Source organism: Eucalyptus grandis, chromosome 6, assembly GCF_016545825.1.
Source record: "Eucalyptus grandis isolate ANBG69807.140 chromosome 6, ASM1654582v1, whole genome shotgun sequence".
NCBI lineage: Eukaryota > Viridiplantae > Streptophyta > Magnoliopsida > Myrtales > Myrtaceae > Eucalyptus > Eucalyptus grandis.
In genome coordinates this window covers 7,789,542-7,850,489 of record NC_052617.1, presented here as the reverse complement: position 1 = coordinate 7,850,489, position 60,948 = coordinate 7,789,542, and the positions used below count along the sequence as shown (strand labels likewise).

Sequence of the window (60,948 nt, the reverse complement as noted above, 5' to 3'; positions counted from 1 at the left end):
TTAAATTGCACTTCCTTACCTTTGTCCCCCCTTTAATTGAACCTTTCACTCTTGTGCATTTATTATCTCTTGGGCTAAAAAGGCTGAAGAATTAGTACATACCCAAATCAAATTGATAAGTATAATCGATTCTATTTTTGCAAACCTTCTTTAAGAGCTTGAGAACATAAATGACATATTCTTAGTTTTAATCGAAATGATAATAGCTCACTTAGGACTAATTTTCACACATTTTCATATGAACGAACATGACCTATCATTCCACTCCACATCGAATCTAATTCAAATCAGTCGGTCATAGATGTTATCCATATGCATGCAACACTTCTTATATCAGCACTAAACCAACTTAGAAAATCAGGCGGTGCGTGTACTATTCAAATGCTTGCCCCCATGCACTACACGGCAACGATAAACAAGCTTAAAATCTCTAAGCTTGCCCTCATGCACTGCACGGCAACGATAAACATGCTTAAAATCTCTAAGCTGGACAGAAGACGTGGTAAAATATTGATGGGGGTCCCATTATAGAATTGCTCTAAATAATTAACATATGTAAAAACCTGAACGCCTTTTCTTGGGAAAAGGAAAAAAAAAAAGAAGAAAAACGGGGGAAGACGACGAAAACGACGGCAGAAAAGTGAAGGAAAATGGGAAAACCGCTAGTGGAGAGGAGCGGCGCAGCAGGGGACCGCCCAGTCAAACCATCAAGGGCTCCGGGTCAAAGCGGAGGGACAGACCGGTCAATTCACACGCCCTCCCCCGGTGGGGTAGTGTCAATGTCCGTAATTAACCCGCGAAACACGGGCTTTAGTGATAAGGATACCGAAACAATAGTTTCGATAAAGCGACGAGAGAAAAACAAGACCAAAAAAATAAAATGGGCCCCACCCTCTCTCTCTCTCTCTCTATTTCTGATTCTTTCTCTCTCTGTCCTTTGTTTCCTTCCTTCACTCTATCTCCATCAACAGTGATTCTTTCTCTCTCTATAGAGCGTCTCTCGCAGTGACGCTGAGGAGCAGGAGCGCTTCCAGATCTGCAGGCCACGAAGCTCGTGAATTCCGCAGCTCCGAGGACGATCTGGGTAAGGCATTCCCCTCTGTTTCCGCTCCTCTGTTATGAATGCAGCTTTCTCCCTCCTCCTCCTCTCTCTCTCTCGCTCTCGCTGTTGCTCGCAGCCGCGTCTGGTTTTCGTGTTTCGTGCTGATCTTCAGCGGCTGGCGAGATCTAAGTGGGTCCATGTCGTTGGCTCTTCTCTGTCGAGTGAAATGTGGGGGGAGCGGTTTCGGATTGCTTGCTCGTTGGCTGCTGGCCGGAGCGTGAGGGTTTAGTTACTACTGGAGTGGGAATTGGTGTCGACGGAGGAGAGAGACTGATCGTGATGTTTTCAGTTTAACCGTCGCGTGGGTTGCGAGGTAAATGTGGGTGGGTGAGTGAAGTGAGGCTGAGATCGTCTGTGATTTGCTGCTAAAATTTGGAGGAGGAGGAGAAGGAGATGGGTCTCGGTAAAATGTGGTCAGAAAATAAGAGACAAGAGCTATAATCTGATTTCTCATGCTTCTTATGGGTCTGCCCGGAAAAAAAAAAAAAAAAAAAAAGAAACGAAAGGAAAAAGGAGAAAGTAAGAGTCTTGCTGGAGTCTAGGTTGTTACGGGTCTTATGTTGTATCTCTCGCGGAGACTGCCTATGTTGTTCTGATGAATAATTTTCCCTGCAAAATGGATATCTGTGTTTCTTTCTTTTACATTGATTTTACAGAATGTAAGAACATTTTTTGAGTCGATATTTATTAACTATCTATGTGGCGCAGCTAGATTGTGGGAGTGACGTGAATGGCGGTGGCGAGTGGTCGGGACCCTCTTCTCGGGAAATCACTTGCGGTTCATTGTTGCAGAAACTGCAGGTGCTATACCTTTCACGGATGCGCCTTTTTGGCTTTGATTCCTTGTTGCCCATTGTGTTCCTACTTTCTAGTGAGAAGAAAGCTCAGACTCACGTGATGAATTGCTTTAGGGAATATGGGATGAAGTTGGTGAAAGCGATGAGGAGCGGGATAAGTTGCTCCTTCAGATAGAGCAGGAATGTTTAGATGTGTACAAGAGAAATGTTGACCAGGCTGACAAGTCAAGGGCTCAACTTCTTCAGGCTCTTTCAGATGCCAAACTCGAGCTCACCAGTCTTCTATCAGCTCTCGGAGAGAAAAGTGTGGTTGGAATTGTGAGTAGCATGGCTAGTATCTTTCTAAGCTTGTTAAGAAAAAAACAGTAACACTGAAGCTCTAAGATGCTGTTATTTCTGGTTGCTTCACACGTTTATTTTGTGACATTACCTGCAGTTTTAAAGTTCTTTACATTGTTTGTTTGGTATTGCAGCCTGATAAAGCTTCAGGAACAATCAAGGAACAACTTGCATCGATTGCACCGGCACTTGAGCAGCTTTGGAAACAGAAAGAGGAAAGACTTAAGGAATTCTCCAATGTGCAGTCTCAGATTCAGAGGATATGTGGTGAAATTGCTGGAAACTTGAGCCTCACAGAGCAACCTCCTGAAGTTGATGAAGCTGATCTATCACTGAAGAAGCTAAATGAGTATCAAGCCCAACTCCAAGAACTTCAAAAGGAGAAGGTAAGAGCTTGGTTCCAGTGAGGTAGTTTATAGATATTCTTTAATATAGATATCGCTTAACTGTAGTTCCTCTTTCCCCTTGTCACATCAAGTTGATGGTTTTATCTGTTAAATGATGCAGAGTGATAGGTTGCACAAAGTACTTGAATTTGTGAGCACTGTGCATGATCTATGTTCGGTCCTGGGGATGGATTTCTTCAGTTCAATTACAGAAGTTCACCCTAGCTTAAATGAATCCGCCAGTGCACAATCGAAAAGCATTAGCAATGAGACACTATCCAGGCTGGCTAAGACAGTATTAGCTCTTAAAGAAGATAAGAAGCAGAGGCTGCATAAGGTAACTATACCTTCTTTTCAATGTGTTTTTTTTTATTTTTTTTAACTTCTCTTCTTGTTTGATTGTTGGACTATTGAGCATTATCATCTGACAGTGTGTAGCCAATCGATTAGGAAAATTGAATCGGTGATGAAATGTAAAAAAGAAACTTTGCATTAATATTATGTTGTGGTGGAAAAACGCACGGCATATTTTTTTCTTCTCAAGGGAGGTTATTACTTTTGGGGTGAACTTCATTTATTGTCAGTTTACACATAGATTTCTGATACCTCTTGACACTTGTAAAAAAGCTGCAAGAGGAATTAAACATTTGTTGGTAGAAAGTAAATGTCTATGGTTTTCCTCAAGTGTTAATGTTTAGTCATTGTAAATAAAAAGTCTATAGCATCTCTAACTCAAGTATTATTTCTTGATAGATTCTATGCATCTAGGATGTGCCTACATCAATCTTCTATAGAATGAATGCATGCGTGTTGGATAATTCTTAATGGTTATGTAGTGTGCCTTGTTATTCCTTCCGTTGTTTTTGATGAGATTCCATGTGTGCTGTCTTGTCCAATAAATTGAATTCAAAGTCTTAAATATGCCTATGCTCTGTGCAGCTTCAAGAATTAGCCACCCAGCTAATAGATCTATGGAATCTCATGGATACTTCTGAAGAAGAGCGTCGACTGTTTGACCATGTGACCTGCAACATCTCAGCTTCTGTTGATGAAGTAACTGCCTCTGGTGCTCTTGCTATGGATCTGATTGAGCAGGTATATGAAATTTCAAATTCTTGCCAAGTACATATAATCTTTACTTTAGAGTAATTGATGGGTCTTAGCTCACTCACGCTAAAATTACCCATTCCTGTGACTAAGGCCGAGGTGGAAGTCGAAAGGCTTGATCAGCTTAAAGCTAGCAGGATGCAGGAAATTACATTTAAGAAACAAGCTGAGCTTGAAGAAATATTTGCTCGTGCACACGTAGAAATAGATCCTGAGGCCGCTAGAGAAAAAATTATGGCGCTCATAGAATCTGGGAATGTCGAGCCTGCTGAATTAATAACGGACTTGGACAATCAGATTGTAAAAGCACGGGAAGAAGCTCTCAGCAGGAAAGAAATATTGGACAAGGTTGAAAAATGGATGTCAGCCTGTGAAGAGGAGAGTTGGCTCGAAGACTATAGCCGGGTACTCTCTCTACCTATCCAGAGCATGTGCATGCTTGAGTTTTCCATAGATAAAATACCCTTCTAAAATCTCCAGTAGTTGCTAGGATGAGATCAATAGCCATACTCATTGCATGGATAGTCATTTATTTGCATTGCTGTTAACAAAAGCTAATTAACTGAATCATGTAGACTGTGATTGCATCTGATTGCCTGGCTTTCTAATGTTTCTCTTAGCTATTCAAAACTTGATAATGTCTGTGGAATGCGCCCCTGTTTAGGAATTTATGTTTCTTTGAGAGTGAATCTCATTGTATTTAATCAGTTTCTTGGGTGGATTTTATTTGCCCTTCTGTCTTAAGTTATAACAAAGAGGAGCACTTGAGATTGGGAATATTGGCTGAGAGTGGCTTTCCAGATATTTGCACCATGATCTCATTACTTGATTCTCCATTCACGAAAATTGCCTTCGTGAACAGGATGATAACAGGTACAATGCTAGCAGAGGTGCACACTTAAATCTCAAGCGCGCTGAAAAAGCCCGGATCCTTGTCAACAAAATTCCTGGTACTATTTATTTAAAGCAGCATGATGACTTCTTTGGATGACAATCACATGGATATTATGATTTTCTCTAATGTGCATGTCTACATGTTAAAGTGTGCGTGTTAGATTTAGTCTGGTCAAGACTTTCTTGCTGATTCCTAGATACTCTGCTCTTTCTCTTTTACCCAAATCAAAGAAAATCTAGGATGTCTGGGTTGGTGGGTTGTGCTCATCTGGGGGCAATTGACCCCACTGAAGTTCATGCATTCTTTAACTAAATTCAGTTATTCTCTAAGCAGAAAGATATCACCTCAAATTTTTTGAAGAGATGACCCATTTAACCCTGATTCCTTTAACAAAGAACTCCATTCTTTCTGATTTACTCATACAAGAGAATACTACCAATGCAAATATGTTTTTTTATGTTTGATATATGATTACTTTACCTGTAATATTTTACATGCTTATTACATTGTTCTTGTTGTATGGCACAATTACATGCAAATCATGTAGTCAAAACTTTATAAAATTTTCAACTCATTGAGAATACAACGCATAATTATTCCACTGAACTGATTGGCTAAATTTCCTGGCTCTGCCCCAATAAGGATGAGGTTTGCTCCTTTTGTTCCTTGATCATTGTGAATTGAGTAGCTATGCAGTTGATTATGACAAATTTCACTGAGGGTTTCTAGATTTTGGCCTCATAATGGAGTTAATATACTGATTCCTCTGGACTTGAATCTGACATTGTACACGATTGAAGTATGTGATGTGCCATCATGGGGGATTTAAGGGTGATGCCTGTCAGCTCCCATGAACAATAAAAACTTAACACTTAAACCAGATATTGAGATTATTGTCCATGTGCAGCTTTGGTTGATTCCTTGGTTGCAAAAACTAGAGCATGGGAGGAAGATCATGGCATGTCATTCACATATGATGGGGTTCCTCTCCTTGCCATGCTTGATGAATATACCATGCTGAGGCATGAAAGAGAGGAGGAGAAGCGGCGCTTGAGAGTAAGTTACACCTTAAATACACCTTAAATAAGATGGCTTGATCATGCATATACTTTTAGCTGATTAACCATTACACATGGCTTTAGTATTCAATAAAAAAACAAGCTCTGTATTTGCTCATCTGTTCTTGTTTGCTAGGTTTGATTCCATTCTGAATCTTTTTGACTCTATAATCTGCACTTTGATAGGACCAGAAGAAGTACCATGAGCAGCAGAGCACAGAACAAGAGGCGATTTTTGGTTCAAAACCAAGCCCTGCAAGACCAGTCGGGACAAAGAAGGTTGTAGGCCCTCGTGCAAATGGAGGTGCCAACGGAACTCCTAGCAGACGACTATCTCTGAATCCGCAAAATGGTAGCAGGTCGAATTCTAAGGATGCAAAAAGGGATGCCAGGCTATCTGCCCCTGCTAACTATGTTGCCATGACGAAGGAAGATTCTGCTTCGCATGTTTCTGGCACTGAACCGGTTCCACCATCTCCCTAGTCATAGATATTCGTAGACTTGTTCACCATATTTATTATCGTTGTGCCAATCTCTTTAGCTAGGATGTGATATGTGTAATATTATTAGCGAGTGACTTCGAGAGGACTCTGTTATAGAGCTGCGAATGGTATAATGGCATCTTAAATTTTTTCATTTGTGGTCACATTTTGCAGGATACAATATTCTAGTCATAACAATTCATTAGTCCTTGTTCAGTTGGCACTGCTGACAAATTAGTCTATGCATGTAAACATCAATACGTGATTGTGGGTACTAGTAGCATTTTACTTATGCCTGAGCTTGTGTTTTGTCCCTGACTCACTTTGGAGCGTGTGTTTTAACGATTATTGATGCTTTGTCTTCTTATTTTTCTGATGCACAGAATATCCAGGAAAGTAATAAATATGTCCACAATGGAAGTTAGCATTATCTTTTCAGCTCAAATTCAGCATTTTATCGGTTCTTTCTGTTGAACACGTGCTTTGTTTCATCCGTCCAAAATTTTCAATGGTTCGGTGTGTGAATGATAAAAGACTGCCAATTTTAGTGTGACAGATTCATTCTCCGGAATCGCTGTTCTCGGAGTGATTTGAGATTCTGAAATGGTGATAATAGCTGTCACATCGGAATGGGCCAAAATTGCTGCTACGCTACTGGACAATAGACAACTCAGGCCTCATCTCCATCTTGTGCTCGTGAAGTGATCTCAAGGCACGATTCTTCGTCTTCAATGTCAATGAAATGGCCCGTCCACGGAATTAACTTTGTGTGCTCAGCTGACCTTTGAGTTTGTCGCCAGAAATTGCGATGCAGATCTTCTCTGACTCGGAGGTGGATGAGCCCAAGTGTCTTTTGTCCTCTTCCCCAACAATTCCTTGTATCTTTCGATGAGTTAATGCGTACAATTCCGATAGCCGACAAACTCTATAAAAGATCAAAGAATCGATATTTACTAATGAAATCGAAGATGAAACCAAGCCAAGATGGAAATTTTTAGCGTGCCGTAATTCGCTCGCAAAACACGTTTTCACACCGATGAGAACTAGGCCGATATTTCTCAATCCCTCCTTGATGAACCCGTCTTAAGTGCATGATAAATGCAACCAAATAAATGATGCGTTATCACATACCATTTCACGCATTGCTCTCTATTTTGTGATCAAGAGATGGGAAATGGGCAATCTTGCTTTGGGCAACCATCATGCCCTGAGAGATTACAGGCAAGTGATTATGATGAGGAAGAAAAAGGCGGGGGTTTAGCAACTTCAGTCATTAATTTGATGAAGGAAAAGTGCTTATTGAGCAGGAAAAGGAGCGGCGGGACCTTCCATCCACTCAAGAAGCAAAATGAGCAAGAAAAAGAAATCATTACAGATGATCACAATGCCAATGAACAGTACCCTACCCTTGAACAATGGCTCTTGTCATCGCCGGTCTGGGAGAAAAGCTCGGCGAATAGTGAAACACACTTGTTCAAGCATTTCTCCAACAGGGTCCACCCGGCGTTGCTAGACCATATTGTATCGTCTCCAAATCAGCGTTCAAGTTTCTCGAAGGACAAATTACTCGAGGAAGTCAATGGTCAATTAGTGGATGATTTGGGCGATGTGATCCCTCGTTCTTCCTTAAGCCGGAGCCAAAGCGAGAGGACGAAGAAGAGGGTCAGCTTCAGATTGCCAGAGAAGGACGAAATCATCATCTATGCTTCACCAGAAGTGGAGGGACATGATGCCAGGGCTCGAAGCAGCAATATCACTCGGTGACAGAATTTGAACTTTCGGCCTATGCAATGACCACCTCAAGAGAACCCCACTCTTGATGTGCCGGCTCTGCAATGAGCACTTTCTATAGGCTTGTGTCATGACACAATGAGAACGAGACAACAGCCGCTGTGCGTTTTCTTGTGTTTGTTACCAAAGCATTACATAGGCTACAACATACAAAGATCGGACACAATCAATGCGACCATGATATGCTGGCCAAGACTATGTTGGGAACAACTAAAGGCCCGACCATTTTACACATAAGAAGCCAAAATAAGATCAGTGTTCCACTATTCACTGGGCATAGAATTAGAGGGAACACAGAGACACTAACACGCACATATAATTTGTGAAGATAACTACAGTATGGATCAAAGATTACACAAAAACACGCAGAAGGAAAGAAAGCTGCTTTCTCGTCTCTTGACTCCACTATGCAACATGTTAGTACTTGACACAAAGGAGAGGGATAGAAAAGTCAGAAAAGACGAACTAAGAAATCCCAATTTCCCCCAATTTTCAGAAGCCTTGTTTGTTTCTCTAAGCAAAGGATAGCGAAGCCACAATGTGAAAGAACTGCAGCTTCTCCAGTAGTTCCTTGGCGTGGCTCGTGGCTCGGCGCTCGACTTGGTGGAACAGCTTCTCGCTGAGGTGCTCGCCAATGTGAGCATCGACTAGGACCCCAGCCACGCTCCGGCAGCTGGTGGCTAAAGCCCGGCCCACCTCGGACGCGTCATCTGGCTCGCTCACCACTAGAGGGCTCCCCCCTTTGAACACCTCGAGCTTGTCTATTGTGAATGAGCCGTCGGCCACGACTACTTCCTTGAAGTCCTGGATGCTCGGCGCGTATACTGGAATGTTGAAGCTGTCGCGCTTCTCGCTGCTGATCAGGCCCTGCCAATTATATCCATGCTAGTTAGTTCCATGTAACGATCACCAAACTTCGATACGTAAACGGAGCTTAACATGCACACGAACACTAATCATGGGCTTATACCATGCAAATTTTATCAACAAGATTTTCCTCTTTTTTACCACGGGGGACAGGAAAAGGATTATACTCGATGCTTCCTTGCACTCAATTTAGCGAAGGAAAAGGACTCCTACGATTCGTCCTTCGCATCGTAGCATCTTCTGACCAACAATAATCGCCTTTGATCCAAACGAAACTTTCTTGTCTAGTTCCAGCACATCGATCACATCGTCGTTTGGCTAAAGTTCTATCCTTCTCCTTTTTCGTAAAAATGTCTCCATTAGGGGTCAACGGGGTCGTGTGGCCCGCCAAACTGGCCTTTCCCATATGATGTTGCAGGCCTTCTGATCAGCAGAGACCCCAAACGGATAAAAAGATCAGATGGCCCACAATTCACAGGGCTAAATCATGGCCGCTGAAATTTCATCATACGGTCTCATAATGCAATAGCAACACCTAATCAATAGCCATGGCCTTATTGCAGTCAAGATACTCAATGCACATTGCACCCCACATTAGCAACTTGGTCCAAAAAGAGCGAGCAACTGTTCACACGCAAGCCCGAAAAGGAAAGCACGGAGTTTGGATATGAACGCGCGATGTTTTCGATTAATTACCTCTTGGACGAGATCGCCCCAAGCGTCTTGGAAGTGGGTCCCGAAGAGGAGGCCGGCCCCACCCTGGTCGGTGGGGTCCACGGAAGTCCGGCCCAGGCAGACGAGGAACATCGATCCGGTCCGCTTCATTTCTTGCGATCTTGATCTCAGGAAGCTCGCCAAATCGGCCTGGAACTGCTTCTTGTATGCATTCGCCGTGATCTCACCCGCACCGTGGATGAACACTCTTCCTTTGTTGCATGCCGGCGATCTCTTGTCCGTCACTGCCTCCGGCACCTGTGTATTGAAACAGTCATTTCTTCACAATCTTCATAGAAATGAAAAATGAAAAATATCTTGTTTTGGCGTTTGCAAAACAAGCCGAATGCATTTCACCCGGAACATCATCCAAAACTTGGCCAACACATTGCACGATTCTAGAGAATAATTTGAAACTTTATCGATCAAACTTATGACTGCATGTCAGTTCACGATCATTTTGCTGACAATACCAACGCAGGAAAAGCATAATTAGCAAAATGCCTTTCCACTGTTGAGCTCCAGAGTTCGAGCCTGAAAGTCCAAAAGTGCTTTCCACTGTCAGCCTTGGTCGGTAGCATTTTGGTGCAATCCATGAGGGAAATCCTTTTCGAAAGCTGATGATTTCCAAGCTCTCATCATGACCCTTTGAGTCCCTTTGTTGTTCGAACAACCGTCTCTCGTGATAAACTGATGACTTTGACGGTCATCCAATTTTTCAAATTTTTTACATGAGGTGTAGTTTCGACCGGAAAAGTCGCGAATTTTAATGTACTTTGGCCAAAGAAAGGAGTTTGTGTTATGCACGTATAGTCTACTCGCCATTTAGAAAAACGAGATCATCGACTACGTCATCAGGTACACAGACCTAAAGTCAATCGTTTGCATTCGTGTCTCTGAGTTCGTATTATTCTATGTCACAACAAAATGTTTTGATTCTCAATGATAGTGTTGAAAAAGTCAATTTATCGTTAATTTTATAATTTGTCCTTTTTCACTTTATTGTAAAAGAAAACTTACATTAGTCCCTACGGAGAGCACGCCATCAATGACCATGCTTACAATGGCCATTCCTATTATAGTTTCTTTGCTAATTAAGATGTTTCCCGAAGTCTTGTGCTTAAAACTAAAAATTCGTTGGATCCTTTATTGTCCTAGCTTGTGCTTCATGTTAGTCTATTTATGTTCGATAATACACCATAATAGATAGCAGTTAATGCACATATTCACCTAGAATAAAACTCATTAAGAATATTATATTTACAAGATCTTCACCTGAGAGAGCCAATGCAAGGAAAATGCTGAATGGAACATGTCGACTGATCTCGCTGGGAATAGCCTGCGGTGGAACGACCCGGGCACTCCGGCAGCGAAATAGGAGCGGTGGTGGTCGGCGGCGAGGCACTCCTCCATGCTGCCAGCGCCTTGGGCTGCCAGGGGTGGCAGGAGTTGGAAGAGAGTGTTGAAGTCGTTGCTTGGGAGGTCGGAGAAGAAGGCTGAGAACTCAGGCGGCTCGATCCCGAGGGCTTCGAATCGCTTGGTGATGTGCTTGATGATGACGTCGACGATGTAGATGGTGTTGTTGCCGCTAGAGCAACCCAAGTCGACCACTGCGAAGGGGACTTCTGGGGAGGTCATGAGTTGGACCCTGTCTAGGGTTTCTTCAAGGAGGTGGAGCATGGAGCGAGCATGTATGGCCTGCATGATAGATAACACCTTTGTTCAGAGTTCTTTCTTTTTTCTGAACTTTCAGGAAATCAAAACCATTGGTTCCTTTTGGAGGTTACATGAAGACTTTTAAGCATTAACATGAATTTGATGAATAGATATAGGGCATATGGATTAGAGGAAATTACGAGAAACAAAATGAAGCCTGACGAACACTATATAAAAGGAAAATCGGACTAGCTCTCGGACCAAATGAAATTCGGTCGCCAAAAGCTCTGACTTTGTCAAGGAGAGAAGAGAGCTAGATCAATCTTGTTTTCTCAAACCGTTGAGACAGATCCAGTATACGCACGATGGAGTCACAGGGCATCTTAGATGAACGGGACAGAAGGAGAGGGAGATAACCAAGATGAGCAAAGTAAATCAAACCTGAGCTTGGGAGTTATTAGCGTAGCTGTTCTCTCCTTTCCCACCTTTCATGGAGAGCAACTTCTCGAGCTTGATGTTCGAAATGACGATGTTGTCTCCCTTGAAGTCCATGGCTAGAGCGTGATGAAGAAGGTGATTCTTCGTAAATATGTCGTTAGTTGAAGTGAGAAGAGGAGACCCAAGAGTTGGAAGAAAAGGCTTGTGAGGTGGACTATATATAATAGAGAATGAAGAAGGTGAAATTCTATTGTAAGGTTAACAGCGCAGTAAATCTTACCCAGTAATTGGGAAGGAGCATAGATCGGGGGATTTGGACCACTACAACATAAAAACAGTCGTTAGTGTAAGCATAAGTCCTTATCCTATTGGTGCACCATATTAGCTTTATTAAGACATCTACATAGCAAATAGGCTCGTCCGGGTATTATACCATATTTGGGTTTTTTCGTTTGCCTTTTCTTTTACGTATTTGTATTTTCTTGTAAACATATGTCATTGCCCTTATCCTTTTGGTACACATTATTTGCTTTCTTAATACACGCACACATCGAATAGGCTTGTTCGGATATTATATCATATTTACGTTTTTTCGTTTGCCTCTTCTTTTATGCATTGTATTTTCTAGTAAACATATGTTATCGCTTAAATGTGCATGAGTGGATATTAGGGTTTATTTTTGCAATTGTGATAGTAGTCAACTCTCACAAGAGAAGTACTAAGCACCTAAAGATGAGATGACTATATTCTCCTTTTTACCTATGAGGTAACAAGTGGCGAGAAAAAAAGTGGCTTTCGATTATGGATTTATCGCTTTTTTTTTTAAGGGCTTTTTATTTTGCAAGTAGCTTTTGTTGCCGTGTGGGCATACACAAAATCACACAGACATGGCGATCACATGCAGCGACAAGGCTGGCCCAAGATTGACGCCTGATATTTATGTTGAGACACTGTAGCAATGATGTCTGTCCCCACAGAGAGAGAGAGAGAGAGAGAGAGAGAGAGAGAGAGAGAGAGAGAGATAGACTTAGGGTTATTAAGAAAGACACTTGGATTTTTGGACAATCTTCTTTTTAAATTCAAGCTCAAGTTTAATGCACCAATAGAAAAAGAAAGGTAATGCAAATTAAACTAAAGAAGCTTTTCATCTTTATTTGATGTTTTCTAGAAGACGGCAAGACTTTGAGGACGTGCTTAAGAAGCTCCAAAGGTCCGAAAAGGGTGGTTTAGGGGTAGCTGAAAATATTAAGAGAAACTCAATAACATTAAAAATTCGAGTGTCTACTATAATTTGTTTTATAATCTGCAGCTACATCACTGAATTATTCAATTTTATATATCGATTTTAGTATCCCTAACTATTATTATTATTCAACATATTAGGATATCAAAATCAAAAACTTTGTACATATTAGCCTTTTGATGTCTTGAAAAGATGCCAAAAGTAGACAGTGCCCTAATGACCAAGCCATTCCAACAAGACGAATCGTTCAGTCTAGATCAAACAAGATGCCGGCTATATGTTTTCATTTCTTTTTTGTCCGAAAAGGGTGGTTTAGGGGTAGCTGAAAATATTAAGAGAAACTCAATAACATTAAAAATTCGAGTGTCTACTATAATTTGTTTTATAATCTGCAGCTACATCACTGAATTATTCAATTTTATATATCGATTTTAGTATCCCTAACTATTATTATTATTATTCAACATATTAGGATATCAAAATCAAAAACTTTGTACATATTAGCCTTTTGATGTCTTGAAAAGATGCCAAAAGTAGACAGTGCCCTAATGACCAAGCCATTCCAACAAGACGAATCGTTCAGTCTAGATCAAACAAGATGCCGGCTATATGTTTTCATTTCTTTTTTGTCTTTTCGGCAGGGCAAAGCACTCAGTAAGCAAAAAAGTATGCCGGGTTTTTGTTGTATCTTCGTACAGGGACAATCACTACAATATGTAGGGGACTATGTCCTTTGTTTTGTCTGGTTATGATTATTTCATCTGAATGAAATTTTTTTGCTGGGCGATTATCGTTTAGGTCTCAAAGTTGTCCCAAAAGGAAATCTCGAGTTTCAGAGGAACCAGAAGCATATAACAGCAGGGTTTGGCTTCATTGTGGACATTATGTCATGCATGTATGCAAGGTGTCTTCTGAAGCGGAGACGAGCCAAGCAGCAACCTGACAAATGAAGACCAGCATCGAATGATTAGTCGCCCATCATGTTGCGGGTCTTTCCTGAGTGCAATGGAACAATATTAGATAGGCCGCAGCCACGCACGCACAAAAGCCGTCGGCATAGTGTTGTCACTGCTGGAGGTCCATGTGTGGTCTGAGGAGGCACGACAACGGCAGGGGACAACGGCGGACAGCTGAGGATTAAGAGATGAACGTGTAGGAGAGGAATTAAGTTACTCTTGAACTTGCTTTGTCGTATTGAAATGGACATGTGTTGGGATTTAAAGAATGGGAAAGATGACTGGTGAAATCAACGATGGTAGACGAGCCTCGTCCCTTATTTCTTAGCATATGCGATCGACCTAACTTAATGGACCAAGTGGAAGAAGTATCTCATCGAGTGCATCGTATGATGCAAGTTCCTTTACCTAACAGAGAAACTGCTGGATTATCGGACGTCGAGTTTTAGAGATAGATGCAATAAAAAGCCATACTTGAGTGAACCCAATTTGATAATGGTGTAAAGACAAAATATAAGCATACCGCTTTTCTTTAAGAGACAAATGAGGTCAAAAGAAGAATAATTGTAGTGTCAATGTTAAAGTAAACCTCGGTGCAACGGAACAGAAAGAAGAAAATTGAGGTGATGGACTTTTAAGACATACAAGAATGCATCTTCTCCTTCCACTTCTGACCTCTATTTTACTCATGTCGAAAGTCGCTCACGAAGTAATTAAATGAAAACTATATAGAACTTTATGTCACTAATAATGAAGTTCCGTGGTTGGACCTGAACATAAATTACGTCTAAGAAATGATTAAAAAGTTTCCATTTAGAACCGTTTTGAACCAAACAGTGAGCAAGCTTTTCTTTGCATCATCATACTCCTTTTTTTTAAAGGGGAAACGGTGGTCCTTACGCGAGGACATAATGAGATCATGGGAATGGAAAGAGATGATATTCCAAGACAAAGAGAGATGCTTTAAATATTGCTTGATTCAAGTCATCATCCCAGAAATCAAGTTCAGTTTGTAAACCTAATCCCCCTTTTTAAGTAGTAATTGGAATCCTAGTCTTTGTTGGATTGATGTTTGTGTTGAAAGCCACCTATCTTTCGAATAAGCTCAGCCCGTGTGACACACTTTTGTCCAATCACATGACAACCATTACTATGTCCAATAAAATGAGTTTCTTTTAAGATTCATCATTAGTAATCTAACTTTCCAATCTAAATTCCTTTCCCGGCATCAAACTTATTGAGTGCATGTTGTGGAAATTTTTCATTTACGCATGCATTGTTAATCAATTGGCATAAATATATTGTTTTTAGATTGCTCAAGTAACTGAGTTAATAGAAACTTTACGGTACCTCAGTTGACATCTTCTTTTTCTTCCTTTTTATTATGCAACATATTTAAGCATTTTGGCTTGATTAATCCTCAAGAACGCACCGAGTATGGTTCTACCCATTGTGTGGATGTGGCCTTTGGGTCAAATGAGATTGTCTCCACTCTCTTACATAGTTTAATGTGATAGCGAAAATGCACAAAAAAGAAGAAGAAGAAGCAGGAGGATCGTTTTTTGTAATTTCACACATATAATCATGTTATCCTACCTCTAGAGTGAAAAGGAAGTGATTGCATCACATGCTAGGGGGAGGGCCGTGGAGTAAAGGACCAAATTGAGAGACCGGAGAGAGCACGTTGATAAAAATTAGAAATCATCTTTAATTAACTCGAAAGACCCGGAATTGTGCTCTTTGATTTTCTTTCGATTGAAGAGCCCCTTTTTTCCATGGAAGTCCACGACGCCGTGATAGTCGCCGGTTCACGTGAACCTAGGCCGGGCTGTTTTCGCCCTTTTAACGACCAACCACCCCCCTACAAAGACTATCATAGCACGCTTTGCTTTTTTATTTTTTATGTTGCCTGTGACTGCTAGCCCTAGCCATGCAGGGGGTTAAAAAGAAAGTTACGCATCGAGTCAAGCCAGAACGTATAGTCTCTTTCGGTTATCGTGGTGTTTCGTGCCGTGTTTTTCTCTCGAAATGATTACGGCCCTTGACGTTGCGTGGCAATGTTTGATATCGACGGATGGGGGTCTTCTTTTGAATTTGCGAGGGTCGGAACGGAAGAATGGTGGGGAGGAAAGAGGAAGAGAGAGAATCTGGTGGAATGGTCAAAGAAGATGCTAATCATGCGCTTGTCCTTTAGAATTTTGTCGACTGATGAGAAAAGATGAAATGTCTGGATTTGGGGAGGGTCCAATTGCCCCCGAAAGAAGAAGAAAAAGGCACTGAATTGTTGTTCCATTGGAGGAACGGCGTGGTGGTTTGGTTTTAGGCCTTGTCTTGGTCTAAAGTGTCAAAGAGCAGTCGTGCCGACAATTGAAATTTAAGGTTTAAATGTTTGATGTTGTATTGACCGAAGATGAATCTCTTTCGGTCTAGAAATGGATAACAACTCCGAGGAACTATACTGCCGGATGGCAACATCAAAGGCTTGTGAAATCCTAACAAACAAAACTACTTGGAGACTTACTTACCAATAAACGACTAAATTGAGATTTAATAATTTATATTTACAGCTCATTTGTTGCATATATACCGACTCTCACAGGAGAGTTTATGGTGTAGAAGCTTAATATGTAATTACCCATCAATCTATTTGTATCAACCTATATAAAGATAAAGAGTATGTAACATCGAGCAATTACTTCAACCTATACAAGATTAGCTTCTGAATCTATGGGAACCGAAGAGACAAGCTTTTAAGTGAAGCCCAACATTGCAGGCTTATGAAGGGTACAGGGATCGTCCGGTGTGCCCTTGCTAGCTAAATTGACTACAACAGATCCATAATTTCTTAACTATGTCTATAACTATAGGTACATCGTATTGATTGTCCAAGACAGTATCTTTTTCCTAGCGTACATTGTGCTGCTTTTCCACTTACCATTCATTATTGTTTGATTCCAGATTCGTGGGCAAGGTCGAGTAAATAGTTCGCTCCTGCAAGTGAATACAAGGACAGCTTTAATGTATAGGTTCTAGCTATAGAAACTACGAGACAAAAAAAGAAGTTTTTGATAGCTAGGATTGTAGCCTGAATAGCCACTTCGCATATATCGTAGCCTAAATAGCCACTTGGCATATATCGTCATTCGTACGATCGTTCTAGTTTCAAGAGAAGCGTGGGACTTGTGCAAGAACACGTTGAAGCCCCGAAGACAGGCACAAAAAAGAGGATTGAATTCATGCGTCTGTTGAATTGCCATGGAAAACATCGTTACCCACGATGCTGTGCTTGAATACGAGGCAATGTGTGACGTTGAATCCAAACGTTTCCATGTTGAATAGCTCCGAAGAGCACTCTAATTCGCGACGTTCTTGGTAATCCAGCGAAACAATGATAATTTGTTCACTTAGGCACCGATTTTTGCCGGGTCCATAATGTTTAGTATCGCTGATGATGTTGATTTTTTTTTTGTTTTCCGAAGACATTTTTACATATGCTCTAAGTTTGCCATCTAGGGTTGTAATTATTTATAAAGACCCGGCACGCTTAAAGGAGACTCTATGCGTGGAAGCAATATAATCCATATATAGTTACAATAGTCTCCTTTAAGTGTTTTCTCTAAGTGTGCCACTAGAGATTGCATATTGATAAAATGACCCCTCGCTTATTGCCACAAAAAAAAAGAAAAGAAAAAAAGAAAGAAAGAAGATTGTGATGCTTCTTCCGTAAAATTAGCCATCACCTAGACAACATCTCAAACAAAATTAATAATTTACTTAATTGCGAAGTTGAGTATTCATTTTACTTTCCTTTCTCCTATTACATTGTCGACTTAAATTTGATTGGTATAATATTTTTTTTTTTTGGCTTTAATGATACGTCTCTGCTATATCTTTTTCAAATCTATGAGTCTATAGTATATTCAACGGTAATACATATAGCCATCTCTATTTCATTTGAGAATAAATAAAAGAAGTGTTTTCTTAGAGTGTCACATAGGATTTTTGTATAGTTTGTACAAATTGTATGTACTGTGACCTTCGAGGAGTTATTTAATTTAATTTAATAGCATTATTAGAAGACCGTGGACTTAATGGCGTAATTCATTTTTTTAATTTCAATTATGATGATAATTCTTTAATCAATTTCCATTAATATTTCCTACATTTAAGCAATTATATAAATTTCAATAGATCTCTCTTTGTGGTATGATTTAATTTAACTTCACATTGATCAGTATTTTTCTCCATTGATATTCAATTTTTCTATTTCAACTCTTATTTTCAAACCTCTTCGAGGTTCAACAAAGGCTATTGATAAGAAAATTCATATTGAGACACGCATTCCATATAATTTTGTAGCTATTTTAATATAAATGTTCCATCTAGGACTAGGGTTTGTTTAAGAGAATAAATAATTCAAGTTACTAAACTATAATCTATATAATTTGTCAAATTTTTGCCCTAGTGATCTCTTTAATTATTTATCATGCATATTAATTTTGTGCAATGCACGGGTCTCTACATGGCTAGCTTGAAGTTCTTGCATAAACGAGTTCAACCGTGACGATTGGTGATCTCCCGAGGTCCACAAGCCACTATCGGTTGTGATTGATTAGTATTTCAAGCAACGAGAGAGAGAGAGAGAGAGAGAGAGGTAGAGGTTTTGATTCGTTCCCATGCCATAAGCAACTTAAAGATACAGCATCTGAGGAATTCCAGACGAAAAATGTATCATGATACAAGGACAAGAGATGAGGAAATATAAGTACCTAGTGACTTATTGCACAGGAAAATTTGGGCTTTTTCTACTATACAAGGCTATACCAATCTTTACATATATTTTCCCAACTGTACATGGCCATATTTTCACGCTTCAAGAAATAGCTGCTACAACTAAATCAAAACAGACGTCTTGTAGCTCACGTTGCTGCAGATCAGGATGCCCGAATCAGCGTACCGAATTCTTGCATTCCCAAGTGCAAATCCATGAGGAAGTGGCAGTGGGAATCCACTCATAAGGTGTAGGTTCACGTAGGGAACAACCACGGTTTTGATGACTGTCGACATAACCGTCTGCACAGAACATAGTAGCAGGTGATTTCAATGAGTTCTCCACTGGACCAACAGAAGAAATCAATACATATAATGGGAAACATCAGTATTTCTTGTGGCACTTCTAGATCCCACCATGATTTATTCACCGTGGCATTAAAATGAGCAAATGCAAGAAGAAAGTCGCAATTTCTATGCAGGACGCCATGTCGGTCCTAAGGTGAGACTGGACAAGCCCACACAGCGACATGAAGTACTGGCACCCGATAGCATTAAGCAATTCAAACCACATAAATGGCCGCACAAGCACCATGACTTTCACCCTGACGCTACTTAAGCTTTAGACTTCTGTACTTGTTGATAGGTGCACGGTAGTATCCCTCTGTCAGTTCAGTTTGTAACATAGTAGCTAAAGTTAATATACCTGAACCAGAAGCATGTGAGATTGCCAATATTGCTCCACTTCAAAAGGCAGAGAGGTGCTCCACTCTAATGCTCCCAGCCAAATTATTCCGCAGTATATGTGCCGAACCCGAAGCATTAATTACCTGTTTCAACAAGGAGGTTTCAATCATCATAGTTACAAAATGTTTATCACTTCCAAGGAAACACTTGAGCCAAAAGGAGGGGTGGAAAAAGAGCAACAGAAGAGGTCAATTTCCTCCAAAATCAATCATAAGCTCATCAATATCTGAGTTTTATAATAGCTGATCAGAGTCTAATTTAGGTCAATGTGATGACAGCTGTTAGCTCTTATGAGCTCTACCTTCAGACCCTATACAAACTTAATCTCTAGTGAATTTCATATATAAGCATAACCACCACAACAAATTGATGCAAGAATGCTATAGATCTCAAGAGTTGTACAACACACCAGTGAAATGCAGGCAACTGGTATGACTTCACCGGTATCCAGAACATTAATGATAACATCTGTGTAAATGGTAGCACCAATCCCCTGTTTAGTAATTTTTACGAGAGGTGGAGCAGTTACAGATATGATAAGGTCCATGTCGTCATTTGGATACAGCTTGTATAATTGAGGCACGATGTACTTCCATCCAGCAGTGTTCAGTAGAGCTTGATCTGGTATCTTGTCCACAAGCCAGTGCATATAATCCGCCTGACCAAAAGAAAAGAAAAGTAACACATTACCAGTAAACCAAGAAAACCGATCAGCTTTTCATAAAAGCCTGAACATACAAATAATCATATAAAAGCTTTTAATCAGTTTCACTACTTGAAATACAGCAAACAAATTGGGAACTTACATTGAAGTAAACAAGCGATGCTGAATAAAGTACATTTTCATGTAAGGAAATCTTTATCATTTCATTTGCACCACTGCAGGTAACTGAAGTGGTTTGAGGTCTGTGAGGATATTTGGATGCAAAGATCTGGTCTTCTGCTGTGAATAGCCCATTGACCTCGAAGTCAATGGAAGAACTACTCAACACTGGATCACTCACGAAAGTAACATTCAGAGAAGCAACATCACCAACTGGAATTTTGTTTGGAAGATCTTGCAGTAAGGCATCTAGCTTCAGTATTTCTTCTGTAATCTTCTGGGGAATGGCTTCCTCAACTGCTGACACTATTTTCCCTTGGAAAGCACCCACTACCCTGAGATTAGAGAAGCAAATCATAGTAAGTAGCAGGTTTCATGCAGTAACCAGAAAAAGGGCAGGTCCATGGCCCTTTTGAGAGGCATCAAAGCATTGCCAAAGCAAAGCTTTTATAGGTAATTTACAGAAGCAAACTTGTAATCAAATCGATTACAGAGTTGGCAAAGGCAAATAACTGTTTAATCATCTGAAAAATTACTGCAAAACAGGATTGACTTGGAGAAACCCAACCTTTTCAATACTTTTGACAGATTTCAGTTCATTGAATACTGCACTTAAGTTTTTATGACCGGGAGAGAAATCAATGAAAGAGACATGCTAACACTTTTCCATTAATAACTCAAAAAGATCAGCTAGTGACCCCAGTAGCAGCGGATAGATTATTAGATATTGAAAATTCAGAAAGAAAAAAACTTATTCAACATGATTGCATACCCTTGATATAGCCAAGATGACCCACCGTCAATTTTGATCGAGATGGCTTCCACATAGCATCCACATTCTTGGACAGATAGCTTTAGAGTACCACCTAGATCCTTCAAGTCCAAGGTAAGCCCCACTTCCATATCTTTAACCTGTCAATTGCAGCACTTCTTAACACTATTCTTTCACAGCATATTTGTGATTAAAAAAGGCCTAAGAATCAGAGAAACAAAATAACACAAACTTTTAAAAGTCATGCTGCAATTGACTGAGTATACTAATGAGAATGAAGCATCACGTTCATAAGAAGTAGCAATATCATCCCATTTCACAAGATTGACAAATCTTTCAAACTTCCATGAGATAAAAGATACAGAAATATGAAGAGATATTTTCGACAAGCTTTCTTAAAGATTAGGAAAAGAGAAGCAGGAGAAATTTAAGGAGAACTGAAGAAACGCAGTAAGCATTAGTTAGTCCTAACCGCATAGAATTATCAAAGTTCGAGATGAACTTAGCACTTCCTATCACATAAAAACTTAGTTCACCCATCATCCAAGCAGCTTTCACTGACAATCGCAGATATTCACAATGCTAGGTATAATACAATCTTCGAGATGAACTTAGCACTTCCTATCATATAAAAACTTAGCTCACCCATCATCCAAGCAGCTATCACTGACAATCGCAGATATTCACAATGCTAGGTATAATACAATCTTTTCATCATATTTGAATACCAAGGAACTTTTCCCTTTTTATTTTGAATATAAAGTTCAAGGTTAAGACCTTCTTTTCAGTAAGCAAATACACGAGTTGCACCATTGAAGTTGTCACTACTGTATAATCCAGCGACTCATCGAATCATACAGAACAAGACTAATAATTTGACCAGCTACTTCTCAAAGAAGACTTACTAGAACCAATATATTTCAAGCTCATACTTCACTAATTCAACAAGAAAATCGCGAGAATGAGAGATCTTTAAGTTTACGGTACCTGCACAAAAGCACTACCTTCATCAGATATCGGTATAGGGACCAGCCACGTACTATAAGAATACTGCCAATTCATGCTCAAATTCGCAGTAGCGCCGGAAGCTATTAGCACAATACCCCCTTCACCAGTCTTGACGTATGAAGAATCTATCTCAACCCCATCGATACTGATGTTTGAAAGAACAACATGAACCCTGCCCACAAGTGGGATTTTCACATATCTCTCAATTTGTGGCAGCTGAAGCGGGATGATTGAGTGGACCGCTCTGTGAACGAGCAAGTCTTTAGCAAAATCAAGACCCTCGTCGGACACGAGTATAGAAATGAAGCCTTCTTCATCAGCACGGACCTGGGTACTCGCGGGACACAAAAGAAGTGGAAGAACAACGAACGAGAAGAAGAACAAGAGGGATGAGACCTCGAGCTGCGATGAACAACGCATGTTTCTTACAAATTCAAGCTCCAAGAGATGCCACGGATCGAAAAAAGAGGAGATTTTAGCACGTGGGTAATCGATGACGTGCTCATCTAGGACATGGGCAAAGAAGTTTCAAAGCAACTGGTGGCCCGTCTGTCAAAAACAGCGAGAAGGAAGAGAGCGTGCAAGAAAGGAACAGGCGATCTGTCGATGCAGAGGAGCGGAATTCACATCCGTGGGAGTTGCCAGAGAGCGGTTGAAGTCTTTTGGAATCTTGTTCATTATTGCGAACGACAATCCGCACGCGTCTCTCCAGATGTTGTGAGGAACGACAGCGAACGCGAGATGAGGCTGCGTGTACAGGGCGTGAGGTTGGCGATCGCGGAGAGCGATAAGAGGAGACGGAAGCGTGAGATTCGCATCCAGAGGGATGGAATCTTCCCCTGCTTTTCCTTCTTTTGTTTTCCAAGATTTATGGTGGGCTTGGTGGATAAGGAATTCTCAAATGCGAGGACTTACCTAAATCTAATGGAATTTGGCATATTTTAATGATTCCATTCCTAGAAAAGGGTCCATTTCTCAATTACTCACTGGGAAAAAAAAAATTCACCAAAAAAAAGGGGAAAGAAAGGTAAATTGTTAGACCAGAAAAGAAAAAGGGAAATTGAAAATTATTCTTATTTTTTAGAAACCTTTTTGTGTAACCAAATTGGCCCACTCGTTTATTTTGTTTTCCGTTGTATTCTTCTATTTGGAATTAACAAGTGGTTCATTGCGGGCCACAGTGCATGAACTGTCAAATGATCATGAACTTTTCTTTTCCATGTCGGCATTGTCTAGGCGACTACATGGCCGGACAATATTATTGGTGTTGATGTAAAAACAGAGGATGTGCAGCCTCATGTCGATAAGTTTTTACTATAAAGAATCATAATTCGGCGCTTAAAGAATAATGAAGGTAATCTTCATGATTTTTTTTTATTTGTATGATTCTGAACTATTTTTCCAGCATCTCTCAACTACTCATTTTATATATATCGTTCCCATGCATAAATGTGAAAATTATTACTTTTATTTTATTTTAATTTCATATGTTTCATTTTTATAATATATATATGGCAATAATCTTTTAAGAAACTATTAAATCCAATTCCACATAGATATAACTTCTTTGTATTACATTATGCATCAATGATTTATTCCCATTCAATGTTTGCAATAAAGTGAATTTGTTTAATCTTTTTTCTAGCAAGATTTTTGCTTAATCCTTCAAAGATCATTTTAGTGCATTGCATTGAGTGTGCACAATTGCTAGGCCTGGTTTGTTTGAAATTATTCGAGAGTTAAAATCATTTTTTACATTCTTTCCACATTTTAAATTAGTATTCCAGAATTTAAAAAAATTATAAGACTCATGACGTGTGAATCTATAAGTTCATACCTAGTATTTTCCCCAAAATTGAATCAATGATGAAGCATGGCTTTGGTATATAATACTCATGATCTTACCCCCTCCCTTATTTCATCTAATCCTGAAAGAATGAAAAGCAACAAAAAAGAAAAAAAAAAAAGATTTAAACGCTGGAATTCCCCTCTCTGTCTCTCTGTACCTAGGTCACCCTTCCTCCAATTTCTCCACAGAAAGAAATCCATCATCTTCTCCATCATCTTCTCCATCACCATCAGCAAGGGCAGCGATCGCCATCGCTGCAGTCGGTCGGTCACCTTCCATTAGGATCGCCTGTGGATCATCGCGTCTTCAAGTCGGCCCCATCAATTTGCCCCTCTCACCCCTTCTCCGTGGCCGGCGAGATCGAGAGACGTCGAAAGGTGTTCCCCTTATCTCAATCGCTTCTTTCTTTGGTTCGTTCCTTTCCCTTCTTCGATTCGATTCTTGTACCGGAAGGCACTCCGTCGGCGCCGCGGCTCGATTGCACCTCTCCTCGTCGGCGATCCGGGTGAATTCTTTTTTAGATACTAGGTCGTTCGATGAGGTAGGGAGTGCTTGTTGGTGCGATGGTGCAATGCGGGAGGAGTTGGTAGTCCGGTTCTTGGGCGGGGGCATGGATCGATCGATTTATGCTAGAGGTCCGTGGCGCGTCGCTGGGGGAAAAGAACTGAACGTGCAAGCTGAGGTTCTTGTCGTAGTGTGAATCTTGGGGCGATACTTCGGAAATCATGTATGTCGTGTGGGATTTTCCAGGGTATGTTAGCCTTGTTGAAGATTGGAGGCCGTTTGAATGTGGCTGCATTGTGATGGATCAGCGGATGATCCAAGACCTCGTGATGGTTCTCGTTGATGCGTGTGACGTCTCGCTGTGTTCATTCTATAAGATTTGAGATTGTTCTTGAGATTGCTGGTGGATTCTTTTGCTTGAATACAAGAATATATAATAAGTTCGATGTGATTTGGGGATACGTTACCTTATGCTCTGTTGCTTGCCCACTTGATCATTTTCCTCTAGTCTGATTCAAGGTGGCCAATCACTGTTTGTTGGGTCTACTTTTTAATGGCATAGGAGTTTGTCTTTTGGATGTTCTATATTGCATTTTCACTCTTGTGCCCATTGAAAAGTAGGGATAACAAATGCCAAGCTTTGTGAGCTATGCTGCATAGCGCTCTCATTTGTTGGCTTTTGAGTGAAGTGGTGTGTGTTTTTGGGTCTGGCTGAAAGATTATCCGGGTCTTCCCCAGTATTCAGCCTTTAGCTTGAAAGAGCATCTAAGTAGGTTCTCTGGGGATATGTTTTGCTGATGCTCTGTACTCTTTTTCTAGTTTTAGTGACAACTGATGGTTTGAAAACTGGATTTTAAGAAAAAAGCTGTGGATTGAAAATCTTTACCAGTAACTTTCCTTAAGCACTGCTATTGATTTGCCTACAGTCTTTACTTTACTGTCATGTCCGCATCTTTCATGTGCGTTCTTTCATTTTCATTATTCATTTATACTGGTGGGCACTTCATAGAAGTTGTACTCCTTTGTATGGTGTCATAGAAGTTATTATTTATCTCTATACTCAACTGCAACTTATCATTCCTTTTTTTCCTTTAGGAGGATGGCCTCTTCTGGAGATTCGTGGATTAAAGAATATAATGATGCAGTAAAACTGGCTGAGGAGATCAGTAGCATGATTGCTGAACGCGGTACAATGCCCACTTCAGGACCTGAAAGCATGCGTCATGCATCTGCTGTACGGAGAAAAATTACTATATTGAACACTAGACTTGACAGCTTACAGAACATTTTGACGAAGCCCTTCAGCAGGCCCATGTAAGTCCATTTCATGCCATTGCTTTGATATCTCCAAGGAAATTATGAATTTTGGACCTCTATCGAAGTATCTTCCGGTGATTGTATGGTGTATATTGATGATTATATTCTTCCATGAATTGTTGAATTTGCTGATCGCAAAGTTGTTTGTTGATGCTATTGCTCTGATGATCTTTCTGTATGTTGATCTTTCTTCTTGGCATGATGACTAGCAACAAATAGACTAAGATCTTTCTGGAATTGTTACTGGCTAAAATGAGCTTCAGCATTTAATCATTTTTTCCATAGTTTCTAGTGTAGAGCTACTAGGAGCCAATTTTCAGCATAAATTTGTACAAGTATATGTATGGAACTTTACTTTGATTGATCCATGTGCAGTCTTAATTTATCATAAGATCTCTCTTGTGTCAGGCTAAATCTTTACAATGATCTGAGCTTCTTTACTGTTAATATGTTCCTTTTAAGCATGCTAACTTTTTTTAGATAAGTTTCTAATCGACTTGGATGGGAGTTTTTGGACCCTGCAAATGGCGATTGAATTTTTGTCACAATGTGTGAAAGGGGAGTACATTCTCACTTGTCTTCTTTGTGTGGTTTGATAAAGAAGCCGAGAGCTTCTAGCTGTTTGAATTATTTAAATGTATGTAAAATCGTGAATTGTTGTTCTGGTCCCTAAATCTGCTGTAGGAAACAAAATGCTGGTGTTAGTAGGCGTAGTCTCTGCTACTTTTGTGAGTTCAACTATTTTCTGATTTTCTGGCAATGCTTCCTCTTTTCTTACACAGAACGGAGAAAGAGATTAATCGTCGCAAGGACTTGCTTTCGAATCTGAGAACAAGAGTGAACCAGATGGATTCCACGTTGAAAATGTCACACTCTGCTACCAGGGATAGCTTGCTTGGACCAGAGATAAAGCCTGCGGATGCCATGAGCAGGACTGCAGGATTGGACAATCAAGGAATCGTGGTTCTTCAGCGACAAGTAATGAGAGGCAAGTTTCTAATCTAGGACTCTTTCACTTGCCACCCTACCCTTGGAATTTAGCACATGGGAAGTCCTGGACATAAGAGTTTTTCTCCTCTTGCTGATCTATCATCTATGCACCAGTGAGAAAATTAAGCCTTTGTCTTTGTGTGCCTTTGACAGAACAAGATGAAGGTCTTGAGAAACTGGAGGAGACAGTAGTAAGCACAAAACATATCGCATTGGCAGTGAACGAGGAACTTGACTTGCATACCAGACTAATTGTATGTGATGTGTATTGTCTACAGTATATTGCATTTTTTTATCCGTCATTATCTCATCTATAGATTGTTGTGACTAAATTTTCCAGTTGGAAGTTTATTCAGTTGCCTCTTATGATCTACAGGATAACTTGGACCAACATGTGGATGTTACGGACTCTCGTCTTCGGGTATTTTTCTTGCAAATGCATATCAGCTTTTATGAGCTGGAATCTGAGTGAAGTTAGTTGGTTAGTACTCGGGATAAGTGGCCTTTCTTCTAGCTATGGTATGCTATCCCCAAGAGTTTCAATGAAGGGGATTGAATCTCAATAAACTTAGAATTTTTCATAGTTGTGTGGAAGTTGGAGCTTTCATGAAAGAATGTCTCAAATGGGTTCTGAAACACGGAAGAAGGATGAGACCAGAGGTTCTATACTTTCTATGTTGTTCTGACCTTGAAGAGCATGTGCTAATGTATTTCCCTAGGTTTCATATCCAAATTGTTTTGAGGTAGATGTTTGAGGATACTTAAGGTTCTTTTCTATATGCTTTAAAGGATATAGTTCATGGTTCAAAAATGTAATGGATAACTTTGAGGATACATAGGGTTCTTTTCTTCATACTTAGGCCACATCTGTTAAGACTTTCGAGAAAAGATTTTGGGAAAATGCAAAGGAAAGGGATTTTTCTAAATGCAAATAGTGTATGATAAAGTGTAATCTAAAAGTTCACTAGGAAACAACTTTGTTCTAGATGCTGTTTGGAAAAAACTACTGCTGTAAAGGACTTTTCCTCTTTTTAAAAAAATAAATAACTAAAAAACTTCAAACCTTCGTTGGTGAGCCAGATCTTGGCATCAGTCAGCCTGGCCGAGGTCACACAACCTCAGGTGGCGTCACCGGGTTCCTACAACCTAGGCAACCCCACACAGTGTTGCTTGGGTCATGTGAACCCAGGCAATGCCACCTTAGGTCCTGTGACCCAAATGATGTCACTTGAGCTTGCCGGTTGCCAGATCTAGCCTCGCCAGCTTGATGAGGGCATTTTCGGGATTTTGAAATTTTAGTGAGGGCAAAGTTAGAAGGAAAAATATATTAGCATTCTGGAAATGCTCAACACCCACAGACCTACCTTGGGTTAAAGACCTTTGGAGAGCTTTGGAAATGCAATTCCATCTTCCCGAAGCTCTCCAAAAGAATTGTCAAATGGTACTTATATTTGCTCAAGGCCTTCAAAGCCCGAAAGGGCTTTGGCAAAGTGTTGCCAATGCAGCCCTAGTCCAATGGATGTTATAATACTCATACATAAGATTGCACCAGTGCATTTTTTGCAAGTTGAGATGTTTTATTGTCTGACGGAACTGTACTCTTTTCTTCTCTCTCAATGAGCGTGCGTCTCTTTTATGAATGTCTCTGTTTATGTGTTGCACATTTCATTTGCTAAATTTTTTAAGGATATTCATTTTGTTGATTGTTTTGTTGTGAGAACAGCGAGTGCAGAAGAACCTGGCAATTTTGAACAAGCGCACCAAGGGAGGCTGCACCTGCATGTGCATGATTTTGTCTGTTATCGGAATTGTGATTCTGGTCGTGGCTGTATATTTGTTGATCAAGTTCCTGTAAATCAAACAACTGAGAAGCGTCTAATTTTGCCTCGGTGTGGTTTGTATTTGGCCATGGTGAACATTCCTTTGTATTTTTTTGGGTGTGTTCCACTGTTTGCTTTGTGTTTGTCCTGAAAATTGAAGCAACTGTGTGAAGTAATGGGCGGTTCTAAGTGAGGACTGATTGTGAATCCAATCTGCTCTGTTCAGTAAATGAGTAAAGTTCAGAGTTCTGAACGTTTTTCACTTCGGTTGACTGGTTTTGGTCCATGGACAACCATAGAGAACCCCATGTATAGCATTGAAATTGCTTGACAGTCCGTGTCGTATACTCAGAAGGTTGAGCTTTTCCTCACAATGCCGTGTTTATTGGGCAACAAACTTTGTGGAATTGCTGCCAAGAGGCTAGGTAGCATCTTTATTCTTAGGGCGTGGCGAGAAACTCTCCTATGAGAGTAGCTCTTCTTTCCCAGATAAAGAAAGTAGTCAATATGTTCTCTTCAAATAATTTTTTGAAGGGGAAGATTTTGGTGTACGGGCACTGGCACGATGCATGAATGCATGGTTTTGTCATACTTGATAGAGTTAACCTCTGATGCCTTTTAGCATGCGAAAACGGGGGAATTGAAGGAGGTGAAACCGGATGTCGTGGCCCTTGCAGGAAAGCCTCCTTTCGTCTCTTTCGATCAACTGCTCCTGAGTTTTGATTGAAATAGTGGCTGGTAGTACATGGTTGATGATACTGCAGAAAATCGGATGAACTCGAAACCTTTCCTTTTGCACAGAAAGGGTAGCTTTTCGAGCGCTATTACTATATGAAATCGAGTAAATAATCTGGCAGATACAGATAATATAAGGTAAGATAGGTTGGATGCAGCTACCAAAATCTAGGAATAAGGATTCTCAATGCAGTTGATGGGAGATGGTCGATAGATACTTCTTTCTTGGGCTCTTCATTCGGAGGCCCAAGCGATAGATTCTTTCCATTCGGGTCCGGCCCATGAGGAGCTGATCCATTCCCGCTTCGGGCCCACGCCACAAATAGTAGACCGTTCATTGCCAGCGCGAGTCTCCCCCAACCCCTTGTTCCCTCCCGGATCGGAATTCAACTGTCGATTCGTCTCGCACTCGCAGCATAAACCCTAGAATCGAAGATCCTCTTCCTTGATTTCGAGAGATCGAAGGCGCATCTCGATCGATTCGCGTTTACTTTCTTCGCTTTGACGTGTTGTCCGCGGTTCCTTCCTGGTTCTGACGGAGGAAGCTTCGGTGGAGGCCTCGAGTGATGTGGTTCTGTCGCTCGCTTGAGTAGTAGAAGAAGAAGAAGAAGAAGAGAGATGAGCACGTTCGTGCCGAAGGAGTCCATCGAGGTCCTCGCGCAGACCATCGGCGTTCCCAATTTGGCCTCCGATGTCGCCGTCGCCGTCGCGTCCGACGTCGAGTACCACCTCCGAGAGATTATGCAGGTACGGTCGCCGAATCCGTTGCCTTGTTCTTCGACTCCATTACCGCACTGCGATGATTTGTTTATGGTGTTTGATAGCTGTGAGAAATGATGATCGCTATGCTGGTGTGCGCTAGTAGAAACAGAAACTTTGCATCGAAGACGGGATGTGATTACCTAGGTTATGAGGGGCTTTTGTTGTGGGGTTGTAGTGGGAAGCTATTTTTTCCATCCGTGAATCAATGTTGCAGAAGCGTTGTCGTTGGAATAACAGTTCACGGTCTTGATGTGGTGTTAATTGGGGGTTTTCCTGTTTGGGAGTTGCAGGAGGCGATCAAATGCATGCGCCACTCGAGGAGAACGGCACTGACTGTTGACGACGTGGACAGCGCTCTTAAATTGAGAAATGTGGAGGTGATTATCATATGCTGCTGCTATTACTTAAAGGAAAATAGTGTTGTCTGTTTGGATAAGAAGATAGCGGGATAGGTTATTTCCATTTGCGGTTAATCTTGCCATGGAACAAGGTATTATTGCAATTATATGTGAATACAACCATCATTAAGAATTTCATCTTAATAAGGACCTGATAAGACCTCTTGTGTGAAGCCTTTCTTTATAACTTTCCCCTTCATATATGTGCCAAGTGACAGCGGTCACATTTCATACAGGCATTCTCTCTGCAATGTAGTTCTTCATTCTTGTGTGCCATTTCCTTGTTTTAGCCAATATACGGATTCGCCTCCAGTGATGCACTGCGATTCAAAAGAGCTGCTGGACATAATGACCTGTTTTATGTAGATGAGAAGGACGTGGAATTCAAAGATGTAAGAAATATTTGATTTTGCTATAGATTCTTCCATCTTAAGTCCTTCACATAGGTTCTCTAATGAGCTCTAGCTTGAAGATCGTTGATGCACCTTTGCCGAGAGCTCCACTTGATACATCAGTTTCTGCTCATTGGTTAGCGATTGAAGGGGTTCAGCCTGCAATTCCAGAAAGCCCTGCTTTTGAAGGTATCCTGTGAAATTTGGCATCAGCTGGAACTATACCTTCTTAATTAACTTAATATTAAAACAAAAATAAGTCTTTGCTTTCTGATTTTCAAAGGGATATTTGTTCCTCTCTGGATCCTTATTATGTAAAATATGTTGGATGAATAACAAAGGATTTTCTGTTACTTATTGTGGTTTTACCTTTTCATTTATAGGACTCACAGCGGCATCAGATGGCAAAAAGTATGAAAACAGGGAAGATGGAATTTCCATTGACATCAAATTACCCATTAGGAGTGTACTATCTAGGGAGCTTCAGGTGAAGTATTGTGATTCTTTGATGCAGCTATTCTTTCCCTAGTTTCCCTGACCCTAACAAGAAGATCATTTGCTAAGACATTTCTTTCTTTATGCTGTGCAGCTATACTTTGAGAAAATTAGAAAACTTACTATTAGCAATTCGGATTCTGTCCTCTTTGACCAAGCACTTGTAAGCTTGGCCACTGACTCGGGTCTTCATCCTCTGACTCCTTATTTTACGCAGTTTATTGCTGATGAGGTACTACTTATTCTTCTTGTATTATATGTCGTCTTTTCACTACTATTTTCTCAAAATGTTTTGACATTCACTGCCTACTCTTAGTTTAGTTCCTTTGTCTGATTATCTAGGTTACACGAAATTTGAGCAAGATCTCTTTGCTTTTTGCCCTAGTACGCATTGTGGGAAGCCTTCTTCAAAATCCGCACGTTCATATTGAACCCTATGTAAGTCACAACATCAGCTGTTTTTCAAATCTAATTCTGATAGGACTTACATTCATGTTATATGATGATGTTAAATGGACAAAAGAAATGAGTATCCGATGAACGATGCCGACATCTAAGTTATTTTTCTCTTATCAGTTTTGAGTGTGGAAAAACCTGTGTATTCCTGTAAAGTGGACAGCTGTACCTTATAGTTATGAGATTGCGGAATTAAATAACAGCATGAATATGATATGCTGTTTGAGTTATCCCTACTTTTGTTTTCTCTATATCTTTGCCTTCTACCCCTGGACTATCTAGAGGGCCTTATTTACAATAATTGAATGTGGGATACAGTTTCAGTCTACTTGCACCCTATAATTGTTTACTGCGCAGTTGTTTGAAGTGAAAGTTTTATATTGTCATTGATTGATCTTCAACTTTCTAAATCTCCTCTCTCCAGCTGCACCAATTGATGCCATCTATTATTACTTGTCTTGTTACCAAAAGATTGGGTAATCGGTTAAGTGACAATCACTGGGAGCTCAGAAACATGTCAGCGAGTCTGGTTGCTTCAATATGTAAAAGGTAGTCATGTTCTTGCTTCATGTTTTATTTTGAGTTCCCTTTAAAGATGTCGAGCACCTGGAAATACTTATTCCCCACTCATTTCATGATGCCGAGAGCTTTCATGTTGCCTCGGATCTTGTTCCTTGGCATTTGGTCCTTGTGCAAGCGTAAGGGATGAGGGGAGAAGCATTTTCATTAAGTTGTGGCAATTTAGATAATTTACGTCACCCATGTTCATAATACTTTATGCACTTTTTATTTAACCTTTAGCTGGTCATATTTGGGAGAATTAACATGAAAAGAAAACTGTGATGAGATGGAAGAGGAATAAAGCCCACTCATGGGTCAGACCTGCATGCAGGCATGTACATGTGCTATAGCTGCTTATCTGGCTTATGAGAATCAGCGAATCACACTTCCTGGGGTATTTTTTGCAGATACGGGCATGTTTACCATAATCTGCAGCCGCGTGTCATACGGACCCTCGTTCATGCTTTCCTCGATCCAAAGAAGTCATTGCCTCAGCATTACGGTGCAATCAAAGGATTAGCAGCGCTTGGACCTAGTGTGGTATGTTCAGCACTGGTAGAGATTGTAGTGCCTATGTACTAGATGCTTTAAAATATAAGAAATAGCTTCCACTTAATTGACTGAAGTTCACTCACTTTAGAACTTCCCTAATCCTTGTAATTTTATGATTCGCGATTTTCATCGCAAAAATTATGAACTACCTTGAATCTTACTTTTGGCTTTTGTTGGAGATGTCAATGTTCAATTTTGGTCTTGTTCATTTGCAATAATTTGTTAGTGTTGGTTTTAATCAATTTGCCATCTTTGTCAACATAGGTTCGGCTGCTGATAATACCCAATCTTGAACCTTATCTGCAACTTCTTTCATCAGAATTGTTGCCTGAGAATCAAAGAAATGAAATAAAGAGGCTTGAAGCCTGGCGTGTTTATGGAGCACTGCTGGTCAGTTTATTGTCTCGTGTTGCCAGAGAATACGGGTATGCAAATTAGTCTAATTGTATAAACTTGTTGCTTTCAGAGTGCGGCTGGCCTTTGTATGTACAATCGACTAAAGATGCTCCCCAATTTGCTCTCACCCCCTACTCGTGCTGTTTGGAAGACCAACGGGAAGGTCGTGACGTCAAGGATGGTCACGATGTCAAGTATGAGCTCAGACCCTATAGTAGTTGCATATTGTCAATTGAGTTTCCCACTAGCATTGTTTGATAATTAAGTACTGATTTTGTGGATTTGTAATTGCCTGTATAAAGCAGTTCTGCACATGATTGGAATGTTAATATGCTTTGCATTGTCATCAACTTGTTGTGAGCCCTTGAGGCCTCTACAAATTGAATGTTCTTAATAGGAATGATGAGACTATTTGCCTGTCTTGTCTTATGGTGTTATATGTCAGTACTTTAGTATTCAACTGCCAATGGTCCTAGTGCTGCCTGCTGATACGTTGGGTCCAGAAAATTGAGCACCAACAGCTGAGAATGGAATTGTTTTTTGTTACTGTCTGGTGTTTTCTTCTGGATAGATAGATAGTTCATAGCAGCATTATTTTCTCTCACTAGATGGGGTAATGGTGTGCGTGGTCTTTACTATAGCGGCACTATAACTTGCTTGTTAATGGAGATCTTGTCTTCCGGATGGTTCCCACTAGCTAAAATGGTGGCTGATATAAATCTTTGTTAAAGAACCAATTCCAACTCATGCTTGCCCGGCTGTGTGTTTGTTAGTTCTGCTTTTATATGTAACAATCTTTGAATTTTTCTCTTTTTGTGTTCATATTTCGTTTTTCTCCCCTATCTTAGATAAGTGTATGATAATCTTGCTGCAATCTTTTTAATCAGTTATGTTCCCTGAAATCAAACTGTTGATCCGGTTAATTTATGCCTTCTTACATGTAATGTACTTCATATGTGCACTCAGATAAACGAAGAGCGAGCTCGGATAACTTAAGGCAGCAACCGCCACTGAAAAGAGTAGCCACAGAGGGAATGATTGGTGGCATGCCTGCTAATTCCATGCAAGGAGTAGGGAGCGGATTTTCAGGGGCAGTGGGGGGTCCTGGTGTTTCCGTATTGCGTCAATTGCCCAGTGAAGGCACCTCAGGAAGGGATCCCGGTGTCGGCTCAACTTCAAAGACATCAAACGCCTTAGCCCAGGCTTGGAAAGAGGATGTGAATGCTGGACACTTGCTCGCCTCGCTGTTTGAATATTTCGGCGAAAGCATGTTCTGCTTCACTCCGAAGCCCGAGTTGTCCTTTTTTCTGTGATTAGTTAAGCTTGTGTATCTTGTTTATCTCATCATGGCGCATTTTGTGCAAAATTAATGTTCGCCTGTATCAATGAACTGTTTTAATTGTTCTTCTAGTAGTTAATGGAAAGGGTAATACGTTAAGAGCCGTTGAGCTGGTCCCGTCCCTTGGATTCCGGAAGGTGATCTCTGCTTTTCTGCCGAAGGACGATCCAGTCATTTTCCCTATAACTGGGGGATGCGGTGGAGCTGTGATTGGCCCGAAGCAAGTGAAGTTTGCTCTAGTTTGTGTCCGCGAGTGGGGTTCTTTAAGCCTTTACTGGGCCTCTAGCCGGAAAGTGGACCTTCCGGCAATGCTGTGAATTGACAGTTGTGCCCAATATTTGGCCCTTATTCTGGGCCTTTTGAAGTCCTGTGTTCATTTTGCCGAGGTGTTCGTTTTCTCGGCAATTTGTTTTACTGTGCCGACACCCAATGGGAAAAGTGCCAAAAAAGTCCTAAACCTTTTGTCTTTGTGCCGATTTAGTCCTAAACCTTTTTTTGGTGCCGATTTAGTCCTAAACCTTTTTATTTGGTGCCGATTTAGTCCTTCCGGTAAATTTAGACCGGAAAATGCCTATGTGGATACAAAGTCAATGCCGGTCATCCTACGTGGCCGAACCGGTGCTGACATGGATGCCTGAAAACAAAACGATGCCGTTTTATTAAATAAAAAAAAAACCCTAGAATTTTCAAAACAAAACGGCGCTGTTAAGAGCTCTTACGTTTCCTTTTCTCACGAGCTCTTACGTTTTCCTTTTCTCACTTGCCTCGAATCATCTTCAGCGATGGAGGAAGAAACCCAAATCCCATCTGCCCAAATCGATTCAATATGAACTCAAATCCAAGGAGTTTGCTCAAGCCGAGTTGCTCTTTGATCGAATCGACTCCCCCCCAATCTAGCCCAACCCCTTCGTCTGCCCAAACCCTACAATTCGGCCTTCGAAATTGCGAAGACCCGACTGACCCGATTCGAGTCGCCACCTGATTGACCCGATTCAAGTCGCAACCGGATTCGACCTCACCGAAGACGACAAAGTGTGTGGTCCCAATTTGCTCGTGTTGTCGACACTCAGCCGACATAAAGGTATGTTTTTGTGGTTGTGGTCCCAACCCTCAAATTTTGTCAATACATCCCACGATGTTGTTTTGATGATATCTAGACACTCAACACTCAACATGCCTTGTAGCCGTGTTGTTGGTCTAACGTCCAATAAATTTTTAGGTTTTTGTTGTCTTCACATGAGCTTGACAGAATATAAAGACAAAAAAAGACATGACAATATTACCATTATATTTTGAGAAGCAAAACATTGAAATAAATTGCTATTGAACTTATTTCCTTTGGAGAATATGCATTCTAATTTCACTCAGAAATTTCATCGAACAGGTGGCGTTTGAATTGATTTTAGTACAAATTGATTTTAACAAGGATTTCTATGTTCTCATATGCGATGATTGCGTATGAATTGATTTTAGTATAAATGGGTTGTTGTGGGATTGCTTTACCTTAGCATTTCTACTTTTTATGTACGAAGGTATGCGTTTGTGATTGAATCCGGCCCTCAAATGAATACTTTTCGTACGGAGCTAAACCGTGCAAGGTTGGAAGCAGTTTTTTTTTTTTTTGGTATTATTTCTCCATATGAAAAAAAAAAAAACTATTTCTCAAGAGGCAACACAAAATCGATCATCTCCTCTAAACATAAGCGAAACTTGGCTGTAGGTGTATCTTGATTGCGTTCTGGTCAAGTTGATCTTAGGGGCAACCACAATAGTTTGTCAAGTGAGTTAATGGTAGGGGAGACCAAAACTTCAAAGAACGGTATTGATTATAAAGGCCAAGTCAAAGCACAACATGCGATAGAATTTCAATTGCAATCTGTATAAATGTGTGTTTGAATTTTTAGTATTGCTACTTATATGGCCCACCCATTTCCTGGACTGTATATATTTGGAGTCAATTGCAGTCTTTTGTCATCTTCCACCTTCAATTTGTTGATTCTCATGTTGAACTTCAATTGCAGTATTTTGAATAGCAATAGCTTAAAAGCAGAATCATGATTTGCCATTGGATCTATTATGCTGTTGCTCCATTATGAGTCTCCATATGCTTATAATATATGTTTTCATTTTGTGTAGGGTCAAGATGAGCAACAAATCTACATTGGTTTGCTTTTATCACGGTGGCAAATTTGTTCATCGCCCAATGCTTGAATATATCGGGGGAAAGATAGATTTAGTACACTTAAATATCGATTCTATGAGCCATGAAAGGTTCATAAGAGACATTGAGAATGTGGTAAATGGTAAATTCGAAAAACTATATTTTAAGCTTCCTGAGAAATCTCTAGAAGATGGGTTGAGACATATATGTAATGATAGCACTATTGTCGATCTAGTTTTCTATCATTTGCGACATGGATTGATTGAGGTGTATGGAGAATCTTTTGACAATACGGTAGGTGAAGGTGCTGGTCATGGTGAGGGCAATGGCGAAGGTGTTGGTGAGGGCGTTTGTCAGGGCGAGGGCAATGTTGAGGGTGCTGGTGAGGGCATTTGTCAGGGCGAGGGCATTAGTGAGGGTGTTGGTTTAGGTGATAAGGCATTTGCTCAGCATGAGTGTGATTTAGATTATGATTACTCAGTAGATGAGGGTGATTATGCTGAGTTAGAGGGTGATGAATCTATGGTTGAAGTCGATTCGGAAAATGAACACATGGACTTAGTCGATGAACTATTCTTGACTGATGATGATAATAGGGATAACGAAGACCTTGTAGATGGAAGGAAAAAACTCAAGGAATTCCACAAAATGGCCACAAAGGCTTGGATTATAAGGGAACCTCTCGCAGAGTTTATACCATCTCAACAGTCTATCGGAGAATCATCTAATCCCCAACAATCGACATAGTTATTGCTAAAGGCAATTACCAAACAGACTATTATGAAACAGATGGAGATGAAAGTTTGGAATTTGATGTGGAGCCAGAAGATGAAGTTACAAGAAGGAGAAGTAGGTATCCAAGGTACGATCCTAATTGTATTGTGCCCGTGTTTACTACATCTATGATGTTTGATGATGGTATACAATTCAAAGATGTTGTCAAAAAGCATTCAGTGGTCGAGCGTAGAGAGATAAAATTTGTCAAGAATGAAAAGAAATTTGTTAGGGCAAAATGTGTCGATGTAAATTGTCCTTGGAAGATTTCTGCATCTTTTGATGTTAGAACTGGATCATTCCATGTGAAGGCTTACCATGAAGAGCATACTTGTAGCATTAGTTTCACTAATAAGAGGGTCACAAGTTCTTAGTTGGCGGATCAATATTTTAGTACACTTAGAGCAATGCCAACTATAAAAACCATTGCTTTTAAGGAACTTATTAAGGAGCAGTTGGGCTTAAATGTAACTATAGATCAGTGCAAAAGCGAAGCTGCTTGCCTTTAAAGTTTTGATGGGAAATTATAGGAAGGAATATTCAAAGTTATGGGATTATGTGGAGGAGCTAAGAGAGACAAATCCGGGAGTACTTTGTTACATTGAAGGTTGAAAAGCCCGACATGCATTCTAAAGCATTATTTGAGAGAATGTACATATGTTTTGCTGCATGTAAGAAATGATTTCTTGATGGATGCATAAAAGTTGTGGGGTTAGATGGCTGTTTTTTAAAGGGAATTTGTAAAGGGGAGATATTGTGTGCTGTTGGAAGAGATGCAAACGACCAAATGTTCCCAATTGCATGGGCGGTTGTGAGAGTTGAAAGTGGAGACACTTGGACTTGGTTTTGACAAGTTTGATGTATGACCTCAATATGATAGGCACATATGGACAAGGCTGGGTTATAATTAGTGACAAGCAAAAGGTAAGTTCGTTATTTTTTTTTTCCAGTGTTATGCCTTGTAAATGATCACTCTTGTAGTATGTTGCTAACATTGAAATCATCTTTTTTAGGGCCTTCTTCAAGCCGTGGTGAACTTGTTGCTTTTAGCTGAGCATAGAATGTGTGCTAGACACATTTATGCTAATTGGGGCCAAAGGTATAAGGGAATACAAATGCAAAGACTATTTTGGCAATGTGCTAAGAGCAATACTATGGTGGAGTTTGATGAACACACACAGGCATTGAAGAAAATCAGTCTTGCTGCGTATAATGATTTGATTCAAACAGAGCCAAAGTACTGGAGTAGGGCTTTCTTTACTACTGAGGTTAAATGCAACATTGTCGATAACAATTTATGTGAAGCATTCAACGGAAGAATTATTGATGCCAGGTGTAAGTCTATTTATAGTATGTTAGAAGAGATGAGAATAATGATCATGACAATGATGCATACACAGAGGGATGCCTGTGCTCAATGGAGAAGGGATTGTGGTCCAAGAATCATTAAAAAGTTGGAAGAAAATAGAGTTGGCGCAACTTATTGCCATGTGATATGGAATGGCGATGCTGGATATGAGGTGTTGGATAAGGGTATTAAGTATGTAGTTGATGTGTCCAAGAGAGATTGTACTTGCAGGAGGTGGCAACTTACTGGTATTCCTTGTCCCCATGCCATTTCAGCTATAGATCATAAGCGACATGATGCATATGATTATGTGGATGAGTGTTACATGAAGATAAAATTCTTAGCTACATATTAGAATATGATGATGCTAGTTCGGGGAGAGAAATTTTGGAAAAAAACTAATAATGAGGCACCTGAACCACTTCCGACTAGGGTGAAGCTCGGTAGGCCCAAACAGAAAAGAAGAAGGGAGGAAGGTGAGGTCGCACGTGGTATTAGAATGTCAAGAAGAGGAATGAAAATGACCTGTCGAAGTTGCTCGAAGACAGGACACAACAGTTTGACATGTCCAACTAAGAAGGCTAAGACTGCAACATCACAAACACAATTACCTCGGCAAAAACTTTCAATAAGTACTTTCATATCTATTGTTTCATGTTTATTTCATGAATAAATTTTAAATGAATATTATTCTTTCCAGGTTAAGCGGCGTACTAGCAAATGTGCAAGTAAAAGTGTTGGTGGGACACCAATTGCTAGTGCTGCTCTTAGGACACCATTATCTCATGGGAGTGTAAGTAATGTTTTTGTTAGTACTTTTGTTTTTACTAGGATAATTTTGTTGAGTAATGAAATTAACAATGTCAAGTGCAGAGTATGAGTGCCGAGACAAGGCAATAGAGTTGATATACAAGTACAAGTTGAATCAACATCACAAGCAGCTGCAAGCGAAGTTCCATTTAACGCAGTAGGCCCAACAGGAAAGAAGAAAAAAAAGAGGAAGTAACTCCAATTTACAAGAAGTGACGGCATTAGGAAGAAGTGTTGTGGCTATTTTTTTATTTGTCGATGATGTGTTGCCCAACCACCCTCTTTTGTTTGTTGCTGATGTATGGGAAATTGATCCATGACCCTCCAAGTGTTGTGTGGTCTTCACTACTTTGACGTTTATGGTGTGTGAAAGGCTACTATGGACTGGATTCTTAGTTTACTTAGGTTATGGAATTCATGAAAAGAGGGTGGTTGGGCAAGAAAATAAAAAATAAATGGGGCGACGGGTTTGAACGCCAAATTTTATATGCTCAATAAAACAATGATGTTTTAAACTAGGTGCGTGCAAAGTTTGATAGATTAATTTTGAGTACGGGAGTATGTACGAATTTATTTTCGAAAGCTTTGAAGAAAAAAAAAAGTTGCCCAAGATTATTTCCAAAAAGTGTAGCTGGGCAAGAAAATAAAAAATAAATGGGGTGTCGGGTTTGGACGCCAAATTTTATAAGCTCAATAAAACAAGGAGGTTTTAAACTATGTGCGTGCAAAATTTAATAGATTAATTTTGAGTACGAGAGTATATACGAATTTATTTTCAAAAGCTTTGAAGAAAAAAAAAGTTGCCCAAGATTATTTCCAAAAAGGGTAGCTGGGCAAGAAAATAAAAATAAATGGGTCGTTGGGTTTGGACGCCGAATTTTATATGCTGAATAAAACAAGGAGGTTTTGAACTAGCTGCGTGCAAAATTTGATAGATTAATTTTGAGTACGGGAGTATGTACGAATTTATTTTCGAAAGCTTTGAAGAAAAAAAAAAAGTTGCCCAAGATTATCTCCAAAAAGGGTAGTTGGGTAAGAAAATAAAAAATAAATGGGTCGTCGGGTTTGGACGCCGAATTTTATATGCTCAATAAAACAATGAGGTTTTGAACTAGGTGCGTGCAAAATTTGATAGATTAATTTTGAGTACGGGAGTATGTACGAATTTATTTTCGGAAGCTTTGAAGAAAAAAAAATTGCCCAAGATTATTTCCAAAAAGGGTAGCTGGGCAAGAAAATAAAAAATAAATGGGGCGTCGGGTTTGGACGCTAAATTTCATATGCTCAATAAAACAATGAGGTTTTAAACTAAGTGCGTGCAAAGTTTGATGGATTAATTTTGAGTACGGGAGCACATACAAATTTATTTTCGAAAGTTTTGAAGAAAAAAAAGTTGCCCAAGATTATTTTTAAAAAGGGTGGTTGGGCAAGAAAATAAAAAATAAATGGGGCGTCGGGTTTGGACGTCAAATTTTATTTGCTCAATAACACAAGGAGATTTTAAACTAGGTGCGTGCAACGTTTGATGGATTAATTTTGAGTACATAGCATGTACGAATTTATTTCCCAAAGCTTTAAACAAAGAAAAAGAGTTGACCAAGTTTATTTAAAAAATTGTCGGGTTTGGACGCCAAATTTTATATACTCAATAAAACAAGGAGGTTTTAAAAATGAGGTGTCGGGTTTGGTAGCGTCGGTAGCAAAGAGAAGGTAATCATCCCGCATCTGTCTAGTGTTTCCCTAAATAGAATTTGCTTAATATTCTCTTCCTGATTTATATTTACTTAAAATTCTTGCTTGTTGTTATGTTCGGGAAAAAAGGTTGATTTGCTGAAGAACAAGTTTGGATTTGATGATGCTTTCAACTACAAGGAAGAACTGGACATGGATGCTACACTGAAAAGGTGAACCAGGAATATATTAACGAAAATTGAGCAAATGATTGATTGTACATCCAAACTTCAAGAAAGGTGACTTGGTTTGGGGCATGACTGGATGGGAGGAGCGTAGTCTAATTGCTGTGAGATTTAGGTGATCCAGTCAAGAGCTTTGGGAAATTAGAATGAGGAGTATATTAGGAACTCTATATACCTAATAAACTTTGTCAATCTAAACCTGAGGCAACAACTCAAAGTAATATAGTCATCCCAAATGAGCCAAAAGCAGCAACAATACCAAAAATTCTAGGCGAGACAGAGACATTCTACGCGAGACCATCCACAAACTCACGTCAGCAATTTGCGCAGCCATTTCAAATGAACCAGTTCAACAACCACACACCCATTACTACAACAAACCCATGTCAACGAAATTTAAAATAAAATTCAAGTGAAATCAAGACAGCTAAACCCTCAACATAAATATAAAGCACCGCAATTTCAAGAAGACGATGAAGGCGTTGAGTGAGAGTCAAGCAAGCGCCGGGCGAATTTGAGCGAGCGTCGGATGGAGGCACCGGATGGAGGCGTCGGGCGAGCGTTGGACGAAGATGTCAGGCCGAGCGTCGGACCGAGGCGTCGGGCCGACGCACAATAGCAAAATACATACGTATCGTTGTCAATTGGACGGACTGACGTCACTAAGTCTGACAAATTTGATGATATCGTCATGAATTCACTGATCTCCTCTTGTCGTCAATCCCATAAGTCCGTTAAAAAACCTAGCCACAAGAGATTGCACATTGGATGATGATCAGAAAACTTTACAAACTAGAAGTCTAAGATGAGCAACCGCTAGTCACACAAGCATGGGTAGAAATTATATCCAATTTTTTTTTAACAGAGAAACTAATTAATCACTTTCTACAAAGGTTTAAGAAAAATTAGCCTTTTTAAGAGCCAAAATAACCCACATTGTCACTGGACTTACATCACTCGAGAGCATAGAGGATCTATAATTTTGCCTACATGGAATGCTAATTAGACCTCTTACCATTGATCTTCTCAAGAAACTTGATCGCAATTTTTGAATTATTATCCCATATGATGTTCTCACATTTCATCACATAAACCCAAGAAAATATTTTTCACGTTCTGCTTTTTCTAATGCTTGCAATGCACAAAGAGATTCTAGCATATCATTAGCTGAAAAGGAATGCACATAAAAGTGATACAACATACAATCCAACCAACAAAGATGCAGTTTTTCCGATGATTGCAATGTACAAATAGATTCCAGTAGGTCATTAGCTGAAAAGTAATGCACATAAAAGTGATAAAAATCATACAAGCCAACTAACAACGACACAAATGCAGCAGGCACCATTTTCACCTCAACAAACCGACTCAAAAATCTACTGCTTCTCATGCCGACACCCCCAAAACTCGAATCATGGAACCTTGTTCCCGACCAAACTCAAAGTTCCACTCATCCAAAGATGCTGATTCACTAAAATGGATAATACTAAGTGCAGAACTTCTCCACTTGTCGCAACACACCAATACCTCTTCCAAACTATTAGCTCCGCGATTTTCAATTCACTAAATCTCGGCCGCAAGAAAATGATTGCTTGATACGCATTGGCCTGAGCTAAAAAGGGGTTGACGGAAAATGAATCCGAACTCTAACTAAAGCAAACAAAACCTCTATCCTCCGCAATTCCTAGGCAAAACGTTTCAGAAATTTACCTGATAAAGGTAGGGCTGAAACGTCCAGAAGAACGGCGTGGCCATGGCGGATCACTTTGTCGTGTTTAGTGAGGTCGAATCCGGTTGCGACCTGAATCGGGTCAATCGAGTGGCGACTCGAATTGGGTCAGTCGGGTCTTCGCAATTTTGAAGGCCGAATTGTAGGGTTTGGGCAGATGAAGGGGTTAGGCTAGATTGGGGAGTCGATTCGATCAAAGAGCAACTTGGCTTGAGCAAACTCCTTGAATTTGAGTTCAGACTGAATTGATTTGGGCAGATGGGATTTGGGGTTCTTCCTCCATCGTTGAAGACGATTCGAGGCAAGTGAGAAAAGGGAAAACGTAAGAGCTCTTAACGGCGCCGTTTTGTTTTGAAGGTTCTAGGGTTTTTATTTTATTTAATAAAACGGCGTCGTTTTGTTTCAGGCATCCATGTCAGCGCCGGTTCGGCCACGTAGGACGGCCGGCGTTGACTTTGTATCCACGTAGGCATTTTCCGGTCTAAATTTGCCGGAAGGACTAAATCGGCACCAAATAAAAAGGTTTAGGACTAAATTGGCACCAAAAAAAGGTTTAGGACTAAATCGGCACAAAGACAAAAGGTTTAGGACTTTTTTGGCACTTTTCCCGACACCCAATCATAAAGGGCCACTTGCCAGGACGTCTATTGGGCCTCAAATGGGCCAAATGGTCTAATGTTGGGCCCATTTATAGTAAACCGGTCCATTATTGATACACAAAGGCCCACGTGATCCCCATTTTGGGCCCCGGTGGTCCATTGTTGGGCCCATTTTCCTTAAATCGGTCCATCATTGAATCTCGTGCAAAGGCGCGCATCCAAGCCCCACTCTTGGGCCCGTAAATGGGCCAAGTGGTTCCATTAGGCGTATTGGTCCATTGACAAGGTCGATTATATGGAGCTCAGGCGTGGCCCATTATTGGGCCTTTTGCAGTGGACGGGCCATTAACAAGGCCCACGTTTTAAGTCCATTTGTGCTGACTGTACCAAAGGCCAATCTTATCGGCCCATTTTTAAGCTGAATGGGCCGCGTGGCGCAATGTTGGGCCCTCGTGGAACAGCCCATTATTAAGGACCACGTATCAATCCGTCTACTCATACAATAAGCCATTTTGGCGGCGCACTTTTGGGCCTCAAATAGGCCACGTGTCCCACTTTGGACCCTTGTGCGATGGAACGTTACAAACGGTCTAGTTGTACTAAAGGCCCACTTGTGGGTGGTGAAGTGTGCTACCCACTCGTGGTGGACCGGCCCATCATTAAATCACGTTTATTCCCCATTTGATTGGGCCATTTAGTGGGCCCTATGTCTGTCCCACGGGAGGTTGACTTTGGGCCTTGACTGATTACTGGAAACCCAGAAGTTGGCCAACCCTACTGTAGGTCCATTAAGGCACGTGGGATTTTTACTTGGGGCCTCCATTTAACCCGTTACCACGATATATAGCCGGGGGGTGCGGGCGCGGGCTTCCCCAAGGTACGTATGGTTTACATTTGGCGTTGATTGGGCCAATCATGGCTAAAATGTTATAACCCCAAACCCCCTCCCCACCCCCAAAAAAACAAAAAAATTTCCTCATGTTTCTAAGACGAAACAGAGACAGGCTAGCAAGATTAATTAAGAAGCTGATACATCAATGGGGACTGACAAAGAAGGAAAATACTCGCTCACACACAAACACTGCAAAAAAGCCAAATAACCAAATGGTCCCTGTCGACCAGGAATCGGATACTTCTCATCAAATCCTGGGTCCTCCGATGATGGTATATATACTTGTAGAGCTTCATTCCCCCTCATTCAGAATAGGGACAATCAGCGGTTTCATTTGAGCGAGATATACAATTGCCCACCTGAAGAGAGAACGAAATGACCAAATTGAGGATAAGATAGAAAATGTGGAAATATTAAGACATTATTTCCTAGGTCCGAAAACCTTTCTCCTGGAGCACAGCTCATCTCCAATGGCAATTCGCAGTCAAGTTGCAATTTCTTATAGTACAATCACCGCTCAATATAACTACAGTCAAAGCGTTTTCCACTACATGCCTTAATCTAGATTGATTTCTATATTATCAGCTGTAAAATTGGCAGTAACAGAGTCCACATACTGAATTGTCAAAGGTGAATAGCATATATGATCATCTAACAAGAAAATTATATTTCCTTTTCAGTATAAATAAAGCACTTCTCAATCATGATCTCTTATGCAATCGTAAGCATGCCAATAAGATTCTACTCATATTTGATGGACTGTAATCCATGCTCCCATTAAAAACTTATTGATCTGTTTTTCTGGTAGTCGCCACCTAACTACTTAGAAGGACAGTACTGTAACTTCAATTCATGTGACCAACAATTAATACATCTCAATACATCCGTTTTTATGAGACAGACAGATTTAGAAAGGGATCTATTAAATCATGCTACAGTTATTGTCCCTCAAACTAACATGACATTCCACAATTCAAAATCTCTTTCAAGAAATGAGATACTGAAATAGCTGACTAGCAAGAGAGCAGTCACATGGAATTAATGCTCACGAACACTTTAAGCTGATATATTGCGATAGAAAGAGTACTTACATCATCCAACAACATACTGTTGCTGTAATAATCAACGTTAGATAGAACCTGCATCACAAGAACATGTTCATTCAGCAGACAAAAAATCTATATGGTACTTTAAGTTTATGCAAAAAAGAACAAGAAACAGATCTCATGAGGGTGCACATTTTCTTTAGCACGTAATAAGAGAAAAACAACCAATATTTCTACAGGAATCACCATGGTTAGATCTTATTCATTTCTGCTAAGAGAGAGTTGCCACAGAGTTCTGATATATGTCTTAATATGAGAGAATTCATCTTCTTTTTGTGATTGATTTTATAGGGTGCTTGTCTTTTTAGTGCCTATTTATATACTCTAGTGTCCCTTTGTCTATGACCTCCACAAGGAAGGGATGGAATTTCTTCCACTTATTATGATACATGGTGCACCTCACTATTAAGCATTACAAGGCATAAACCGAGACATATCCGACACTATATAAGCTGTCTGAACAAATGCAGCCACTTCAAAAGGCCAAACCATCAAAGGTATCAGCAAATGATAATTGAACATGCAAAATTGAGGAATGTACAAATGAATATACATAAAGAGGAACTTACGCACAATCCAGACATAAAAGTTACACTTGACATTTTGAAGTTCAAATGAATCAGATACATTATGCATCATTCACATTCAGAGTCACTTAGAAAAATTCATGGTTGCTGGCTAGCAGGAAACAGACACTATTCCCAACCAATGGGATTCAACTTTTAAGTAATCATAACTCTTTCATTTGCAACTGAACAAGCATGACAAAATTCTACGAGACAAGATTTTTATCATATTTTTTGAAAGCGGATTCATTTTTTGACCATGTTCTCAGGATTCATTTCTTCATTTTAGTTTCCTCATATGACTCCTGCCTTCAAACCTGTTCAGGTTTGCAAACTGACTACGATTTTTCATCAAATACACCAAGGCAGCTGTTTATTAAATATAGGCCGTCGCAACTGGTTAACGACAGTTTTCTTCTTCGCAGATGCAAATCGCAAGGCCAAGCCTACTTCTATGCTCAAGTCTCCCACCATGCTTTCATTTCTCTGAAATTATCTTCTTCGGCCTTTTCCTCATAATGGAAATACCATCGACATTCACAGAAGCGAGTTTGCGGCAAACATCTGTTCTAATGAGCCGTTCAGAAATAATTAACCATTAACATTCCTAAAACAATATAACAAAAGCCCCGAACAGCACAAAAACTGAGATTCTACTTAAATAGTGACCGAGCAAAGGCACAAGCAAACTTGACTAATGACCAGCACACTTCATTCACAGGGCTTCCATTGAGCGGCATATATCCGACAGCGAGAAATCAACAGAAGCACTTAGAACGTCATAATTCCTCAAACGCAACACAGTCGATTACTTGCAATTCGGTACGCATCGACTGCTCTATCCGCAAAACCACACTACCGAACCAGCGCGGGAACAAGGAAAGAAGGCGAAAACGCCAAAGCAGAGAGAGCGTACAGATTCGTCGAAGGCCCTCGGTTGCAGCAGATTCTGGTGCAGAGCGACGCGATGATCCCGATCACGGCGAAGATCAGCGTCGTTACCAAGAAGCCCATCGATCTCTGTATCCTACGGCCGAGAACGCGCACAGTCCGGCGATCGAACTCGGAATCTGAATCCACGATTAGGGTTTCCGATCACATGCCGAGACGCCGAAATCACGTATCAACACGAACGTTCTAGATAGCGAGAATCGCGATCGAAGACTGAAACGACGAAACGAGAGCGAGGTCGCACCTTAGGGATCTTCCGGTGGCCCCCGCCGGCGAGGAGGATGGAGAGAGAATCGATCGCCGTCGCGAACTCCCAAAATCGGTGGTCGTGGCTCGTGACTCGTGATTGGCGATGGTGGAATTCGCCTTCGCTCGAGTATTAACCGGACGAGTCGGGTCGAACCGGTTTGGGCCCGTTTTGGGTTCATAACCGAAGCCCACGAGAACTTTAATTGGGCTCACGCCTTGGGCAGTCGAAGTGTAAAAGGCCGAACGAGAAACGAAATTTTGGGCCACGTGTCTAGTCAGTTCTCTACATGGGCATCAATAAGTGGATCTTTCGTGACCTCTACACCTAAAATTAAAGAAACAAAGAAAAATCAGAAAAATAATTAAAAAATCAACAAAATATTAAGATAGAAATTGTCCATGTTAGTACCGGTGATATTACATAAAGCCAGTCGACGTCCATGTCAGCAGTATCCGGCCAAAATTAGCCGAAATGATTGAATATGAATCAAGTTAAAAGATTTAAAACAAAATTAATACAAATATAATGGGTTTGTGACTTTTCCGATATTTTTTCCCTTTTTTCCATTCTACTAACCCATTCCTTCTCTTTTTATAATTTGGGTTCTCATCCCTTTGCAATTATGTCCTACGAAAAAGAGTGTCCAAATATTACTTTACGATTTCCATGACATTATTGTGGAACTCTAGACCTAACATATTGATAATAATACAATCTCATGCATGCTTCGTGAACGTGTCTAAAGGCTGTATGTATATCTAAAAACAAAATCAGTACTGTAAAGAGGAAAATGACTTTCCTATAATGTCCATTGTTGGTGAATTACTGAGTATGGATATCACTCATATATTAAAATTGAGTCGATTCTTATAAAAGATAAAAAAAGAACAACTTATATATAATATTTTTTGTAATTATCCCCGTCATATCCCATTTTGAATCCGGACACCAACCAAGGCGCACTGAAAAGTATTCCATTCATTGAATTCGGAAGAGTCTAGGGCATCCAATGTTTTGCATCAAGTGAGACTCTTCGTGCACTCTTCAGACCCCCCAAGAGCTCTCCCATGCATTTAGTTCTCGCATACTCAGGAAACCCTTTGTGTGCATGGCTCGTTGTGCGACGTCCGTTTTAGGAGACCGACAAGCGGACGAGGGCATGGAAGTGGGGCGGGACAACACGTAACCCTGCAAAGAAAACGACATAACCAATAAGAGAGAGACGGAGACAGCATCTTGCAGCCTTGCAGGTTTCGTGTTGCCTCTGCCAGGAGGAGATGGCGTCGAAAGTCAATCGTGTAGGCCGCGCATTATCTTATCCTCCGTGGGGACTCTTGCGGAAAATGTGACGTGAGGAGGGACGTGTCGCTCTTGGCAATCTTTTATGCTAAGAGGCTGCTGACTAAGTTGGTTTTGCCATTAATGAAAGGCACAGCTTGCACAGAGATAAGGGTTAGGGGACATCAGTGCGTGAGCGTTGGAGAAGATGAGTGAATCTTACTTATCCATGTTCTCTAGTACTTATCCATTTATTCATGTATTTTGTCTATAATTATTCCCAATGTAAAGATTAGAGAGTTTTATGACTTTAAAATCAGATTATCATTCGACTTAAGGTGAAAGAGAGAGATTATACAGAGCTGCATCACTTTATCTTGAATTGCACATCATGGACTGATTTGCCACATCTTTCGAATTTCCACTCTGGCTATCATCCAATTTGGGGTTTTTGGACTATCCCGTGACCATCGACTTTATCGATTAATAACTAGAAATCAATCTCCAAGAGACCTAGTCACAAACATAAATAAATAAAGGAAACCTGGAATATGCATGATTAGTGTAACTTTTTTCTATTTATATTTTTTTTACATAAATAGACACATCATTGATTTGAAGAAATATAACAACCTACTCTCTCAAATAAATGGTGTATGAGACTAATTATTTAAAATTTCTTTACACCCCAATTAGCTATCTTCTCAAATCAATGATGCATGGCGAGACTATCTGTGCAACATTTTCTTAATACTGACGAAATATGTGGTAATTTCAACTTTGTGATCACGAGTCCGACCTCTCTATCCAAAGATCGACTCTTGAGACTTGGACACCTGTCCATCCACCACGACGACCGTCCAAAAACTCCGTCATGATTTGAACTTTGTTTCGTTCAAATTAGATTGTGTAAAGTTTGGATTTTCGTGAACAAATCTAGGACAATCTAAAAATTACATTTCTTAGGACTGGAATCAACTCCAAATTCCAATATGCATGTGCAGAGCAAAGCGTGAAGGTCCTTTTTTTTGCTTTTTTTAAACGAGCTATGCAAGAATTTGCCATCCTTTTTTGTATTTCGTCCAGTGAAAACAGATGTATTAACATGTTAATGGTTTCCCAATTCATTGTAGAGGAGAGCGTGGAGGAGGCTAACCACGGTCATGGATATGGACCCGGCTTTGGCCACGGAAAGGGTCATGGCAGCTACGGCCACGGTGGTCATGGCCATGGAGGTCATGGAAAGCCCGGTCACGGCGGTCATCCTCCTGAAGAAACTGAAGATGTCAAGAATTAGATGGTGCATGGATTCTAGTTGATCCTCCCCCTATGTTGCGCTACTTTATGTTGGAACCTAGTCGATCATGCAACTTCTAAAAGCTTAATGCTCTCGTGTATTGTTGAATAAATGGTGATTCCACCTTTATGAACAGCTCTTGAGATCCAGCCTCCAATCAATATATGAAGTTCTCGCCATAGCTATTTTTCTATAAGTTTATGGCATCGCGGTAATCATATCATGGCTTGAATAATTCGCACACAACACGCTTGAAGCGCGCGCTCTCATAGGCACAAATTTAAATGAAGTCTAAATATATATTTCTTCTTATTCAATAACCATATTCCCTCCTTTGACGAATAAATATCATAAAAGCTCAAGAAATTTCTAAACTAATCGTAAGCAGAAAGAAAAGATAGAAAACTGAAATTTCAAGCTGAAAAAACAAAGAACATGATTAGACGGTGAAGAAAATGGAACTGAAAATAGAAAACCAGTTCCAAACTCATGAAAACAATGGACTTTAAAGACCAAAACGATGTCAAATGGGCTCATCCCCTTATGGCACTCTGAACAAGTGTTAAATCGACTTAACATGCTCGTTAATCTTCTCGAGCCAAAAGTTATGGCTATTTAACAATATTGAGGAATTGATATTAAATATAAGTAAAATCGACATTTATTATCATTGTTTTGAACAGTTAGTAAATTTAGACTCCAAACCCCCTTTGAAAAATATTTTCCTAAAAACAAGCACTTATATCAGTTGAAACAATTAGTCAATTAAAGAAAAAATTCATTGTCGACAACAATGTTTTAATATGTTCATGGATGATGAAAATATCTTTCGCTTGTTCATTTTTGTGTGGGATACAAACGATGATTTTTATAAAATTATTTTAAATTATTCATTTTTCATGAAACAAATGAATTCTTCCACTTATGGCACTTTGGATAAGTTTTGTGAATCGATCTTAACGTGCCCGTAACTCTTTTTGAGTCAAAAGTTATGGCTCTTTAACGTTGAGGAATTGATATAAAAAATAGACAGTAAAATCAACGTCTATTATCATTGCTTTGAATAATAAAAATTTACTATAATTTTCCATGTCAATTGTTATGGACGTGACCTGCGAAATTAATGGACTGCACTGATTGCATACCTACTATATATAAATCCATAATTGAGATGACAGTGACACCTAATGGAACATGGCTATACTCAAACCGGAGGTGCACCTAGACATGATACGAGTCTTTGTACATTCAAAATCATCCGGTGTGCAATGTCATTGTAGCCTTGTAATGAACCTTTCCCCTCTTCTTAGAAAGAGAAGTTGGGAATAGTAACATGCTGCGTCATTAAAAGCATCGTAATATCTAGTTTTGAATGAAGATCAGAAAGCAACCCTAATTTTTGATCTTGGTTCTCAACATACGACATTAGAAGTCTATATGTATAAACGTTTTCTCTCAATCTTATACTATTTGAATTTTTTTTTCTTTTCATAAAGTTTGTTGATACACCATAACTAGAGGAGATGAGAACATAATGTTGCCTCTGAACTTTGCCCGCTCAAGAAATTTGGAGAACAATGACGGCATAAACTATTGAAGCTTTACATCTTTTTTTAACGAATGAAATATGACTTTTATGAAGTATCAAATGCCTAAAAACATTTCAAACATATACATATTGAGAATGTTGATTTAAAACTTATCAATGTTATCTGAATCGATCTTTTTTTTTTAATTTCAGAATTTTGGGAAACAGAAAAAGTAACTTAACTTTTTTAAATCCGCAAAGGACGGATTTCAAAACACCGGAGTTAGGGCCTTACAAGCAACTTTGTGCATTCAAAGGACATTGAGCAAATCGTTGGTGTTTGATAGCACAATCTCGGCAACCTTTCGTGCAAAATTGAGCTTTGAAACTACTCAAAGCTCAAAGCAAGCCCCCATAGTTTTAGGCTTAGCATTTTTGGAATGTTACTTTAAGGGCTATAATGAACCTTTTTCTGCCAATCTTGCACTCGATTATATATTAGTTAACCTATTTTACCCCTCACTTTTTGACTTTTCTTGCTCCATAGACAAAGGGAAGAGAGGAAGAGGGTCGCAGGACGCTGGAGCCAAGAGGTGACTAGGCTCGCCGAGAGTCGCACGGCGTGGTTTGCCTAAGGTCACGCGACAAGAGGGTTGAGGAGGTGGCGGCGGACGAGGGGAGGTCTGGATGGTGGTGTGGCCGCCGGTGAGTGGTGGCAACGGTGGTAATGAATTTAAGGGGGTTGGGGTTTGGGAGAGAAGGTAGGGTTTGTCAGTCCAAAGTTGCTTTTAAAAGTGTATTTTACATTGATTACCAAACAATATTTTCATTAGGTGGAAGTTTTTGGAGGTAAAGTCCTTTCTCGAGATGCAAAGTCCCATTTAGAGACCGAACCATATCCGATATGTAAGCTATATCTATTTAGGGACATCTATCAATGCTAACATAAGGATGGAGGCGAAACTATGGGACCACGATATCGTTATTCACGAATGAAATGCAAATAATATAGATTTACTTTCATATCCTTATAACCATGGACAGAATCAATTATTCACTTAAAAAAAATGAATGGGCACTCATATTCTTTTGTCTTGTGGATTCAACAAAGGTCCAACTCTCTAAAAAATCTCTATTCAATTATTCAACTTTGTGTCGGCAATTTAATATCTAGTGAGAGAGAGAATCGTGCAATGCATGGAAAATTAAAGACGAACGTCTGCAACCAGTACTTGTGGCTGAGGCAGATTGAGGATCCAACATGTGGGTGCAAAGCCTTCCCTTGTTGGACAACGGGTGACGTGAGGAAGGACGTAGGCATTTGGTTCTCTTTATGCCTTCCATACCTAACTGCTCAAATCGCAATTAATGTGGGATACAGCATGCACAAAGATACACTGACGAACCGGCCTTGAATATAATATTTCAATCCACTACCACGTCAATAATTCAAGTGCAAAGGGGTAACATCTTATCGCTACGATATTTAGTGATGTTGCGTGTTCAATTAGTTCGTGACTCCATCAACTTTTTGTTAATGTTCTTTTCGACCCTTTCACAAGCTCTCCATTATATTTTAGCAGGAAAAGAAGCTATCGCAATTAGTCAAGTGTGAGCAGTTGGGGTGCAATAGAGAGGGCACAAAGTATATACTGACTCCATGTGCCGCATCTTTGAATTTTTCCCCCCTAGATTATGACTAACGCCTCGTAGCAAGAGATCCAGACATTACTGATCTCGAAGAACTCGTGTGACGAATCGTCAACTTCCACTCGCCACAGCACTTAAACAATATCACGAGCGGCTCCCACCACTCAATCCAATCTTTGACTCTTGGACGGGAAGCCTTTTGGCCGCATCTCCTCCGGATTTAAGCAAATCACAACCGTACAAATCATGTAGGTCCCGCTACAGCTCATACCCCCTCGTCTGTACTCCCACTTCCCACCCTATAAATAGGGCGCCCCAGTTCGCAGTTGAGCCACGCACTCACTTGGGTAGTCTTCCTTCAGATTTCTCTGGTGATCCGCTAGCTTTGAGCGATGAAAATGGCTTCCTCCAGGGTTTTCCTCCTGTGCGGCCTGCTTCTGGCCGTTGTCGTTCTCATGGCCGCGCAGGTCTCGGCTCGTGACCTTGCTGAGGAGACTCAGTCACGTGAGTGCTCTCGACAATGAAGTCTTCCCTCAATTTACTTATCTAGTTCTCTTCAGTTTGATGGGAAACATGGAATCGCATTCTCACGTTTGACGTGTGTATATGTTTCCGTGTGATTGTCCGTTGTGCGAGCACTCGTGTTTGTTAAAGGCCGACAGAGCGAATTGCAAATTTGATTATGAGGGTTCTGCCAACGTCTTGTGAGCTTCCGTTGTTCACGGTAGATTAATTAATTTATGAATCCTGAGAAAGGTATGCTGTAGAATATCAAGATGTGATGTACATCATAAAGAGGTCAACGAAATGGTAGCAGTTTCAATAGTTGCATCTTAACTTAGTACTTTACGTATTCGCACACAGTAAGCTAGATTACATGTTATCTGTTAGTGGAGACGGATATGATCACATACTCTGCGTTTATATTTCAGAGGAGAGCGTGAAGGAGGCTAACTACGGCCAAGGATATGGACCTGGCTACGGCCATGGCAAGGGTCACGGCGAACATGGCCAAGGTGGAAAGGGGTATGAAGGTGGCGAGCACGGCCACGGCGGCCACGGCGGTCACGGCGGCCACGGTGGTCACGGCGGTGGCGGCGGTCATGGTGGTCACCCTCCAGAAGAAACCGAAGATGTCAAGAACTAGATAATGGACTCAGTTGGGTCCATCATCCTGCTGGGAATGTAGGAGAATGTATGCCATGTAACTCGTAGAAGCTTAAAAGCTTCTGCAATAATGGTTGAATAAAATGGTTTCTCCACTGTCGTGAGCAGCTTTGTTGTGTTTCAGATGGTTCTTTTGGTGATTTCAAGGACGAGTCGTCTCAAATGTCCACTGATGTTTGCATGTGAATGAATAAAACCCACTTTAATTGGCAACAAATTCTATCCCTTAGCTCCGTATAGCAAGTGCTATTTCTCGAGTTTCCCATCTTTTTCTTATTGGAGACGTCGGATTCAGCTCCGGGTATGAGAACGTATATTAGACATGAGGACTCCCAAAGTAAGTGCAAGTTATGCAAGCACGCATGGTTATGTTTTAATTCAATAAATACTAGCGGGTACGGTATTGTGCTCCTAGAATGATTATGCACCTGTTTCAACTTTGGACATGGTGACTGCGGAGGAACGTCTACTCAGGTTTCCATTATTTTATGAATAACCAACTGGAAAATCAACAACCGGAACGTGTGAAAGTATTTCACGTCACCGTTGCATCAAGCATCATTCATCCGGATTTGCAAATAGCCCATGTTTTTCCCCAACCCTGGTTTCAGGGAAATTCCTTCAACTGAACTTCTGAATGGTGCTCTCGTTTATTTTTTTTTATGTGGTGATAATATTTATAATATCATGACTTGTAAGGTGCGATACACTAGTCAAAGGTATGAATGAAGAAACTTTCCTTCGATCAACGATGCAAGAAAATATGGCTCTTTGCAGATTGCCTGTCGCAAATTTTTTAATTCAAAAGTAAATGTCCCATGTAGTGGGCTTTTGCAACAATATAGAACCCGAAAAGGACATTACGGTGCAAAAGTCTTCTTGTCTACTCAGTCTATCACGTGTGTCTCTAATCGAAATGAAACCCGGTGCGGAAATGCATTTCTACTCAACCTATATCCTTTTGTCATTATCTCTCATTGCGTACTCTTTCTTTCTTTTCTTTTTTCTGAGAAAGTAAAAGTAGGATGTGAGAAATAGCAAGGCAAGGATTGTACAGCTAATGTTGATATTAAGCCAATATTTTTTTTGGGACAAAAAACACTCGCTTTTGAATGTAAAATCTTCAAATTGTTGATATCTGCGTGTTGCTTTCAACGTAATTAATTTTAGATTGCCATTTTGCAAGGTCTTTACCTTATCCTCTAATAATAAAGGAACTTAATTTTGACTGAGTCAAGTCGTATAACTTTCTCCACAGACTCCAAGGTGCTTTACTTGTATAGTTGTATGTATATGTTTCGTGTGATACCAATCAAAGCATGAAAAGAATTGCTCCAATCACTGCGGATGAAGTGACAAAAACGTAAAAGCGATGAGACCATCTTAAAACAATGAACTGTTGCGTAAGATAAGAGAATTCCTTACGCCCGTTGCTGCCGTGCTTTGCCTCTGCCTGTCGCCAATGCTGCTCTGACTCTTGCTCGCCGCAACTACCTGACGTAGGCAGATTTGAGCCGAGCTCGTCTCCGCTCGCGACCCACTGCCTCTGCTCGCGCCAGAATTCGCGACACCCTTGCTGCTGGGTCCTCCTTTGCTCCACTGCCGCTGCAACCAGACGGTAGAAGCCATCGTGCCTGCTGCGATTCCGTCCTCAGGCTGTCCGATCGTAGCTGTTGGTAGGGGTGTGCAAAATACCCAGGAACTCCGGACCGCCCGAAACCAGATCGGAACCACTCGGAACCGGTGGTTCTTGAGGGAACCGGTCCGGTTCCCGGTTCCAATTTATGGGAACCGGTGGGTATCGGTCCAGTTCCCAATTCCATGGGCGGATCCGTCCACCCGCCCACCCGGACCGAACCGATTAATATTTAATATTAAAAAAATATACTAAAACAAACCCTAGCAATATCGGACCATTTTCCCTCTTTTCCCCTCTTTTCTTCTTTTCCCTCACGCGGGCTGGCCCAATCCATTTTTCATCTTTTCTGCGGTCTGGCCCTCTCCTCTTCTTCTTCCTTCTTCCTTCCTTGTGCTGGACAGTGGACACCACGTTCGGTGAAGACTAAAGGCACGTAGGACGACCTAGGGCAGAGAGAGAGGAGGGTAGATCGACGACGGAGGGGACGCCTCATAGGAGCCATCAATGCTGCCGAATGGAGTAGCGCGAGATCTGGTGAGAAACCCGGACGGAGGGGATGTCTTGGCGGACGCCTTCGATGTTGAGCAGGCCTATGCAGAGAAGACGGGCTGAGACACCGGTTCGGCCAAGAGGGAGGCTGGTCGGCGTGCCCAGGATCGGTAGTGGAAATGCCCTTGTCGACCTGACCCTTCAGCCTATAAATAGGGCCTCATGGAGCTCGATGAAGGGGGGTCAAGTAGAGATGATGTGAGAGAGAGAGAGAGAGAGAGAGAGAGAGAGAGAGAGAGAGAGAGATCTGTGAGACGTTAAAAAGAGAGGGGGAGATCGAGTGAGATCTGAGAGCTGCGAGTAAGGGTAGAGTGTGAGGGAGAGAGTCGCCGTTAACCACCACACTTGAACCGTAGCCGACGACCCACCTCGACTTCTCTTTCGCGACAAAATCACGGTAGATTTCGTCCCCCTTTGTTCTCGACTTTTCCGATATGGGGTCGGTTTCCCAAGGATCTTGGCTTGGAGTTGCGCGAGGCGAACGGACGTAGCCCGATCTATCGAGCTTGTCCGCTGCCTTACGTCAAAACCCTAGTGACTCGCGACGCCACACCACGCCGACCACCGCGCTAGCAACCACGAGCACCCTTTGTCCGCTCGCCCGTCACCGCGACGCCATAGCTCACCTTCGCATCTAGATCGGCTCCATGGATCCACCCGGGAGTGGACCGGACCGGTGGTCCGGTTCCTAGGTGGATCCATGCAACAAATGAGCGGATCCCGGTTCCAATTTTTCGGAATCGGTCCTTAACGGGCGATTCCCGGTTCTAGGTCGGGAACCGCCCGCTTGGACCATGCACACCCCTAGCCGCTGGTCACTAGGTTTCCAATTCGACTCACGACGCCACCGCGCTGTCTCCGCCTTTGCTCCGACGACCCGATGCCAGTAGTCACGACGCCTGTCGTCGTTGCCCCGAAGACCAGCAATCAACGTCCTTGCTCGCGCTAGAAGCCCCGACACCCATGCTGTTGGGTCTTCCTTTGCTCCACCGCCGCTGCAACCAGACGCCAGAAGCCATCGTTGCTGCCGTGATTCCATCCTTAGGCCGTCCGATCGTAGCTCCGGTCACTAGGGCTCTGTTTGTTTGTGTTTTTTTTTTTTTTTTGTTTTTGAACATTTTTTATGTTTTTTTGTTCTCGGGAACAAAAAGGAACAAACGCGTTTGGGTGCGTTTGTTCCTTTTTGTTCTTTTTGTTCCAGGAACAAAAAGAAACAAATAAGAAACAACAAATTTGTGTTTCTTATTTCGAAACACATTTGAGGAACACTTTTCTATTTTCTTCTTCTTTTTCTTCTTATTTTCTTCTTCTTTTTTCTTTCGCCGGTCGCCGGCCTCGGCCATGGCCGGCGACCGGCCGATGAGGGCCGGCGGCCTCGCCTTGGTTGGGCGAGCTCTCGCCGGGGTCGGCGAGCCTCGCCATGGTCGGGCGAGGCCGCCGGCCCTCGTCGGCCGATCACCACCATGGGCGAGGCCGGCGACCGGCCAAAAGAAGAAAAAGAAAAAAGGAAAAAAAAAAAGAAAAAAAGGAAAAAAAGAAAAAATAGAAAAAATAAAAGAAATAAAAAAATTATACAAATTTACCAAACGTGTTTTGTTTATTTTTATTCCGGAACAAGTTTACCAAACGCGTTTTTTTGTTCAAAAATTGTTCCCGGAACAGAAACACTTTTTTCTATTTTGTTCCTGGAACAATTTTTAAACGAAACGGAAACAAACGTACCCTAGGTTTCCAATTCTTACCTACGACGCCGCTACTGCTGTCTTCGCCTCTGCTCTGACGACCCAACGCCAGCAGTTGCGATGCCTGACGTCGTTGCCCCAAAGACTAGTGACCGACGTCCCTGCTTAGCGCCGGACGCTGCTCGCTCGGTGAAATTGGATTTCTGGAACTTCACTCCAAGGGTACGATCTCGGGGTAATACCATCAAATGCTATGAATTTCATTTCCTGCTCCAGTGGAGGGAGTGAGTGATTGATTCCTAATTTCTAAGACCAGATTGCTTAATGATTATAGTCCCTCTGGTGTCAATTTCATTGTTTGGAGTTCAAATTCTGGATAAGCAAGTTGTTGGTAGCAAATTTTGAGTTGCCGTTTGTATTTTGTAGCATCATTTTGCTGGAAATTGATGGAGTTCTAATGTACCATATCATTATGCTGACAATTTCAAATTGATGGAGTTCTGATAGCATCATTATGCCAATGGCGGCATCTTGTGGGTTTAGATTTGAATGCTTCATCCCCCCATTAGAAATTTTCAGTTCATTTTCCTTCTGTAACCTGCTCAAGTAAAGCTGGTACTTCTACATAAAGCAAAGTTGTCATTGCCTTCACAATTTAATGGAACAAGAAAAGAAATGCAAGCTGTGGTCTATGACTACTTGCTTAATGAAACTGCTATGATCAATTCTTTGTTTTGGGGAAGCCGGTGTTTTTGAATTTTGGCAATCTAGATGCTTAACTTCTTTGTTTTGGGTGGCTTTTCTGGATTGCTGGTCCTTAATTGCAGAGGTAATATAAGAGAATGATAACAATGTGCCACATAATGGATATATGCATGATCAAATTGGACTCCTTTTAGCTTGTGTCATTTACGCACGAGTTATCATCTATGAAAATACACAGATTATTATCATCTAGCAAAAGCTAATTGTCTACAATACTTAAGAGCGTTTTTTTGAGGGGAAAGTTGTGTATTGATTTGGTTTTTAGCAATTGCCTACATATTCTATAACTCAATTCACATTCTGTTTTGAAATGTCTAATTATATTCTATTATTGTTGTGTAGTGCGAAATTAATATATCAAGATAACACGTCAATAGAGGTGGAGGGATGTGAGGAGATGACTCCGATTATGAAATAGGAGTTTTCTGGCGATGAAATTGAAGAAGATGCACTCTCTACCTCGAGTGCCACAAATAAGGTACCCAGTTCTTATCTTCCTCATAATAAGAAATATATATTCGAATGCTGGAATCATTATTCGAGAATTAGTGATAAGGATGGAAAAATATATCAAGTGAAGTGCATTCATTGTGGGTTCATGCTTAAGTACCATGTTGCTAATGGTACTTTTGCAATGAGGAAGCACTTGACCACATATAAGAGGTTTCCCCGTAATGTAGATAAGATGCAGAAATTCTTTGCACCACGTAATGTCAACATGGCTGGCAAGGCAGGAGGAGATTCTAGTACTGGTAGCTTCTTATTGATATGGTCATTTAATCAAGAACGTTGTAGGCACATGCTTACTTGGTTCATCATCCTTGATGAGCAAACTTTTTTCTTTGGTTGAGCGTGTTGGATTTCATGAATATGTTACTGAGTTACAACCTCTCTTCAAATATGTATTACGTTTCACAGTAGCAAAGGATTGCATGAAGTTGTTTTTATGTAAAATAACTTCTTTGAAGAATTATTTTGGAAAGATTAATTCTAGGATCGCACTCACGACTAATACATGGAGTTTCAATCAAAATCTGAATTATTTGTGTTTCACTGCACATTTTATTGATGAAAATTGGAAGTTGCATAAAAGAATCATCAACTTTGTGGTGATGCATAGTCATAGGGGTAAGGAGATTGGGAAAATGGTGGAGAAATGCATTGAGGAGTGAGAAATAGAAAAAAAAAGATATCCACAATTACCGTGGATAATGCTAGCTTCAATGATGTTGCAATTAGCTATTTGAGGGAAATTTTTTCAAAACAAAGATCGTTGATATTAGATGATAGTATTTTGCACATGAGGTGTACAACTCATATATTAAATTTGATCGTGAGAGATGGATTGACTACGGTACTTGACTCTATTGCACGTATCCGAAATGTGGTTAGGTATGTAAGGAGTTCTCCCACGAGAGCCTAATGATTTCAATCTTGCATTGAGAGAGAAAAAGATTACTTATAAGGGTTCAGTAGTTCTTGACGTTGCCACTAGATGAGACTTCACTTACCTCATATTAGACACCACCATAAAGTTTAGAAAAACTTTCGAAAGAATGGAAGATCACGATTTATCTTTTGTAAGTGAGCTTAATCATGAAACTCTTCGTGATGATGATTGAGAAAATGCTATTATTCTTTCGGATTTTCTAAAAGTATTCTATGATGCCACCAATAAGATGTCTGGGACATCATATGTTACTTCAAATGATTATTTTGAAGGGATAGCTCTTTTGTATAGATATTTGAAAGATGCGGTCAATGCTTCGGATCT

The 60,948-nt window shown here is 40.7% G+C and overlaps 6 protein-coding genes and 1 pseudogene across 9 annotated transcripts; 4 read left to right on the top strand and 3 right to left on the bottom strand.

The window, feature by feature from the left end:
* The first annotated feature begins 1,810 nt into the window (after positions 1-1,810).
* LOC120294920 lies at positions 1,811-6,462 on the top strand (annotated as a pseudogene). The gene is made up of 9 exons (XR_005552283.1): positions 1,811-1,903; positions 2,014-2,217; positions 2,373-2,624; positions 2,746-2,961; positions 3,564-3,719; positions 3,825-4,136; positions 4,594-4,681; positions 5,534-5,682; positions 5,871-6,462. The product of XR_005552283.1 is annotated as a 65-kDa microtubule-associated protein 1-like (transcript).
* A 1,793-nt stretch (positions 6,463-8,255) lies between these two features.
* Positions 8,256-11,816, bottom strand: LOC104448179 (indole-3-acetate O-methyltransferase 1). Its single transcript, XM_010061971.3, has 4 exons — positions 11,636-11,816; positions 10,814-11,236; positions 9,521-9,796; positions 8,256-8,824 (listed from the first exon to the last, which is right to left on the bottom strand). Exons 1-4 carry the CDS (start codon positions 11,744-11,746, stop codon positions 8,471-8,473), a joined length of 1,164 nt encoding a protein of 387 aa, XP_010060273.2. The 5' UTR covers positions 11,747-11,816; the 3' UTR covers positions 8,256-8,470.
* Positions 11,817-18,476: 6,660 nt separating this feature from the next.
* On the bottom strand, positions 18,477-22,801 carry LOC104448178 (putative BPI/LBP family protein At1g04970). The gene is made up of 6 exons (XM_010061970.3): positions 21,931-22,801; positions 20,944-21,083; positions 20,155-20,506; positions 19,758-20,006; positions 19,308-19,431; positions 18,477-18,904 (listed from the first exon to the last, which is right to left on the bottom strand). Exons 1-5 carry the CDS (start codon positions 22,369-22,371, stop codon positions 19,348-19,350), a joined length of 1,266 nt encoding a protein of 421 aa, XP_010060272.2. The 5' UTR covers positions 22,372-22,801; the 3' UTR covers positions 18,477-18,904; positions 19,308-19,347.
* A 1,128-nt stretch (positions 22,802-23,929) lies between these two features.
* Positions 23,930-28,693, top strand: LOC104448177 (syntaxin-51). Of its 3 annotated transcripts, none has more exons than XM_010061969.3 (6): positions 23,930-24,177; positions 25,400-25,618; positions 26,404-26,609; positions 26,765-26,865; positions 26,988-27,032; positions 28,335-28,693. In XM_010061969.3, the coding sequence occupies exons 2-6, from the start codon at positions 25,404-25,406 to the stop codon at positions 28,464-28,466; spliced, it is 699 nt and encodes a 232-aa protein (XP_010060271.1). In that variant the 5' UTR covers positions 23,930-24,177; positions 25,400-25,403; the 3' UTR covers positions 28,467-28,693. The 3 variants fall into 3 exon arrangements, with proteins under 3 accessions (XP_010060271.1, XP_010060270.1, XP_039172121.1); XM_010061968.3 differs by lacking the exon at positions 23,930-24,177 and adding an exon at positions 24,354-24,551; XM_039316187.1 differs by lacking the exon at positions 23,930-24,177 and adding an exon at positions 24,357-24,527.
* Positions 28,694-29,521: 828 nt separating this feature from the next.
* On the top strand, positions 29,522-34,881 carry LOC104448176 (transcription initiation factor TFIID subunit 6). The gene is made up of 12 exons (XM_010061967.3): positions 29,522-29,913; positions 30,219-30,305; positions 30,617-30,718; positions 30,799-30,907; positions 31,102-31,205; positions 31,308-31,445; positions 31,556-31,651; positions 32,094-32,218; positions 32,638-32,770; positions 33,047-33,172; positions 33,249-33,372; positions 34,145-34,881. Exons 1-12 carry the CDS (start codon positions 29,785-29,787, stop codon positions 34,489-34,491), a joined length of 1,620 nt encoding a protein of 539 aa, XP_010060269.1. The 5' UTR covers positions 29,522-29,784; the 3' UTR covers positions 34,492-34,881.
* A 9,944-nt stretch (positions 34,882-44,825) lies between these two features.
* On the bottom strand, positions 44,826-47,725 carry LOC120294648 (V-type proton ATPase subunit e1). Its single transcript, XM_039314980.1, has 4 exons — positions 47,614-47,725; positions 47,335-47,488; positions 45,838-45,885; positions 44,826-45,105 (listed from the first exon to the last, which is right to left on the bottom strand). The coding sequence occupies exons 2-4, from the start codon at positions 47,430-47,432 to the stop codon at positions 45,039-45,041; spliced, it is 213 nt and encodes a 70-aa protein (XP_039170914.1). The 5' UTR covers positions 47,433-47,488; positions 47,614-47,725; the 3' UTR covers positions 44,826-45,038.
* Positions 47,726-53,693: 5,968 nt separating this feature from the next.
* On the top strand, positions 53,694-54,756 carry LOC104448174 (cold and drought-regulated protein CORA). Its single transcript, XM_010061965.3, has 2 exons — positions 53,694-53,876; positions 54,305-54,756. The coding sequence occupies exons 1-2, from the start codon at positions 53,765-53,767 to the stop codon at positions 54,517-54,519; spliced, it is 327 nt and encodes a 108-aa protein (XP_010060267.2). The 5' UTR covers positions 53,694-53,764; the 3' UTR covers positions 54,520-54,756.
* The last annotated feature ends 6,192 nt before the right edge of the window (positions 54,757-60,948 follow it).

Bases quoted from the DNA above. Each gene is read 5' to 3' on its own strand.
- LOC104448176 (XM_010061967.3), top strand. From the start codon at position 29,785: ATGAGCACGTTCGTGCCGAAGGAGTCCATCGAGGTCCTCGCGCAGACC. The intron at 31,652-32,093 runs GTAAGTCACAAC...TCCTCTCTCCAG, and splicing joins ACGTTCATATTGAACCCTAT to CTGCACCAATTGATGCCATC. The intron at 32,219-32,637 runs GTAGTCATGTTC...TATTTTTTGCAG, and splicing joins GTTGCTTCAATATGTAAAAG to ATACGGGCATGTTTACCATA.
- LOC104448174 (XM_010061965.3), top strand. From the start codon at position 53,765: ATGAAAATGGCTTCCTCCAGGGTTTTCCTCCTGTGCGGCCTGCTTCTG. The intron at 53,877-54,304 runs GTGAGTGCTCTC...TTTATATTTCAG, and splicing joins TGCTGAGGAGACTCAGTCAC to AGGAGAGCGTGAAGGAGGCT.
- LOC120294648 (XM_039314980.1), bottom strand. From the start codon at position 47,432: ATGGGCTTCTTGGTAACGACGCTGATCTTCGCCGTGATCGGGATCATC. The intron at 45,886-47,334 runs GTACGCTCTCTC...CTTGTGATGCAG, and splicing joins CGAGGGCCTTCGACGAATCT to GTTCTATCTAACGTTGATTA. The intron at 45,106-45,837 runs GTAAGTACTCTT...TTCTCTCTTCAG, and splicing joins ACAGTATGTTGTTGGATGAT to GTGGGCAATTGTATATCTCG.
- LOC104448177 (XM_010061968.3), top strand. From the start codon at position 24,526: ATGTATGTCGTGTGGGATTTTCCAGG. The intron at 24,552-25,399 runs GTATGTTAGCCT...TTTTTCCTTTAG, and splicing joins GTCGTGTGGGATTTTCCAGG to GAGGATGGCCTCTTCTGGAG. The intron at 27,033-28,334 runs GTATTTTTCTTG...TTGTGAGAACAG, and splicing joins TTACGGACTCTCGTCTTCGG to CGAGTGCAGAAGAACCTGGC.
- LOC104448178 (XM_010061970.3), bottom strand. From the start codon at position 22,371: ATGCGTTGTTCATCGCAGCTCGAGGTCTCATCCCTCTTGTTCTTCTTC. The intron at 21,084-21,930 runs GTACCGTAAACT...TGCAATTGACAG, and splicing joins AAGGTAGTGCTTTTGTGCAG to GTTAAAGATATGGAAGTGGG. The intron at 20,507-20,943 runs GTATGCAATCAT...CTCTAATCTCAG, and splicing joins TCATCTTGGCTATATCAAGG to GGTAGTGGGTGCTTTCCAAG.
- LOC104448179 (XM_010061971.3), bottom strand. From the start codon at position 11,746: ATGGACTTCAAGGGAGACAACATCGTCATTTCGAACATCAAGCTCGAG. The intron at 9,797-10,813 runs GTGAAGATCTTG...TTCAATACACAG, and splicing joins CCTTGCATTGGCTCTCTCAG to GTGCCGGAGGCAGTGACGGA. The intron at 8,825-9,520 runs GTAATTAATCGA...TATAATTGGCAG, and splicing joins GGGGCGATCTCGTCCAAGAG to GGCCTGATCAGCAGCGAGAA.